Source organism: Mercurialis annua, linkage group LG1-X (genome assembly GCF_937616625.2).
Source record: "Mercurialis annua linkage group LG1-X, ddMerAnnu1.2, whole genome shotgun sequence".
Lineage (NCBI taxonomy): Eukaryota > Viridiplantae > Streptophyta > Magnoliopsida > Malpighiales > Euphorbiaceae > Mercurialis > Mercurialis annua.
The window spans coordinates 51,725,888-51,797,976 of record NC_065570.1 but is presented as its reverse complement, the minus strand read 5'-3'; the positions used below and the strand labels follow the sequence as shown (position 1 = coordinate 51,797,976).

The 72,089-nt window shown below is 30.3% G+C and overlaps 8 protein-coding genes across 10 annotated transcripts; 5 read left to right on the top strand and 3 right to left on the bottom strand.

Annotated features, from left to right (window-relative positions):
- Positions 1-3,385: 3,385 nt before the first annotated feature.
- LOC126665741 (GDP-fucose transporter 1) lies at positions 3,386-5,121 on the bottom strand. Its single transcript, XM_050358633.2, has one exon. The coding sequence runs from the start codon at positions 4,631-4,633 to the stop codon at positions 3,611-3,613; it is 1,023 nt and encodes a 340-aa protein (XP_050214590.1). The 5' UTR covers positions 4,634-5,121; the 3' UTR covers positions 3,386-3,610.
- A 7,021-nt stretch (positions 5,122-12,142) lies between these two features.
- Positions 12,143-15,730, top strand: LOC126665799 (pentatricopeptide repeat-containing protein At1g31430-like). Its single transcript, XM_050358717.2, has 2 exons — positions 12,143-15,404; positions 15,497-15,730. Exon 1 carries the CDS (start codon positions 12,145-12,147, stop codon positions 14,146-14,148), a length of 2,004 nt encoding a protein of 667 aa, XP_050214674.1. The 5' UTR covers positions 12,143-12,144; the 3' UTR covers positions 14,149-15,404; positions 15,497-15,730.
- Positions 15,731-28,263: 12,533 nt separating this feature from the next.
- LOC126665735 (uncharacterized) lies at positions 28,264-31,700 on the top strand. 3 transcript variants are annotated; one of them, XM_056103796.1, is made up of 8 exons: positions 28,264-28,710; positions 29,547-29,684; positions 29,770-29,838; positions 29,925-29,996; positions 30,150-30,232; positions 30,313-30,444; positions 30,816-31,029; positions 31,351-31,700. In XM_056103796.1, exons 1-8 carry the CDS (start codon positions 28,312-28,314, stop codon positions 31,393-31,395), a joined length of 1,152 nt encoding a protein of 383 aa, XP_055959771.1. In that variant the 5' UTR covers positions 28,264-28,311; the 3' UTR covers positions 31,396-31,700. The 3 variants fall into 3 exon arrangements, with proteins under 3 accessions (XP_055959771.1, XP_050214583.1, XP_050214584.1); XM_050358626.2 differs by having other exon boundaries at positions 28,265-28,710; positions 31,388-31,700; XM_050358627.2 differs by having other exon boundaries at positions 28,265-28,710; positions 31,262-31,400.
- An 8,384-nt stretch (positions 31,701-40,084) lies between these two features.
- LOC126665381 (uncharacterized) lies at positions 40,085-42,067 on the top strand. The gene is made up of 2 exons (XM_050358162.2): positions 40,085-41,166; positions 41,251-42,067. Exons 1-2 carry the CDS (start codon positions 40,975-40,977, stop codon positions 41,443-41,445), a joined length of 387 nt encoding a protein of 128 aa, XP_050214119.1. The 5' UTR covers positions 40,085-40,974; the 3' UTR covers positions 41,446-42,067.
- A 2,696-nt stretch (positions 42,068-44,763) lies between these two features.
- Positions 44,764-47,409, top strand: LOC126664207 (3-ketoacyl-CoA synthase 11-like). The gene is given in 3 exon segments (XM_050356483.2): positions 44,764-45,176; positions 45,693-47,154; positions 47,156-47,409. Coding segments are annotated over 2 exon segments (1,581 nt in total). The 5' UTR covers positions 44,764-45,176; positions 45,693-45,699; the 3' UTR covers positions 47,282-47,409.
- Positions 47,410-48,478: 1,069 nt separating this feature from the next.
- LOC126665728 (probable histone H2A variant 3) lies at positions 48,479-50,118 on the bottom strand. The gene is made up of 2 exons (XM_050358617.2): positions 49,839-50,118; positions 48,479-49,030 (listed from the first exon to the last, which is right to left on the bottom strand). The coding sequence occupies exons 1-2, from the start codon at positions 49,947-49,949 to the stop codon at positions 48,734-48,736; spliced, it is 408 nt and encodes a 135-aa protein (XP_050214574.1). The 5' UTR covers positions 49,950-50,118; the 3' UTR covers positions 48,479-48,733.
- Positions 50,119-53,822: 3,704 nt separating this feature from the next.
- Positions 53,823-57,656, bottom strand: LOC126664638 (uncharacterized). The gene is made up of 7 exons (XM_050357137.2): positions 57,226-57,656; positions 56,884-57,019; positions 56,068-56,149; positions 55,358-55,533; positions 54,946-55,083; positions 54,717-54,856; positions 53,823-54,446 (listed from the first exon to the last, which is right to left on the bottom strand). The coding sequence occupies exons 1-7, from the start codon at positions 57,341-57,343 to the stop codon at positions 54,136-54,138; spliced, it is 1,101 nt and encodes a 366-aa protein (XP_050213094.1). The 5' UTR covers positions 57,344-57,656; the 3' UTR covers positions 53,823-54,135.
- Positions 57,657-59,489: 1,833 nt separating this feature from the next.
- On the top strand, positions 59,490-63,307 carry LOC126664247 (26S proteasome regulatory subunit 8 homolog A). The gene is made up of 9 exons (XM_050356540.2): positions 59,490-59,813; positions 60,067-60,164; positions 60,700-60,924; positions 61,023-61,085; positions 61,192-61,355; positions 61,807-61,963; positions 62,057-62,155; positions 62,275-62,385; positions 62,924-63,307. Exons 1-9 carry the CDS (start codon positions 59,612-59,614, stop codon positions 63,062-63,064), a joined length of 1,260 nt encoding a protein of 419 aa, XP_050212497.1. The 5' UTR covers positions 59,490-59,611; the 3' UTR covers positions 63,065-63,307.
- Positions 63,308-72,089: the final 8,782 nt, after the last annotated feature.

Genomic DNA, 72,089 nt, shown 5'->3' with positions numbered 1-72,089 from the left:
GAAACCCAACAGTAAGAAACATTGCAATAATAAGGAGTCCATTTAATATGAAAATCCAGCAAAAAATCTTCAATTAAAACAGAGACAGAATCTCTTTATCCATTTCAAGAAAAACCGGTTTCAAATTAGAAAGCCGATCTTGATTTAATTCTTTAGAAGAGACACAGTCAATTTTTTTTTTACCAAAGAAGAATAACCATGAGTAGCATATTCCAATACCCACATGCGATTTTGGCAAGAACAAAAAATACCCAGATGCGATTAACCCACCACGGACAAAGACTTAGAGGATTCACTAGGTTTGATGATTAAACCATTATCATCGTCTTCTTAGTGGAGTCGATCTCTTGAATCATGTTTTTAAATAATCTGCAGTTCCTTTCAAAAATGTGATTCAAGAAGATGAGAGAAAAATTGAGATTAAAGAGATTGAAGAAAGAAGTTGTTAAATAGTTTGGTGAATAATATTTGAAGAGAGGAGAGAAATTTAGCAGGAGTAAGAAACATTAAGAGACATGGCTGCAAGTAATGTTTATGGAACATTCATGGCGGCATTTGAGAGAGAGAGTTTTTAGGAGAGGGACAAAAAATAATGGGTTAATTGCAAATTAATACATAAACTTTGCCCTAATTTGTAATTATAACACAAACTTTAAAACTTGGCAAATTGGTACACTGATTTTTAGTTTTTGACGAATTGATACACCGAACTGGAAAAATACTAACGTGGATATTATCATATAAAGCCACGTGTTGTTATATGATTGGTCGGTGTACTAATTTGCCAAAAAATGAAAGTTGGTGTATTAAATTGCCAAGTTTCAAAATTCGTGTTGTAATTGCAAATTAGTGTAAAGTTCGTGTATTAATTTGCAATTAATCCAAAAATAATTAATTTATTTCTATGTCAGCATTTTTTCTGACGTGATTTGATTAAAAGAGTATTCTGTTAAATAAACGGAAAGTGAGACTACGTGCTGTGGGTTCCGTCAAAAAAGGACCTTTTAAACAAAATATAGTATGTAGAGGAATTTGGGCAAGTGAAAAATTAGTACAGGGACCATATGAAAAAAAAGTGTATAATACAGGGGCCTTTAAATGGATTTAGCCTATAAACTAGTTGGGTTCACTTATCACCTAAAAGTTTTCGCTTTATCCGCTTCATATCAAAAAGTGTCAACTATGTATTTTTGAGGTGTCAACTATACATCTACGATGTGTTTTGTATAGGTAAAAATATAACGGTAAAACATGACAAAAATATCAACTTTTAGAAATAATTTTTTTCAAATTTGGCTATATTTGGTTCATAGAATGAAATAGCATGAAATGGAATGGCTATTTCATAAGATATGGAATAGCCATTATTTACTTTTTAAGAGGAGTGTTTATTTCACAAAATCAAGAAATAACAATTCCCATGGAATAACTACTCCATGAATAAAAGTAAAGAATACTTATTCCATTCCGCACCTATTCCATGAACCAAAGATAGCCTTAGAGTAGAACGTATTTTTAAAAATGAAGAAATTTTTTGGATAGTTTTGTGGTTAACCCAAAGGCCATGTTTGGTTCATGAAACAGAATAATATGCAATAGAATAGCTAATTCATAAAGAATGAAATAGCTATTTCTTATTTTTTGAGGGAAGTTTTTATTCCACAAAATCATGAAATAGTAATTTCATAAAATAACTATTCCATAAATTAAAGTAAAAAATGTTCATTGTATACGGAATAGTTATTCCATTCCGTACCTATTTCATGAATTAAATATGGCCAAAATGTTAAATCAAGCAAGTTGAGTCTGAGTCATATCCACACGCCCCTCCCATGATCAAACCTAGGGCCTCTTACAGATAATTCCTTGTCAAACATCATCAACAGATTTTATGATTTGGACCGAAGATAAAGTTGGTCTTGTTATGCCTGGCCCAGGGCGAGAAAGCTCTCGAATAGCAGTGTAAAAACCGAATAAAATTACATAATCAAATGTAGAGCAATTTTATCTAATAAAATAACATCAATTCCATCATTTTAATTATGTATATTAAAATAATTGGCTCAGTTTACGAATAACATGATGTACTAAGAGCTCGCTTGATTGGGATTAAATAGATTAGAAAAATGGTACTTTTCGAAAAGTAGCAAATTTTTTTTTGCTTTATTCAATTTATACATTTTACTTGCCGGAAAGTTAGATGTTTTACTTCCCTTTAGTTGAAAATAATTTTTCTAACAAAATCCAATAAAGTAGAACTTCCCTAACATTTTTGATGGATTTTCCTAATTTACCTTAACTCTTTCTTTCTTTTTCTCTAAAATTCATATAAAAAACATTTTTATTTACTTCAAAAAATATACCTATATTATTTTATAATTAATATTAAAATTAAATATTTTTATTTGATATTCTTATCGACAATTTTTATATTATGTAAAATTAAACTAAAAAAATATAATTTATAAATTTTAATATTTAAAAAACTCTCTCAAATAGTACTTGAATCGTAAAATAAGAATTAGTAAGTAAAATTTAAATTATTTATTGCTCGATTTAAAAAATACTTATTTATTTAACAATATAAAAATTATCAAAGGACAATTATATCTTTTAATTAAAAATATAGTATATTATATTAAAATCAATTTCGTATTTCCCGGAAAATAAAAATCAAAACAAGCAACATTTATCAAACTTCTCAGGAACTACACTTCCCGGAAAGTTAACTTTCCGGCAATTGCTATAAAACGAATCAAGTGAGGCCTAAGTCTATCTAAGAAATTTTCAATTTTATTGCAAAGCGCACCACCAACCAAAAAAGTCAACTAAACCAACTGTTTTGATTGAGTTTGATTTTGAAAACAAACAAAATTTTAATTTGATTCGGTTTAAAATGAATGCATACCCCCTACCATGGTTGTTTTTATGAGAAGCAGAGCAGCTTCCAATCTGAAAAAATTATTTTTGCAGGAAACAGGACATATGATGAAACTGCTCATCTCTATGCTTCACATCAAGCATATAAGTTTATAAACAGGCAATTAATGACTTTAATAAACATCAGAAAGTGCAAGGCCTGCATCAAAATGTAAGCTGGAGAGTGCATTCTATATGATCACAGTTCAAAAACAATGACTGCAACACCTTCATGTAAGCACGTTGTGTTCTAGCAGTTGCAGACCGCAGTTACATTTAAATCAAATGATGGCACAAAATCTAATTCCAATCAAACCAAACTGATGCCATTTCATAATAGTTCTAATTCAGAAACAGCATTAACCTGTCAAAAACATCTCGAGTTTTAATGGAAAAAATCCCATAGCTTTCACAGAATTTAAGTAATTAGGTCTAATAACACATTTGCAGAACACAACAAAAGAAATTAAGGACCAAAGCATTCATCGAATATTAAACAATATGTAGAATGAAAAAAACAACATTTTTTAATTATCTAATACAACTAAGATGCAATTTTAATTCCTAGTGACACAGATTATACCTCCATACAAAGATAATTAGCAATAATGCTCATCAAATTGTCATCAATACTAAACAGGCTACAAAACCATATAAAATACAGAAGCAATTTACCAGATATGCTCCTCCCTTAGCTCTCTTCATCACCATCAGTTTTTTTGATAAATTCAGTCTCTTCAGCTGCATCATTCTCATCGATGGGTTGCTTATTGACCGGCTCATTTCCGATTCTAGTAACCGACTGCTGATAAAGTATGCCTCCAGAAAGCGTGAAGAGGAGGCAAAGCAAACCGAACGGACTAGCATGCTTATCCCAAATAAGCACATTGATCACAACCGTAAGAAACTTATTAACAACACCAGTGACGGTGAATGCAGTTGCAGATATTGCTCTCCTTGCTGCAAATCCGAAGAAACTAATAGCCAAACCAAACACACAAGACAAGGACACTGCAAAAAACGCATCAAATTGAAACCAATTCCCAGCATTGGATCCTAAAGCAGCAAACACCTCATTATACTCTCCCGTGAGAACCCAAAACAATGGCGCCATCATCAACGACAACAGATTGTTGTAAAACACAAGACCCCATGTGTTCAACCCAACATTTGACACAATGTGTTTAATGTAAACCATCTCAGAGGTGATAGTCACCAAATAAGCTAATGCCCAAGAGTAAGCTCGCAAAGTAAAAGCCGAATCAGTAGCGACATAACCAACAGCACCACCCAATATGACAAACAAAGACAAAAACGTAAGCTTTGACGGAATCGGTTGCTTACGAAAGATAGTGTCAGCAATAGCAACCAAAAGGGGTGTTAAAGATCTGAACACTATAAAAGTATCCACATTAGCATAACGCAGAAGATTAGTATTGGTAAAGATTGCTAAATAGAAAACAATTGCAGCAGGTAAAAACTTCTTAGCAGTTTCATAATTGAAAGCATCATGATGTAAAAATCCAAACTTTCCAAAAACCCAAACACCTAAAGCAGAAACCAAGTACTGCAATGCAGTTAATAAACCAGGGAAATTGAATTTAGTAATAGCAAACTTGTTAATCACAGCTAACAAGCTTGAACATATAGCATAACCTATCACAAGACTACTGGTGGCTAATTGCTTTGAAGAATCAACTCGAATTGAAGACATTTTCAGATATCCTTTTCTGGGTTTACACTAATTGGGATGATTAAACAAAAAAAATCAGCAAACTTTTAAAATTCAAATAGGAAATTTCACAACTTTATCAATAAAATGCCATTTTTGAAGAGAAACAAGAGCTGAAGACAGATTTCATTATTGCAAAATCAGAGAAATGGGTATTTAAATATAAATTGGGGCAAGAAATTAGAAGCAAAGAAAGCAATTAAATTAACAAGATTGGATGGAAGTTGAGTACGCAAAGGCGAGCAGATTGACAATTAAAAACACAATTTGAATAAAATAAATGAAGAGGGTAGATAGATATAGGAGTCACCGACGCAAAGCTTAAGGCAGATCTTCAATGAAAATGGGAAGAATCTGAGGGACTTGTGATTGGTGTGAGTGAGGACAAAATAATATGCATTTGATTTAGGAGCCAATTTTCATAGACTTTATGGTGAGATCATGGAAAGACAGAAACGACAGTGATTTCAAGATTATTGTACTATGAATGGTTAAAATGTTTTTGTTTTTGGGGTTAAATTGTTAATTTACCATTTACTGTGACTCCCAATTTGAGTACAAGTCGGTAGACACTTATCGAGCATTTCAAAGTTTTTAACAAGATACAAATTTTGTTTTAATATACTTTTACTCAACTAAAATCCTCTTATAATTCCAAATTTTTTTACTTATTTAGTACATAAAAACTAAAATAAAATAATAAACTTTTTAATTTAAAATATAACAAAAATAATAATTTTAAACTAAATCTAGAGATGGTGATAATTTACTCTATTTTAGTCTGATTTTAAAAAGATTATTTGGAAAAATTATATCAATAATATCTGAATTTTTATCAATATTATTTATTGTCTCGAATTTTTATTAGTTTATATTTCAACTTTTTACATGTGTACTATCTTTGATCTCTAAACAAACAACTAATAAAGCTAAAAATAAACTCAATTTAGAAAATTTTAAAACTAATGAAAATATTCATCCATTCAGATCATACTTTCATTGCTGCGTTGAGCACACTTGAACTTGTGGTAAAATTTAAATATCCTTTATATTTGACGTATAGTTTAAACTTCTAGTATTTTTGCGAAGAATATAGTAAAATTTATTTAAACTACGTGTCAAATTGTGAAAAATATATTAAAATTTATTTTAAAATTAAAGATTATAATTTAGAAATACGGTAATTGAGATTTAAAATTTAAAATATAATTTTAAAAATTTTAAAATATAAATTAAAAATATGATTTTTTTTTTATTATTTAGGCAATTCATCCTTGTTCCAAGTTTGAAGTTGAAACACCCCATTACATCGAGAAAAGTGCTTGACATGTGCAACACAAAACTGGGGGCTTAAAAATAATGAAAGCTAAAAACTATTGAATCGTATGATCGACTTTACCGGAAGACTAATTCTTGAGGAAATTAAAAACATGATCCAGCTTTTCCGTTCATCGACGAACTCACATCCATTATGTAAAAATGTGGCAACCAATTGAACTATAAGTTTTATTGGGAGTGGCGGATCTAACTCACTTCACTTTTACGTTTCTACCTTTCTCTTGGACAAGTTATACTACCATATGCACATTCATTAATTTCAATACACAAAAGTCTTTACCTATGGCTAGGGTCAGTCAGCGCTGTAAATTAATCAAGTTTATGTTAAATTTGTTATATAAACGATGTGTTCATGTTTGTTTCGTATTCATACGAATTTCAAATGAAAGTTTGTAATGTGCATGTTCCGCTCGTGGACATTCATTTAGATACTTAATGAGTCGGGCTCATGTTTGTTCATTTAGATGTTGATCGAGGTTGGTTCTTGATTGTTCATTTACGTATTAAATAAGTTGAGGTCGGGTCAGTTTACAGACGTATAACCAAATTTACATACAATACAAGCAGTGACAAAGCCAGAATGTAATTTGAGGTAGGGCACGGTTTAGTTAAAATAAATAAATACCATACTTGAAAAATATACGCTAAAAAATAATTTTTCATTTAAATTTTGAGGTCGGGCCCAAGCATTTACTGATCCTATCTTGAATCTTTCTCTGCATACGAGCTAATTCGTGAATTTTTTTATCGTGCTCATATACGAATCAATTCACAAACCCCTTAAAATGAGCTGATAAATGAATACATCAATGAACTATTAAACAAGTTCATATATAAGCCGTTCCTGAAAGTAAACGAGTCACACATTAACATGTTAAAACTCGACTCGTTTTAATAAATAAACATAAGACTAAGTTTGATCCCAATTTGTTCCAAATACAAACAAACACGAACTGAATTTTTATTGAGATGAATGCTAAACTGCTCATGAGCAGCTCTATTCGTCTATAACCCTATGCATAATCAAATTAGCCGATCAAATCAAACTGAAATATTAATTTGATTCAATTTAAGGTTGATTTAGTTTAATTATGGTAAAAGTTTTTGAGAATTTTGATTAATCCAATTCAGCTTGACTTTCAGTATAATTTTTTAAATTAATTTATTTAACCGAATTATAAATATATAATATTATTTTTATAATTTTTAAAAATTGAAAAGTGTTTTTGATTTTTTTATAAGATTTAAATATCAATTACACTCTAAATTTGTATTCAATGTAATGAAACAATAACACCAAATTATAATTATTTTAATTATTTAATAATAAATATTGATAAATTTGGTTATCCGGCAATTAAAATAATAGTTGAACTGAATAATTATTTAAAATTGATTACAATTTAATAAATATATGTTTGATTAAAAAATTTAGTTGCGATCAATTTGATTCGATTTAATAAACCAACCGGTGTACTCATGCCACTACCGATAGCATAAGCTTGGATATAGTTCTATTTTTTTTGAAAAACATTTTTTAAAAATAATTAAATTTAATATGTTTCACAATAAAAATTATAAAACATTATATATTATATTTTCTTTTAAATTTAAATTATTTGATTCAAAATAAAGTCATTCAAAATAAATGAAATTTTAAATATTTAAAATCAAATTGAGCCAGAACATATAATATTTTTAAACATGTTTGAATATAATTTTAAAATATTTTAAATTTACTTTTCAAACAAAAATAGTTGAAATTTATTTAAAAGAAGAATACAAATATAGTGTCTGGTTCAATTTATGATATATATCTTATTTTATTTCCCATATTTTTATTTTTATATATATTAAGAATACATTAAATGTGATAGATAAATATGATGTTGTCAAATACACCATTAACTTTATATTAATCAACCTAGCAAATTCATCCATTTTAAAAATAAAAATGTGTTAATAACATAAAAATAATTTTTTTGGTACATCAAAAATTATAAAAATTGACAAACAAAACAAAATGGAGGTAGTATAATGTTTAAAATACAAAAATCCAAACTATATTAATATTTCATTTATTTTTTTAAAAAGTAATATCATTTTTCAAGAATAATATCTTTTAATACATTAAAATGCTAAAAACGTATAATACATGCAAATTGACTTAAATTCGATATATAAATTTAATATTTTTTACTTTTTAAATTTAATTTTTATATTTATCTTTAAATATTTAAAAATTAATATTATTTTTCTGTTTTAATAAAATCTAAAATCAAACCGAACCAAATTTTATCCAAAAATTCAGTTTGATTTTCAATTTCTTAAAAATTGATGGGTTTGGACTTTTTCACTTCTGAACCGCACAGAAAAACCGTTTGCAAAATGGTTCAAGCATATTCGAGTTGGACTGCCTATACATGTCCACATAATATATTTGGTTTCCATCTGTGTTCATAATATGAAATTATTATATGTTATCTGTGTGCATAATATGCTTTTTGTTATCTGTCTTTCTCTCTTTGCTAAGATTATTGCTGGGTTTGATTTAAGAGTTAATTAGACAAACTACTACAATTTATGAACTTAATTAGATAAATACGTCCATATCTTTTGTTTTTGAAAAATACAATTAGTTCTTTTCTTTTTTGATTTTATATACTTTTGATTTTACACAAATATCAAATACTCATCTAATCCTTTCATAACCTAATTTCTTCAAATCAAACTTAAAGCCATAACAGTAAAGAGTAAATAAGAGGGGAAGCAGAGGAAGCAACTGTTGACGCCGTTCGCCGGTGGACTTGCAGCCGCCGCCGTTCATGGGGCTCATGCGCTGATTATCTCATGTTCGATTCTTCATCTTCTAACCGGACTGACTGTCACTGCTACTGGATTAAGGTCATTGCCGCTACCGAAGAAATCACCGGTCGTCGCTGTTAGTTAAGAAGACGCAGAGCCTCCACTGTCGACGATGGAGATTCATGAATCTCCGCTGCCATAGAAAAAAATAAATTGCTAATCAAAGGATAAAAGTTGATTTTTCAAATTTTTGGTTTTCAATCTCTTTTCAATTTTTTTCTAAATTTGTTGATATGTATAAGTTTAGATGGTGATTTGCTTAACTATCAAATTATATGTTTTATGGTTGCTGGGTTCGATTTTCTTGTGTCGCACAACTTTACATTCTAGGTGTTTGAAGAAATGCTTATGAGAATTGTAATATTTTTTTGAGTGTTGGGTAACCAATGGTTAACATTGGGTAAACCGTTAGGTAACCTTTAATTTTTATTTGCGATATATCATTAATGAAATCGTTAGTAAACACCGTTGCTGAATTTTATGTTTCTGGTTCGATTTTTTGTGTTAGACAGCATGTTGCACTCTAGGTGTTTGAAAAAAATACTTGTGAGAATTAAGTGATATATTTGGGTGTTGGGTAATCAATAGTTAACATTAGGTAAACCGTTGGATAACTTATAATAAATGTTATTTTGAATATATTATTAATAAAATCGTTAGTTAACTGTTGTTGATTTTTATTTTTGTTACTATTTAACCAATGGTGTACTAAAGGTACACCAACGACCTTTGTTTTTAATATATTGTTGGTTAACAAATGAATAACTAATGGTTAATCAATAATTTTAGAATTAAAAAAAAACGATTTAAGTTTTATTTGTTGATTGCTCTTGCGGTGATGAAGACAGAGGGGTTTATAATACAATTTTCAACTAGTTTAATAAAAATAGAGGTTTGAATTTGTAATCGTTTTATTTGTTGGTTAACCAACGGTGTTAGTATACCGCTGGGTAACCAAAATCGTATTTATGAGATTAAAAAAAAAATTATGAGAATAACAAAAGTTATTTTTGTAAAAAAAAGTACAAATTGTATTTCTAAAAAAAAAAATTTGAGATAGTATTTTTGAGAATATTTTATCTTTTTTTGGTATTTATCTAAAAAGCCCTTGATTTAATTTTCAGTTTGTGGCTTTTACTTGATTGTATATGGTAATACCTCAAAAATTCATCTTCATAGACGCCATATATCATCTCATATTTTAATAGAATAAGCGGTTTGTCCATTTTTTTAATAACGGTCATATATAGAACAAAATTTTCCTTCTTTTACTTTTTTGGAAAGAAATCCAAGGCAAATTGCATCTTAAAATGTTATAATTCTTTGAATAAATTAGCCGAAACAAATAAATTTTCGATCTATTAGTGCTAGAAACTTTTAATGCATGTTGATGTTATTGAAACAGTCTGGAGAACATACGTCCAACTAAGTAAATATAAATATTGGTTTTGCTATTTTTTATTGGTAATAAAATTTAAGAAAATAATAACAATGTTGCCATGAATTAGATTTGTTTCTCTTTTTCATTTTATCAAAGTTTTTGTTATGATTTTTACTCAGCTTTTGCTTCATTTTTTCTCACGTTTGGTTCTAAAAATCTAACTAATTATCCAGTTTTTTACTTTTTGACTTTTTTTGTTTTATTATTGTAACTGTTTTCTTTTAACACTAGATTTAAAATTTTGGAAACATTTCATATAACTAATTTTTTTTATTTATCCAAATGAATTATTTTTTATCCAAATTAAATGTTTGAATTTCGTTATTTTCTTGTTTTTTGATTGAAAATGTACGCTGTGATTTAGAAAATTGGTATATTTTGGATATTCTAATTTCTTTGAATAATTTTATGAAATCATGGCCACTAAAATAATCACTAGTTCGCAACTCATTGATATAACAACTCCTATTTCTGGTCCTTAATCTAAATCAGTATTTTGAATTACTTTTGATGATTGTAAATAATTTGATATTAGTTAGTTTGGACTGTTCAAATTGCAACTATATGTTTCTAGCATCCAAAAATATCATAATCAGATTGATTTTTATCGAGTTGCTTTTGGTAGTATGTTGTCTCTATTTCATCCACAATTGGGTGTTTATTTCCTCTTTATGGATGTTTATATCACATATATAAAGTATTTTTATAATATTTATTTAGGCAAGAGGGGCTTCTCAAATAGCCCCTCTGGCTCACATCCTTTCTCGACTACCTCATTGGACATTGTCACTGTCAGGTAAGAACAAATTAAATTTATTACTATTCTTAATTTAAAAAATCTGGTTTTCTATGCTGGTGATTGTTGCTCTGGATGATCTCGACATTTCAATTTTTGTTTTTTTTACAAAATCAAGATAATATTTATAGCACATTAACCGCTACCAACTGTAAGTAATTTTTTTTTTTTATTATTTTATGTTTATTATTTGTTATTGCTACCGTTTGTTTGAAAAATTATCTACATATTGGTATTTAATTTGTTAAATAAATGTGTAATTGAATGGCTCAAATAGTAGCCGCGAAGTCCATTTTTAGTTCTTTTATTGCAAGAGATTTCATCATCTTCATGAGATGACCTTTCTTATTATATATTTATATATTGTTATCTTAAAAAAATAGTTTAAATGTTTTATAAAATATTAATTTATAAATATAAATGTTAATACTTTATTTGTTTGTGTTTTTTATTTTTTGGACATATACTTTTAAATGAGGGGCCTACCAAACACTTCTTACTCTCTCCGTTGACAATCGGTGGATTTTTCTCTACTAATGGACCGCCTCTACTATACGGTAAGCTTTAAATTAACTTTTCAATATACTATTTTTTAATTTAAATGTTCAAGTAAGCTATGACGGTGTGTTTTGTTCTGAATGGTCTCGACATTTCAGTAATGCGCTCTACAATTAAGGTAATACTTATACTAATATCTTTTTTAACGGTAAGTAATTCCCTCTTTTAAGTTTTTATTGTTCTATATTATATTGCTACCGTTCGTTTAGCAAATTATTTACGTTTTCGTATTCTAATTTGGTAAACGAATGTGTATTTGGATGGCTCAATAGTAGCGACGAAGTCCACTTTTATTTCTTTTGCTTAAGATCGGTTCATCATCTTCAGGAGATGACCTTTCTTCTTATATATTTATATATTGCTATCTTTGGCAAAAAAATAATAATATTCGAGTTGGACTGGGCCTTATCAAACAATATGGGTTGAGAGAACGGGTCCGTGATCATGGCGTAATAAGAGCGGTACAAGAGCCAGAATAACGGTGGCCGAAACACGATGCAAAATCCACAACACAAATTACAGTTACTGCGGTTAATTTCCCGCCATGGCCTTCAAAAACCAAGCGTATTCTGCTCCTTTGCAAAACCTCTTAGCAAAGGTTCTTACATAACCACTCTTAAAGAATGCAAATCAATGACCCATCTCAAGCAAATCCATGCCCACATCTTCCGGCTTGGTCTCCACCAAGACAATGTTTCTCTCAAAAACCTCATCGCCTTCTGTACTGACCCATCTAAAGGAAACCTCAGCTATGCAGAGAAAATATTCAATTACATACAGAACCCAGGTTTGTTTATCTACAATCTCATGATCAAAGCTTTTGCTAAGAATCGAAGCTATACAAAATGTCTTTTGTTTTTTTCTAAGTTGAGAGAAGAGGGGTTGTGGCCTGATAATTTCACCTACCCATTTGTTTGTAAGGCGATTGGTTACTTGGGAGATGTTTTAGCGGCTGAAAAATTGCGTGGGGTTGTCACAAAATCTGGTCTTGAGTTTGATCCTTATGTCTGTAACTCGCTTATTGATATGTATGGTCAATTTGGTTTGATTGATAGTATGGCCAAGCTGTTTGATGAAATGCCTGAAAGAGATGTGGTTTCTTGGAATGTGATGATTTCTAGTTACGTTAGATGTAGAAGATTTGAGGATGCTATAAATGTTTTTTGTCGTATGCGAGATGAGAGTTGTTTGATGCCTGATGAAGCTACTATTGTGAGTACTCTTTCAGCTTGCACAGCATTGAAAAGATTGGAACTTGGTAAGGAAATTCATGATTATGTTAGGGAAAATATTGATTCTACTTCTATTATTGGAAATGCATTGATTGATATGTATTGCAAGTGTGGCTGTTTGAGTTTAGCCCGAGCAATGTTTGAAGATATGCCTTCAAAAAATGTCATTTGTTTGACTAGTATGGTAAGTGGTTATGCAAACAGAGGTGAGCTAAAAGAAGCTAGAAGGTTGTTCGATAGGAGTTCAGTTCGAGATGTTGTTATTTGGACAGCTATGATTAATGGGTATGTGCAGTTTAACCGATTTGACGAGGCAGTGGCACTTTTTAGAGAAATGCAAGTTAAAAGAGTTAAACCGGATAAATTCATAGTTGTTTCTCTATTAACAGGCTGTGCTCAAACGGGAGCTATCGAGCAAGGGCAGTGGATTCATGGATTTATAGAGGATAACAGAATTTCTGTAGATGCAGTTGTTGGCAATGCTTTGATAGAAATGTATGCAAAATGTGGGTGCATAGAAAAAGCTTTGGAGATTTTCTCTGGGTTGCGCGTAAAGGATACACCCGTGTGGACTTCAATCATATGTGCGCTTGCCACGAACGGGAAAACAAGCAAGGCACTCGAATTGTTTTCGCAAATGAAACAAGCTGGGGTTAAACCAGATGATATTGCATTTATCGGTGTTTTAAGCGCCTGCAGTCATGGAGGATTAGTTGAGGAAGGCCGCGAGTTGTTTAATTCTATGACAACGTTGTATCAAATTAAGCCAAAATCAGAACATTATGGATGTCTAGTTGACTTGCTCGGTCGAGCTGGACTGCTAGATGAAGCTGAGGAGTTAATAAAGAAGATACCAGATGGCAATAACGCTACAACAGTTCAACTTTATAGCTCTTTGCTTAGTGCTTGCAGAATTTATGGGAATGTTGAGATGGGTGAGCGGATTGCGAAACAGCTGGCAAAAATTCAATCAAGTGATTCCAGTGTGCATACTCTTCTTGCCAATATGTATGCCTTTGCAGACAGATGGGAAGATGTGACAAAGGTGAGAAGGAAAATGAAAGATCTTGGGGTCAAAAAGACGCCGGGTTGTAGCTCAATTGAAGTTGATGGTATCAGTCATGAGTTTTTTTCGGGGCATCCATCTCATCCTGAAATGAAAGAAATACTTTCAATATTGGATGGAATTGCCAAACCGTTGTCAGATTCAGACAATAATTATATGGAAAGAGATGATTCGACTTTTGATGGACAAGAGAAATGCTAATATCAGTGAACTTCAAGAAGTTTGTTGGTTTCTTCATTTCACATAAACAGAAACATTGAAACAGAAAACGGCAAAACAATACGGTTATCAATATAAAAAATTTAGAGTTTTAAAAAAGATATCTGGAAACGGAACGAGACCTCATAATGTAGGACTTGAGCCAATGAAATGTTATTGCTTGGAGTGTCTTTTTTCATCACTTATGCACTCAGCAATGCTGCAAAGCTTCTGCTTGGATACAGAGGAAGCACAACAAAAATAAACAGGGAACTACAAGAGGTAATACAATTGTGCATTAGTTTCGGTTCCATTTTTTTTTTGGTGTAAAACCCAAATTCAGCCCCAGAAAGTTATAATTTGTCCATTTGTTTATTGACACCATGACATTTAGTTCAAGTGGCATGAGATCATATTCATGTGATCATTTTTAATCTCAATGATTAGAGCAAGACAAAACATTACTTAATTAGGAAACCGTATCTCTGTTCAATAGAAAAATGCAATTCTGTTTACCATATCAGACATGTCACTTTCTTTTGGCCCTTTTTCTCTATCAAAACATAAAATATTAACACAAGACTCCAAACACATTATTCTCCTTTAGACAGTGCTGCATTAATTAATACACTTCTTAAACAATATAGTAATGAAAAGATTACGCACTAATAATTATATAATTTTATTTCCTCCACTTCAGTTTAACAAACCTCTAGTTTAGGAACAAAAAATATCACAACACAGAAGACTGAGATAATGTCATTACATATTTGAATTAGTCAATTAAATAGGGAGATACATCTCACTACCATCCTGACCTACAAAAGCTCGAGTTATATATAAAACCTCATGATATCATGAATATTGACATTAGTGCATAAAAAATGGCATAATCAGCATCGAATATATATATGGTTATGCAGCAGGAGCGCAGTCACAGTCGTCGTCGTCATCATCACCGTGCATGGATGCTGCAGGAGCATAGTCATAATCTCCATCATCATCATCCCCATCACCTTCAAAGCAAGGTGCTGGTGCGATATAACAATATCCATTGTCATCATGATCATCATTTGCAGGCTTATTGCAGGGAGAGATTGAAATGGCTTTGGATACGGAAAATAAAGACATTTTTGTGTAATGTGGTGAGATTTCTATGAAAAAAGATGGAACTGGGTGTTTATGATGAGAAAGTTAAAGAGATGTGGTGATGATTATATAGAGGAAGTAGAAGATGGTGAACTCAAGACGAGCACGTGGTGAGTGTGGTTAGCCTGATGCTTCTTACTCGTTTTCGATTTCAAGAATGTTTTTGTTTCTGACGTGTATTTTTCTTGATGGTCTACTCCAGTCTCCAAGAATTCTAAATGACACTTCAGCAATGACATGTCATGCGCCGCCATTTCAAATTTGCACTTTGTAAGTGCCTTTATTAATTTAATATCTTTACAAATGCCTTTAATACAAGCAAATTGTTAGTTATTCTTTATGGTATATAATATGTATAAATTACTACTACGAGTAATATCAATTATTAATAGATGATTAATAATATTTTCGTTATATTATTTTTAGTTATTTTTAATTATCTAGTTGTCCAAAAATATCTAATTTAATAAGAGTTTTATTACACAAAGTGAGTTCTGGCTAATAAGAGTTTTATTACGCAAAGTGAGTTCTGGCCTTTCGGGTTGGTGATGAGGCGATGAAAATAGAATGAACAACTTTTTGGTCTGTTATATGATGACCTTTTAAATTTAATATAGTACATATACAAATATGTATGCATTCGGTAATTTTATGTTTAAGAAAGTGAATCGAATCAAAATTTTCAGGGATTGAGCTTTTTAAATCAAACCGAACCAAATCGGTTGGTTAGATTAATTTCTTTTTGTTTGATCATTTTGGTTTGATTTTCATTAAATTAAACTTAATTAAAATTTATTTATATCTAAAACCAAACTAAGACCTCGCTTTGTTGAAGGTAAGTAGATTAGAGAAGTTTTACCTTCTGAGAAATAGCAAAATTTTCTTATTTGATTCAAGTTATACATTTTATTTTTCGGAAAATTGAGAATTTGACTCCCTTTAACTATGAAAGTGACTTTTCCAGAAGAAAAAAAAAACTCAGATAAATAGAGCTTTCTTAACATTTTATAAATATTTTTCTAATGTATTCTTAACTAACTATACTAAAATTTATATAAAAGATGTTTGTTTTACTTTATAAGATACACTTATTTATATTATAATTATTATTTATGATTAAATTAAATATTTTTTATTTAATATTATTATCGACTATGTAAAATCAAACTGTAAAATTATTAATGTTTTCATATTCTAATATCAAAAAACTCACTCAGGTAGTATTTGAATTGTAAAATAAGAGTCAATAAACGATAATTAAATTATTTATTAATATTATATAAAAATTATTTGTTTAACAATGTAAATATATATATAAAAGGACTTTTATGTCTTTTAATTTAGAAAGCAATGAATTTATTAAATTTAAATTTGTCGTTTCTTGAGAGTATCAAAACAAGCAATTTAAATTAAACTTTTTGAAAAAAAAAACTAACCTAATATTATGAAAAGAAACCAAATTCAATTGAAAAACTAATTTCATTTCATAATATTAAATTCAATAAACCTAAATTTATCAACTCGGTTCGATTCGACTTGCATACATTTATCATGTTATCTAGTTTTATGAGAAATTTTTAGGTAAACTCAGTCCACCACGTCATCCGTAGACTAAGCCTATCACATAATGACACGTCATTAAAATGATGGCAATCTTGTAATATTACTATTTAAAAGTGTAAATAATTAATAAACGAATTTACAAAATTGCCATCATTTTAATGACGTGTCATTATATGATAGGTTAGTTCACGGATGACGTGGTGAACTGAGTCTACCTAAGAATCTCTCCTAGTTTTATATAGTACTCCCTCGGTCACATTTTATTTGTTCACTTTCTATTTTCACACATATTAAGAAAACATTAAATACTAACAATTCTTCTTTTTGTACCTTTTTTTGAATCTTGAATTAATTTAGAATTACTATATTAGAAAAAGAAAAATAGTCAATACAATAATAATAACATTAAATGCCAACACAAATGCAAGAATAATATCCATTAATATTAAGGGTAAAACAGGAAAATATGTGTATATAATACAATTGTGACAATTATTTTGAGACATTTAAATATAATCTAGTGGACAAATAAAATGGGACGGAGGAAGTATATAAAAAATATTATATTTTGCCTCTTTTAGTTTCAATTCTTGGCTACAACAGTGCTCACTGTCCCTTCCTATAATGCCAACCCTCATGTTCCATTTTACACTTTATCAGAATTCATCTTTACCCACCCCTGAATCGGTCTCGCTCAAGTTCCCCTTGAGTTGCCTCCAACAGCCGAAACCTGCATGTTATTTTTTAACGAAAAATCCATATTGAGGTTTCTATATTTTATTATTTTTGTTTAGGAAGTCTCTATTTGTTCTCTTTTGAACTGTAAACATTTTGCAAACAAGTAGGTTAGAACTGTAAACATTTTTTGACTGTCGAGAGAAATAGTCCTAACCTACTTGTTTGCAAAATAAGGAGTACTGCACCTCTCAGTTCTTCCTCCTGCAAAAGGTTAATTGTTTAACACGTACATTAGAATTTGGCATGCTTATGAAACTAATAAAAGCTGAACAAGCTTCAATTAATTGTGTCAAAATGCGAAACCCATTTTGACATGTATGGCACAGAGAGATCTACACAAGCAAACGTGCACATTCACACACGGGCACGCGCATGTGTGTAAGGCTGACAATTTGTCTCACTGTGTTATAAGTGTGATCATGTATCCATTTAAAAATAGACATATTTTTTTAACTCAAATACGACCTCTTTATTTATAGTGTCAAAATGCAAAACTCAAACATTACAAATTATTTAACGGGTTAACACATGTTAAATTGTCTAACCTGCTTTAAAAAGCTCACATGAGAAACTTGTTTAACACATTTACCAATGATAATTTGTTCAACATATGTTTTAACTAAACAACCATCAATCTCTATACAACAAACAACAATTAATAAGCTACATGTGTTATATAAGTATATTTGGCCACATACAATAGTTTAACTAATTAACATAATTCATAAACAGATTTGAACTTGTTTTAGACTGCTGACTCGTTTATGACTCATATCCATATAAACTCAATTCAAACCTATTTAATTTTATTTTGTATTTTTTAAATGAGTCGTTTTAGAAATTGTTAGCCCTACACATGCGCGCGCGTGCACCTACATCCATATACATGCGCACACTCACATACGTGCACACATCTACCCTCACACACTCACACCCATACATGCACGCGCGTGCGCGCGAAGCCACTCATGCACAGTACATGCACACACTCATACAGCCGATGATTGTATATTAACGGCCCAATTGTTTTTTTTTTAAAATAAATGGTTGTAGTTTTTATTTTTTTTAATAATGACATAATTTGAAAGTTTTCTTTAATAATAGATAAATCTTTTAATTGAATAGATTAAATAGGATTAGTCTTGCATATGAGTAAAATCAAACTCAAGTAATTTAATTGAGCCAATTTGATTACAACTGAAATAAAACTCTTCAAATTATGCTATATAAAAGTGGTAAATTTTGGATTTTTCGAATAATTATATGCATATATTAAATATACTTTAAAATAGTGAAACACTTAAAACACATGCCTTATTTATTGAATATATAATGTTATACATTCATAAGAATTTATCAATAGCACAAATGCAGTTTTAAGTTCATGCACAAGAATTATCAAAAAAAAAAAAGTTCATGCACAAGAGGATTTTCAAAACAAAAAAAGTTCACGCACAAGAGCATTAAAAAAATGGAAATATACTATGCTTAATTATATAATTAATCCTCCAACTTTTTCATGCTGATTTCCTAATAATAAAACTTCTGCGGATTATACTAGCATGACTGATTTTGAACTTTGTATGAGGTAGATTTGTTGATTTGTCAGTGATTAAGACACTAATTAGTAGTATATGCCATGCATCCCTTTCATTCATTCTTTAATTAATATTATGATTATATAAACAATGAGATTGTTTATCATGCGTGCACACATCAGAGGAATTATTGTTTGAGAAATAAAATTATTTTCTAATGTTTTCGCTTATATTAGTTAAGTACAAATTAGATAATTATCTTTCACATGTTTCTAATGAAGAAATTAATTAATTGATTAAACTATACTAATACCACTAAAAACAAACAAGCAACTTTATAATAATAAATATTGTTAATTTATTAATTTAAAACTAGCGAACCTAAATACACATATATATAGCTACGAAACCACTAATCTCTCTTCATCAAGTATCGCATGAAAATACATAGTCGCTTAGCTAGCTAAAACATCCCTCCCTCTCCATAAATTTTTTCACATAAAGTTAATTAATCAGGGAGAAGAAATCCTTAACCTCTAAATTTCTTACATGATAGATAATTGACTATTATAAAAGTATCATAGCTCAAGCAGCCGGAGCACAGTCCTTGTCATCATCATCATCGTCATCACCATCCATGGATGCTGCAGGAGCGTAATCATAATCCGTATCATCATCATCTCCATCTCTCTCAATATCGCATTTTGGTGCAGGTGCAAAAGAATACTCATCGATACCATTTTCATCTTCAGCAACAATATTGCACCAAGAGGCAATATTTCTGGACAATTGAGACATTTTTTCAATATGATGTTTTTTTTGAAAGATGAAGATTACAGGGTAGAATATGTGATATGAGTTGTGTTATAGAATGTGGTGCATAAATAGAGATAGAAAAAGGTATTGAATTCTTTTTGTTGTGTCTACCACGTTGAGGAGTGTGTTTTAGGGCTTCTAGTGTGTGCATGGCATGAAAGTTTAATATGTGGTCCGCCCTATCGCGACTTCAATTGATATATCAGCAGACACGTCGGTTTAATCATTTCTAATTTATATGAATGTGTTATACTTATTTAATAAATTAAATGCCATGTTTATTAATATTTTATGTCAGAAATTCGGAATAAGTAAATGTGGCATCAAATTGATATAGTAAATCAAGACTTGTGTATGCTCAAAATAATATTCTTTCATGGGGTATATCTTAGAGATTTGGTAAAATTTAGGGTTTTCGGTCAAGGGAATGAGACTCCTGGGGAGGGTGGTGGTCCGTACATGAAAGTTTAGTGAGTGGATGCTTTTATTTTACTTTATTTTAGAAAATGAGGTTCATCATTGTCTTAAAAATGGGTATGTAGCACAAAGCAAATTGACAATTAAAATATCATGGCATCAAAAATAATATCATGGCATCAAAAATATAGTATAAAATAAAGCCTAAATCATGCAAATTGATTAGATTGATTAGAATAAGTATTTTAAATTATCTTTTATATAGACTTTTATGGGATTATTTTCCAAATACCTGTTTTTTGCAAAATATTTACACTATTTTAACCCATCTTTTCCTCTTATCCAAGGCTACCTAATTCGCCAATTTATTTACCAAAATACCCACTATATAAAGAAGTCTTATCTCATTTTAGATTAAAATTTTACATAGCCGCCTTTTTTTCTCTCTCTTCTCTCTCAAAGTTCTCTTTTCTTTTCTTCTTCTTTTTCATTTGATTTTCAGTTTATCTCCTTCGATTACTTTTTCGTTCGTCTTTTCCGTTCGTCTTTCCGGTCGCGCTTCCGTTCGTCTACTTCCGATGGATTACTCGTCGTTTCCGGTCGTTTTTCCGTTCGTCTTTTCCATTCGCGCTAGTCTGTTCGTCTCTTACGTTCGCGCTATGGATTTCTCGACTCGTTTTTAGATTTCTGTAATTTTTTTAGGTTTTTTTTAATGATTTAAATATTTTGTAAATAAATTATTGTAGATTTATAATTTTTTGTTTATAAAATTGTTCTATTATTCATATAATTATTTATTTTGTCTTCTCTTATTTATAGATTTGTTTATAGCTACTGATTTTGTAAAGAAAAAATTGATTTATGGTGCATTTGTAGTAATTTTATAATATTTTTACGTTTTAGAGTATTTTTTGTGTATTTGTAGTGTATTTCTGCCGTTTTTAGTATATTTATGGTGCATTTACAGTGTTTATGGTATATTTGCAGTGTTTATGTTGTATTTGCAGTGTTTCATGGTATAAACCACAAAAAACACTACAAAATGCCATAAATACACTACTTATACACTACTTATACACTATATAAACACCATAAAAACACTATATATACACTACTGTTACATTATAAAAAATAAAATAAAAAATTTCAGGAAAAAAATCTATAAAAAATAAAAATTAACACTATATATACACTAATCTTACACTATATAAAAAAACTGTCGGTCGGTTTGGTCGACCTAACCGAAAAAATCGAAAACCGAAAAAGGTATTTTGTGAAATTAAAAAAAAAGGTATTTTTCGTAAATAAAAAAGTCAAAACTTGCAATGTAAAGTTGTAAATAGAATGCCGAAACATATAATTTGAGAAATTACCACAACTTTTATGTGTCTTGAAAATTATATTTATGTTAGAGTTAAATTAATTCAATTTAATAGCAAAAAGGTGAAAATTAAAAAAAGATACAAATAGAGTTTTTTTAGGCCAAATGTCGTCAAAAGTCCAAACCTTTCATAAAAGTTTCACAAAGTCCTGACCTTTTAATTTTGTCGATTTTGGCCAAAAACAAATTATTTGGTTTCAATTGTGGCCAACTCTCAATTTGATTTCAATTTGCCTATGTGACGCCTATATGGCATATGCCAAATATTGAAAGGTCACCCACGATGAGAAAGATGGATGCCCTGTTCAGGCCCTCTGGAACGTACCCAGGAAAGGATTAGTAAATCCTAACTGGATATGTACATTAGGAAGAATAAAGAAAGACCGTCTATACTTAAATAAAAATGGATGTTCTCATAAGGAAGCCATCGAAGGCTTTCCACAAATTGAGATTTGGCCGTAGAAGGATCGAATTGTATCCGAAGAACAGGGGAATACAAAAAAGTAATGAGAGAGGCACACAGACCAATCAATCGTATCAGTCGTATTCTTGAATTTGGAATGAAAAGAGGAGAACTTTTGTGAAATCAAATAATTCATTTTTGGCCAAAATCGACAAAATTGAAAGGTCAGGACTTTTGTGAAACCAAATAATAAATTTTTGGCCAAAATCGACAAAATTAAAAAATCAGGACTTTTGTGAAAGGTTTGGCCTTTTTACAACATTTGGCCTTTTTTTTATGGAAACGATACAAATAGCGTTGATTCCTATGATAGAGCGGAAATGAAACATTTATTTTGGTTAGATATAATAAAAGCGACCTGTCATCTGACTCTAGCGGTGTTTTTTTGTGTGTTCAAGTGTTTCTGGTGTTAATATTTTTATAAATAAAAATTACAATAAAATTTAAAAATTCTAAATTTTTAAATTTTTAAATATATAATTTTTAAAATTTTGCAGTATTTTTATAAAAAAAATTAAAAAAATATATATTAATGATGTACTTTCTTCTTAAATTTATTTGAAGTTGAGACCATTTTACAATGATAATATAATTTTATATATACAAATTTTTAATTAAAATAATTAATTTATTTTTCAAATTTATAATAACTTTATTCATTAATTTTATTATTTATGTAATAAATATATTTAATTTCTAATTTAGATTTTATTTTTTTTAAACACATAATTTTTATTTTATGTTCATGTAACTATATTTAAACTGATATAAAAGAATTAAAAATTAAATTATTGATTATAAAAATAAATTTAAATTTAAAATGAAAATTGAAATATTTATCATAAATCATAATTATTATTGACGAGGGAATGCAAAATATTATATATCGAGTACATGTAGGTAGCGGCTTTATTATTGGAATCTCATAAATAAGAAAAAGGGAAAGTTGGCAGTGCATATATATATATCTATCTAACTTTAAATTACTAAACTAAGCTCGCTATCTAGTCTGGATCACGAGCTTCACAAATTAGGGTTTCGGAAAAATCTGAATTAACGATATTGTTTGAAGCAGCAGGAGCATAATCATAATCTCCATCGTCGTCGTCATCACCGTCGCCTTCCATGGATTCTGAAGCATAGTAACCACCATGCTGTTGGATCAGTACTAAATCATTACGATTCTGATGGGTGCTCTTACATCCATGGGCATTAACAATAGACACCATGTGAATCATGTTCTTTGTTTTTGAGTATTGATATATTGTAGCACTAAGTGACAACTATTGAACTTTTTAAGAGAGTGAAGGATGTTGAGACAATTAAGGAAACAACAAAGAAAAGGCTATATAAAGAGGAAGACGTGAAGGGCAGAGCTTAGCATGCAGTTTCTCGTGAGGATGTGTGGCGAGAGGTTTGAGGATGTGTGGCGACATTGCTTACATGGAAATTGCTATATGTGTGCTAATGTAGATCATGAGTTAATATTTCTATCATTATATGATATTATTCGATAAAAATGACATCTCTTTTTTTGTTGTTACAAAAAAGTTATATATTGCAATCAGGCCGAACCATTGTCATACAATAATCAGCACATAATATAAACTTGAATAATCGAAACTAAAGAAAATGAGACATTTATAGCTTTAACTTATTGTCATACAATAATCACCAATTTTTTATCAAGAAATATTGATGTGAACACTGAAAAAAACATTGTTCGGTGTTTAAAACTGCAAAAATATAAGAGTTGGTTTCTGACATCGTTAAAATTAAAAATCCAAATTTAAATTGCAAAATATACTAAAGTTAATGATTTTTTTATACAATTAAGCCTTTAATTTACCCACGTGTTTTTTTGTTTCTTTTTAAATTATTATAACTTATAAATGTGTGAAATTCTATGAAAAAATGTGTTTTGGTTTTCTTTAAAAATAATTTTAATTTTTGGCGTTACAGTAACTCAAATCCACCGTTTTTTGCTCTTTTCAAAAGATTTTACGTTTTCTGCCTTTTCTTTGCTGATGTTTTCGTATCTTGAACTATCAAACGACTGTTGTACAATCAATATGTCGTTGGTGGTTGGGCCGTCAATAGTTGATGGCGCAATTAATCAACGACAGTGTCGCCATCATCTATGGCGTCTCTAATGTCCAAGTTCTAATGCCGGGGTACTGTCAACTAGTGATGGAGTCAGGATTTTAACTTTGAAGGATGTATATTATATAATATGTATTACATATTACGCAAAAGGATAATTTTTAAAATTAGAAAGGCCAAATGGTAAAATTTAAAAACTTAAGGTATTAAATTTTATATTTTAAAAAAGTTGGAGGAGGCCATGGCCATCCCATGCCACCCCCTCCTTCCGTCATTGTTGTCAACCCTTTTTGTTGTTCTCTGGTGTCGCAAGCCTGTAGTAGATCAGCTCTGCAATTTGATTTCTTATTTTTTTTCTATTTTAAATTTGTTGTAATGCTTTCCATGTTGTTATTGTAAACAATAAATATGTATTATACTCTTTCCGGCCCATAAAAATAAAAAGAATAGTAATTTTATAAGAATTAAAAAGCTCAGTAATATGGTGGATTTATTAAAATATTTCTATAATAACTTTTAAAGTTTATAAGAGTTATGAAGCTACTACATTTAATGCTCATACAATACAATTATGAGAGTAGTTTGATAATTTTATTCTAAATTAACAATAAATATGATTACTTTTTCTATTTTTATGTGCTTATTTTTTCTAGTTTTATGGGACAAATTAGGGAGTATGTAATAATAAAAACATATTCTTATGCATATTCATCATTAATTACATCAATTAACTAGGATTGTTGTTTAGAGTAGACAAGTTAATATTTAATTAGAACTTTTATATGTTTTATTGGAGAGTGGGGAGCGTTTGTGGGAGAAATTGAACCCACAGCCTAACAGAATATTGTCCAGCATTTTACCATTTGAGGTATAACTCATTTGTAATATTTAATTAGAATTTTTGTAAATTTAGCAATATTATGATTTAGTTAATATCAAAACGTAAATAATGGTTGTAATTAATTATTCAAGATTATAGTTTTAATTAAAATTAATTATTAAAATTTAAAATTTATTTTATATTTTATATTTTTTAGTCGAATTTGACAGTTCAATCCTTAAATGGTTTCGAGTTAGGACTTCTCTATTTTTTTATGATGTGTGTTTTAATTTTTATTTATTACTAATTAAATATTACATAATCAATTTTAGATTAATAACATAGTTTAGATCTATTTGGCTAATTTAAATCGAATGAATTGACATAGACATTAAGTTAAATTAAACATGCAGGTATAGTTTGTATTAAAAATATTCAAGATGATAAAATTAAAATTAATATCACCTAGAATATTTCATATATAAAGAGAGAGATGTGGTATATCCGTCCTCCTCATAGTGAGCGTATGCTAACCTAATTAGATTATTTTTTTGGTTACATAATGAGGTTTTCGAACGAGTTTTAATTATAAAACAGTATTTTTAACTTTTTTACATACAAACTAATCCCTATTCGAGTAGTGTAGATCTCTTAAGTTAAGTATAATTTGTCTCCAAATTTTAAACGATATATACGTAAATATAAATACGGATCAAACTCGCAATCTGAAAGGTGAAAGTGCTTTACCAACTCAGAACTGACATGCTAAAGTAATCCAAAATTGATAAGATGTGAGTACATTTTTCTTGTTTTTGTAAAATTATAAATTTAAGCACTTTTTATACTTAATACACATTTAAAGGGGTGCAAGAAACCTTTATTTATTTACAATCTAGTACTTCATTAATCAGGGTTTGAGGACCGCTCAAAACTAGCTAGGATTTTGGAAAAATATTAAAGAGCCATATTTTTTTTCAAGCAGCAGGAGCATAATCATAATCTCCATCATCATCGTCGTCATCACCATCGCCTTCCATTGATGCTGCTGGTGAAGCGTAGTAGCCACCATCAACCTTTGAGAAATCGGGAACACACCGAAAAAGAAGTATATCATTACGTGCACTAACTACAAACATTGCATGGATCATGTTGTAGATATATTGTTGCACTAAGTGACAGCTGATGAGCTTTAAGTCAGTACTGGAAAAGGGTATTTAAAGAGGGAAAAATGTGAAGAACATTAAGTTTCTCGTGAGGATGTGTGGCGAGAGGTTTAAGGAATGTGATGAACACACGACAATTATTACATGGAAATGTCTATACGTGTGTTCATGTTGAACATGCATCAATATTTGTACTATGTCATAATGATCTTATTCGATTTCTTTTTTGTTTCTAAATTGATTAACAGAATTTGATGCGATACAATTTCTATCTCAACAGTGACATGTGAAGCATCTCATGAGATACCATTTTTTTTTTTTAAATGATGATATATTTTTTCAGTGTACAAATTATGTCAACACTCTCGGATAGCATCGTGACACTATGACACTTATGCAGTTGTGTGCGACTTCTCTTGACCCTTTACATATCTTCTTTCAAGTTTTCAATAGGCATAACATATCGTAAAGGTCCCTATATTTTTCATTTTTTTACTTCGTCTTTTAACATTTTAATTTTTTTACTTAATCTCTGTACTTTCAAAAATAATTTTCCACATGTAAAGAGTCAAGAGAAATTGCACCAAATTTTTATTAAATTTATTGGGTCACATATAAAGGCCCAATTCACAAATTTTTACTAATTTATTAACGAGTCAATTTACGAGTCATGTGCGTAGCATGTAATTCGAAACCACGTATGTAAAAAATTATTGAAAAAATTAAGAAAAACCACTATATTTTTTAATATAATAGTAATTTTTAACTCGATAAAAAAATAGAAAAAATACCCCACATTTTTAGCACTTTTACCTTTTTACTCTAAGGTATGTTTTTATTATAATAATACCTTTTATTTTTTATTATCTTTTATTCTAAACATTACTCTAATAGGTATTTCTCTTCTTTTTTTTTCTCTCTGTTTTCTCTTTTTGTACTCTCTCTCTTTCTCTTCTTTCTTCTTCTCCTTCTCCATTTTTTTTCTTCTTCATTTCTTAATTTTTTTTTTATCGATCCGCCGTTGTTCCTTCATCGATCCGCCGTCGTTTCTAAATCACACCGTTGTCGATCTGCCATCACGCCGCCGTTGATCCGTTATTCTTTCATATTTAATTTTAGCGATTTTTTTTTAAATTTTGGTGATCATTATGATTTATTTTAATTTTCAAAACTATAATAATTGCTGTTTAATTTTTTCAATTTCAGATCTAAAAATTTACATAAAAGACGATTTTATGACTAAAAAAATAATTTTCTATAGAAAAAACAATTTATGCAGGAAAAACGATTTTCTGCAGAAAAAACGATTTTCTGCAGAAAAAACGATTTTCTGCAGAAAACAGCGTCTGATTATCATATTGATATCACTATGACATTATCATATCGATTTCATAACACTGCAAAGTAAAACAATTTTTTGTCAAAAAATGCTTGATTATCAATATCGGTATCATTAACATTAGCATATATGTATCATAATGTTATCATATCAGTATCATAACATTATATGGTTATGATAATAGTATGATAATAGTATGATAAGTTTATGATAAAATACGTTATGATATTAAAATGATAAAGTATATTATGATAATGTTATGATAATTTTTATAAAAATAGGTTATGCTAATATTATGACAAAATTAATGATGATAGTATGATAACGTATGAAAAATATTTTTTACAAAAAATTATGATACCGAGATGATAATATCACTGATACTCTTATGATAACGAAGTAAAATCATAATTATTTTAATACCGAAAGTAAAAACATAAATATGGAAAAAAATATGAAGAATTTTTTATAACTTTTCCGTGTTAAATTAAAAAGTGCGAATATTTTTATTTTTTTAGATAAATACGTAAATCTCTCAAAATTATTTAATGTGGTTTTCTCTTAGTTTCTATTAATTGGGCTTTTTTTTTAGAATAAATCACAACCAACCATTTCTGTGCTTAAATAACACACATAAAAAGCCCACAGCAATGCCACGTCATATTCTCCAAACGAAATGACCGCCACTCAACTTTCCCACCAAATCTTGCACCTACACCACCCAATTCCCACCGTCTCCTCCCGGCGACTGACCACCAAATTCAACACCCCCTCCAAATTATCATTTAGAACTAATCAGAACTCCAAATGGATTCTCCGGCTTAGTCCAGTGGAGCAGAACCCACCTGCATCACAACAATCAACTACAGTTGATGTTAAAAAATTGGTGAATTTCTTGTATGATGATCTTCCTCATCTGTTTGATGATCAGGGTATTGATCGAACGGCGTATGATGATCGTGTTAAGTTCAGGGATCCAATTACTAAGCATGATAGCATAAGTGGGTACCTCTTGAATATTGCTCTTCTGAAAGTTGTCTTCAGACCTGAGTTTTTCTTGCACTGGGTTAAGCAGGTTAGTTTTTGTCTTTGATTCTTTCTGGTTTACTGAATCTAGTTAGTGCTTGGTAGTTAGTTGGTTTATATTTCTTTGTTTGGCTTTTGTTACCTTGTTCACTTGGTTTGTCCTAAAAGTCTGAAAATGCAAGAATTTATCAAATTTCATCTTCGAAAACATCTAGTTGCTACGAAGTTCAGTCCTTTCAACTGACAAATAAGATAATTTGACAGCATTTTGAAGAAATTAATGAAATTGTTCAAGATAATTATGGAATCATAAATGGAGTGATTGAGAGTGGGCTGCTCTGCTCGCCAGTATAGTCCGGAAATGCCAGGTATGTGGGCTTGCAGGCGGTCCACATCCCGAGATTTGACGGTGATCCTGGGCTACTGTTCGGGAGAATAAGTACTCATCACAAAAAAAAAATGAAATCATAGTTGGAGCCTCACCTAAGAGTTTAAACTTTTGGGTAAATTGATTATTTCACATGAAATCAGAGCCTCTGTAATCAAAAGGTGTAGAGTTTGATCCGTAATAATCTCATTTGACTAATTAAATGCATAAGATAAAGTAAGCTTGTATTTGTTCACGCTTCAACCTATGGATATTCGCGTGCTAGAGTGTATAGAGATAATAATACATTATAACTGGATTCTCACGTAATAGTTTGAGTTATTTGGGTGGACTGATTATTTGACATTAATCATGCTGCAAGCAACATGATTTTACAATAGTTCAATTTGAATTTACCATATGATCTTCTAGAGTGAATCAATTGTATACCAAAAAAATGTAAAATAAATTAGAACTGTCTCATTCTAGCTCTTTTGATTAATGTGCCGTTTATATAGACAGGACCTTATGAGATAACCACTAGATGGACTATGGTTATGAAGTTCATGCCGCTTCCATGGAAACCAGAGTTGGTTTTCACAGGAACATCAGTGATGGGCATTAATCCAGAGAATGGGAAGTTTTGCAGCCACTTGGTAATCTGTTTCCCTCACAACATTAGAAAGAAGGTTAAGAGTTTGTATGATGCAGAAATGAGATGTATTTGTAACGAATTTGCAGGACTTTTGGGATTCTATAAAGAACAATGACTACTTTTCTCTTGAAGGTTTATGGGAAGTGTTTAAGCAGGTACATGTTCTTATATCTATAAATGAAATGTTATTCCCAATGTATTTTATCATCACTTCTTATGTGTAGGTTGTAATTTTTTGCAGTTGAGGATATACAAGACTCCTGACTTAGAAACGCCCAAATATCTAATACTCAGAAGAACCGCAAATTATGAGGTTTATCTGCTTTTCAATATCCTTGAACACTTTTACTATCATAATAGCTACATCAATGCAAACTTTTTTTTTTCAGCTTTGTGGTGGGACTCGGAGTTCTCAGTGTGTTATAAAAGCAGCCTGTTTAGTAACATTTCACAATGTTTTTTACAGGTAAGGAAGTATGAGCCATTTGTTGTGGTTGAAACAAGTGGAGATAGATTATCCGGGTCAACTGGATTCAATGATGTTGCTGGGTAAGTATAATATGTTGGAATGAAATTCAAATTGTTCTTCCTTGGTTTAGTACATAGAACGAATGATTCTATGTTTGTAGGTACATCTTTGGCAAGAACTCTAAAGAGGAAAAAATAGCAATGACTACACCTGTCTTCACTCAGGCAAATGATGCTGAACTTTCCAAAGTGTCCATTCAAATAGTTCTTCCATCAGAGAAAGACTTAAACAGGTGAAGCTGACTTTCTTTTGCTCAAAAGGTTCCATTCTATTTATTTACGAGGAATGTATACTCCTGATAGCTATATAGCACGGAATCGAAAACGCTGAATCGGGAATAGTTGAAATGAAAAACAGCAAAACAATATAATTTTTTTATAAGAATAGGCTGTAAATATAGAGTTTCGGCGTTTCAGAAGTGTTTCCAGAAACGAAATGCTAAAACATAGAATTCAAGAAGTTTATGTGCAACATAGTCTGATAGTTATCGAGTTTTAGTAACTGACAATAATTATTTGAGAGAATAAAATTCAGTAACTCTATGCTATAGTAAGACTGTAAGAGTGATTAAGAAACAATTATGTTATCTTATGATTTTAACAGTTTGCCAGATCCTAATAAAGAGAACATTAGCCTGAGAAAAGTGGAAGGAGGCATTGCTGCAGTACTGAAGTTTAGTGGAAAACCAACTGAAGATATTGTTGCCGAAAAAGAGAAATCATTACGTGCAAGTCTTATTGAAGACGGTCTTAAACCTAAGACAGGTTGTTTGTTTGCTCGCTACAATGATCCTGGCCGAACACAGAGCTTTATGATGGTAAGTTATAGTTTTACCTTATGTTGCATAGAAACTTATCGAGTCCTACATTTCAGAGTTTTGTTTTCATTTTCAGATATACTTTTGAAACTCCAAAACTTTTTATCTATAACCTGTTTTTGTAAAAATTGTCGTTTCGCTATTTGTCATACAATATATTCCATTTCCGTGCAATATAGTTCTAACTACTCGTCTTTAAAATTATTTATTCCATTGTTTGTACTGCCCCCAGACTACATAGTTCTACTCGTAATGATTGAATCTGATAGCGTCAACAAAGATACTGAATTGATTAATTGATTCATTTTGTCAACTACTAAGACAATTCTTTGTCGATCTATGTTTGTTTGGAATGAAGAGGAATGAGGTGCTAATATGGCTTGAAGAATTCTCACTGGAATAGAAAGTTACAATCAGAAAATCAAACTCTTTGGTTGCCACCATTGTATTCTCAGCATTCGTGTGCCTTACGAAACTTACTGGGGCAGATGTTCTGATTCACAAATTGTAAACAAATCAAAACGTCTTTAGGGTATCTGTGTTCAAATGGTTAGGTACTTGCTGGTGCTAATTTGTTTGGTTTCTTATTATCAAGTGCATTTTTGTAGTTTAAACTTGTGATATAGTATCAAGATTACAACTTTAATCAAAGTCTAAAACCTCTTCATGAATATTTTGTTTTGAATGCAAGTTTATTGATTGTAGCAGTGATTTAAAAACCGCTGGCCGGTTAAATTGGGAACTGGCCAGCTGTCCTGTCCAATTTAGCCTAAAAATTGGGAATCTGCTCGAACTGGGTTGAACTGGTGGTTCTACCAATTAAACTCTAACACATGTCTAACATTTATTTGTAGGGGTAATTTACTCAACCGGTTGAACTAGTCGAACCGGCTAGACCTGTCAAACCGGGAACCGGTGGTCTCACCTATTCGATTTTTAAAACACTGGATTGTAGTAATAATTCAGTTATATTCACGTGCTGTTAGAATTAGGGATACGCAAAACTGAACCAAACAACTCGATTTGATTTTACATTGTAAAATAACTTCGAATGTCCAGTTTGGATTTAGAAGTAAATAAATTTTAGTTCACTTTTGGTTTAAATCGATTAGAAAAAATCAACTGAACTGATTCGCTTGGTTCAGTTTGGTTTGAAATAAAAAAATAAATAAATTTAGTTTGGTTTGATTTTGAAAAAGGTTCAATTTTGTGATTCAGTTTGGTATGATCCGAATAAACACTTACATACACAACAGTGTTTTATGAACCGAACTAATCGGTTCGACCGGTTGTAAATCGAATGTCGTCCAGTTCAATGCTTCATTGAAAACTAGATTTTCAGTTCAGATGTTTTGAATCAGAAAAAACTGTGAAAACAGATGAACTATTGAATTGTAAGATCTGACCAATTTTTATAAATTTAATTATAACTTTTTAAATTATATTTTTGTTGCTTTAAGAGAGTTTTATATATACTAGTTTCGCATTACGTGCTATGCACGTGGCTCGTAACGTAACTCGTCAATGAACATATTAGTAAATTTATTATAATTATATCAGTTTTTTATTTATAATTAATATTAAATTAGTTAAGAATTTTTGCAAAAAGTAAATATAATATATTCGGTTATTAAATTTTTTTACATACTGAATTTATTCTTCTTTTGGTTTTATAATAACCATAATTAAATAATTAACTTAATTTTATTAATAATATTTTTAAAAATAATAAGATAGAAATTTAAATAATATTATTTTGACCAAATATAGTATTTTAATTTTGTAGTTCAATCAAACTAAAAGATAGGTATTCCTACTAATTTGGAGACAATTTAGTTATTTTTCACATATTAAAAACTAAATTGGAGATAATTTAGCTACCTATTTTAATTAGGATTTTAATTACAATAGTGATTAATTAAATAACTAATTAGTTAATGACTATAAAACCTTTATTTAGTAGGAAACTGAAAAGGATTATTCAGTAAATTTGTCTGTCCCCCCCATCCGTGCTTTTATATATAGTATAGATATAGATTAATTTTAGAAATTATTAATATTTTTATTTTATTTAAACGGTTCAATCAGTAGTTAAAACAAATTGAAACATAAATCGCCGGCCATATCGGTTTGGCTACTGGTTGGGTTTTTACAACATGCTTACAATGATTGATTGTAGACAAGAAAATGAGAGAGAGGGAGACATGTACACTAAACTGCAATGTCATGTTGGTTTTAACAATTTGGTAGGGACTGATTGACTTGTTCAGTTTTTATTTTATTTCTTGTTTTAGACAAAATGTTAGGTGAACATTTATATCTGCTTCCACTACTAAATGTAAGATTTTATTTCATTGCGCACTTCATTGTTGTTTTTAGAATTCCTTTTTGATTGCCCATTTTTCGGTTTCTCTAATTTTTTCTCTTTGAAAAAGTTGGTTGTTTCTATTCTTGGTCCATCTTTTTGGATTTTAATTAGAATTTTGGGCTTTTTATGTATTTACCTAAAATATGAAAATATTTATAAATAATACATCAACGCGGAAAAGTTAATAAAAGTACATCACGTTTCTATCAATTTTGTATTTCTACTCTCTGCTTATAAAATTTTGTATTTTTACTCTAATTGAATGACACATTCATTTTGACATGACCTCTCTCTTTCTCTCACCCATACTCTCTCATCCACCCACCTGCACACGTAACACCTGAGACTTTCTTCTATTTTTTTTCTCTTTCCATTTTGTTCTTCTTCTTTCTTTCTTTTTTTCTCTTTCTTTCCACTTCTGTTCTTTTTCTTTCTTGTTTTCTTTCTCTCTCCTTCCACTTCTTGCATTTTTCACTTTCACTTTCTTTCAATTTTTCGTCTCCTTCAATCTTGCGATTTTATTATAAATTTTACAATTATTTACGTATCATTTTTTTTATCTCGCAATTTGATCTTTCAGATTTAAATTTAAAAAAGCAGCAGTGACATTATCATATCGGTATCATAATTTTTCTGTAAAAAAATTATTTTTCGTACGTTATCATACTATTATCATTAACTTTGTCACACTATTATCATAATCTGTTTTTATAAAAATTATCATATCATGATATATTTTATCATAACAGTATCATAAAATTATCATGACGTACTTTATCATAACTATATCATAATCTTTTATCATACTATTATCATAACATTATTATAATATAATTTATCATAATAGTATCAAAAATATATTATCATAACATTATCATAATATAGTTTATCATAACAGTATCAAAAATGTATTGTCATAACATTATCATGACGTACTTTATCATAACTATATCATAGTCTTATCATGCTATTATCATAGGCTTATCATAAACCTTATCATATTATTATCATAACCGTATGATATTATGATATTAATATGATAGCGTTATGATACAGATATGCTAACATTAATGATACTGAAATGATAATCAAGTATTTTTCTTAACAGAAAATCGTTTTTCTCTACAGTGTTATGATAATGATATGATAACATCATAGTGATAACGTTATGATAACCAGACGCTGCTTTCTGCAGAAAATCGTTTTTTCTGTAGAAAATCATTTTTTTCATCATAACATCGTTTTTAATGCAGATTTTCAGATCTTAAACTGAAAAAAAATCAAGAACAATTTTTTAATCACTGATTTAAAGATATAAAAAAAATATGTAAAAAAAATAATTTTTTCATAATATTATTATAAAAGCAGCAGTGATATTATCATCTCGGTATCATAATTTTTCTATAAAAAAATTATTTTTCGTACATTATCATACTATTATCGTTAACTTTGTCATACTATTATCATAACCTAATCTTATAAGAATTATCATAACATTATCATAATATACTTTATCATAACATTATCATAAAATATTATCATAATATTATCATGACGTACTTTATCATAACTATATCGTAACTTTTTATCATAAACTTATCATACTATTATCATAACATTATCACAATATACTTGATCGTAACAATATCAAAAATTATTATCATAACATTATCATGACGTACTTTATCATAACTATATGATAACCTTATCATATTATTACCATAACCGCGTAATATTATGGTATTGATATGATAACGTTATGATACAGTTATGCTAACGTTAATTATACCGAAATGATAATCAAGCATTTTTCTTGACAGAAAATCGTTTTTCTCTGCAGTGTTATGATAATGATATGATAACGTCATAGTGATAACAATATGATAATCAGACGCTGTTTTCTGCAGAAAATTATTTTTTCTGCAGAAATTTTTTTTTTTCATCATAAAATCATTTTTAATGCAGATTTTCAGATCTCAAACTAAAAAAAATTAAGAACAATTATTTTAGATCTGAGAGTTAAAATAAATCGTAATAATCACCACGAGTTAAAAAAAATCGCTAAAATGTAGAAGAACGGCGGAGTGAAGACGAAACGAAGGCGGGGCGAAGGCGGAGCAACGGTGAAGTAATGGCGGATCGGCGAAGGTGGAGCAACGACGTGATAAAAAGAAAAAAATAAATGAAGAAGAAGAAGAAATTGGAGAAGAAGAAAAAAATGGAGGAGAAGAAGAGAGAGAGAGAGAGAGAGGAGAGAGAGAAAAAAGCTGAAAAAAAAGGGAGAAATACATGTAAGAGTAAAAATAAAATTCTTAGAGTAAAATAATAATAAGAAATAAGTATTATTATAATAAAAAAAACATTAGAGTAAAAAAATAAAAGTGTTAAAAAGGTGAGGTATTTTTTCTATCTTTTCCTTATTGAAGTATAATTTACTATTATTTTAGAAAATAGAGTGTTTTCCCTAATTTTCTCTAGAATTTTGGTGACTTGTCTTTGAATAAGTCCATATAATTTATGATATTAATTCAACTCAAAATTACCCTTTTTTTAAATCTAATGGTAAATTAAATTTAAATTTTTACGAGTTGTTGCGATTTTATTTAAATTTTTTAATTTTTATAATAAAAGTCTAATTTCAATATTTCGTTGTAGTTTTTGTGTTTTTAATCAGTTTAATATTTTTTCAATTTTTCACCTTAATAAAATACCTATTTGTTTCTTTTGATTTTTCCGGTCATTTTTAGTTTCAAATTAGTTTTTTTTGCTTCAATCGTCGAAAAAATTAGAGAATTTCTAATTAAATTATAATGTCATTTTTGATTTTTTAATATTAAAAGTTAAATTTAAAATTCTGAAAAATTGATTTTGCTAATTACGAACTAAAAATTGGAACAATTAAATTAATTGGAAAAAATCTGACTAAAATTGCAACGAAATGTTAATATAAGAATATTATTATAAAAATTAAAAGATTTGAATAAAATTACAACAACCCAAAAGGTTTGAATTTATTTTACTATCAGACCTTTTTTTGCTTACATTAATTTTGTACACCTTTTGTGACAAATCCATAAGCATTTAAGAGTTAAAAGAATACAAATTTAAATAAAATTTAATTAATCTCAATAAAATAGATTAATTTATAAAAAAATATCACAATGATCTTTATTTAATTATAGCAAAATTTATATCTTTAAATGATTTTTCAATGTATGCTATTTTACTTGCGGATGTATGGAAATCTAATCACTTAAGTAATAACTTAGTGTTTATAATTTGATCAAAAAATTCAAATAGTATTTATCTAACCGAAAAAATAAGAGTTAAATAATAAGTTAGTCTGGTTTGATTTTTGAAATTACATTTTATTTGGCATTTAAGGAGTAATAAACAGGTAGTAATTAAATAATATCTCATTTGGGAGAATTACATTTTAAAAGAAATTATAAAAATACTATTAAAAAACCTAATTTTTAACTAACCTAAAAAATGTAATTTCAAAAATACTGAATTTTATTTATTAAGGAATTATATTGTCGGACTGCCACATCGATCACCATCAACGACCATCGCTGGTCGCCGAACTTCGGCAATCGACTATAGGCTACTAATGCCGGTGGTTGGTGATCCTGACATAGAATTATGTGGATTTAAGTAGATTTTATACATCAGTAATTTGGAATTTAGGTAGATCTAACGTGAATTTTTAGAGGGCATGTGTAGATTTTATATTGTTGTATTCATATCAAATAAACAATTCAAATTTTAAGCGGATATGATGTGGATTTTATGTGAACGTATGTATATATCTTATATTGTTATATTCATGTCATATTAACAAATTTTAAATTTTAGATGGATCTAATGTAAATTTTAGATGGGCTTATATTGATCTTATATTATTATATTCATGTCAGAACTAAGATCCAAATTTTAAGCATATATGACATGGAATTAGATAGACCTATTTGTATCTTGTATTGTTGTATTCATGTCATGTCAATAATTTAAAATTGGGTTGTTTATGTATTTACCTAAAAGATGAAAATATTTGCACTTTTTATCTCAATACAAAAAAGTTTAAGAAAATACTCCATGTTTTTACTCCCGGTTTTAAAATAATTATGATTTTACTCCGTTATCATGTAGGTATCATAATATTATTATCTTATTATCATAATTTTTCTGTAATTTGTTTTTTCATATAGATATCATACTAACATTATCATGATGTACTATATTATAACCTTATCATATTATTTTCATAAATTTATCATTTATTATCATATATTTATCATTTATTATCATAAAATTTATCATTTATTATCATTAACCTTATCTTTATATTATCATAGCTATATAATACTAGATTTATTACCGTATCATACTATTATCATAATTTTATCATAATCGTATAATATTATGATACTGATCTGATAATATTATGATGCTGATATAATAATGTAATGATACCGTTATGATAATCATGTATTTTTTATAAAAAAATTATAAAAAAAATATTTTCTCTGCAGTTTTATGATACCGATATGATAATACAGTGATACTCATGATAATCAGTTGTTGTTTTCTGCAGAAAATCATTTTTTTATCATGAAATCGTTTTTTATACAGATTTTTAGATGTAAAACTGAAAAAAAATTAAGAGTAATTTATTTAGATCTGAAAGTTAAAATAAATCGTAATAATCACCACGAGTTAAAAAAAATTGTGAAAATTAAATAAAAAAATGACAAAGTGACGACATAGCGATAAAGAAACGACAAAGAAGAGAACAAAAATGAACAAAAAAACAGAAAAGAAGAAAAAAATGGAGAAATAGAGAAGACAAAGAAAATGAAGAGGAAAGAAAGAGAGAGGTGGTTAAAAATAAAAAACATATAATTAAAGTAAGAAAAATAGATATAATTATAATATAAGCATGTTTTAGAGTAAAAAAATAAAATATTAAAAGGTGAAGTATTTTTTTGATTTTTTTCTTTATTGAAATAGAAAATCATATTATTTTTAAAAAGAGAGTATTTATTCTAATTTGTTCTTTAAAATTTAGATGGATCTAATGTGAATTTTAGGTGGATGTAGATAGATCTTATATTATTGTATTCATGTCAAATTAACAATTTAAAATTTAGGTGTATCTGACGTGAATTTTATGTGAATTGATGTAGCTTTTATATTGTCGTATTTATTTAAGATCAACTATTCAAAATTTTGATGGATCTGACGTGATCTTATGTGAAATTTATATTCAATTTAAAAAGTTAGACGAGTCTTGCGTAAATTTAAAATGGATTTAGATAAATTTTATATTACTATATAGATATTATTTAAAGTTTAAATAGCTCTTGCGTGAATTTTAATATGATAAACTTATTTCTAACAGATTTTAATTTTGTGACAATTTTAGTAAATTTTATATTGATAGGGTTGTTTTTTAAAAGCCTAATTATTTTTAAAAAAACTCACCTTAAACTTTTTTTGCGTTTATCCTCAACCTAATTTTTTTTTCAATTATACCCTATTTTGGATTTTTAGGTTTCAACTCTATCCCAAATCACTAAATTGATCTCTTTTCATCTAAAAAAAGGTTAAAATAGTCCTTCATTTTTAACATATATTCTAATTAAACGTTAATGTTATTAATTATACAAAAACACCTTCTTCTTTAAAAAATTCAATTAATAATAATTATTTAATTTATATTAATTATTAATAAATTTTTAAATCAAAAACTATAAAAAATTAAAATTTACGTAAAACAAAATCTATTTATATTTTTTTAATTTTTTTCCGATTTTTTTCTCGAAGGAGGAGCCCGAGCATATTAACATTTTTATCCTTATATTATTTAAATCGTTAATTGTATTTTTAGTGGATAGAGTTGAAACCTAAAAACCTGAAATAGTGTAAAATTGAAAATTTTCCTAAATCGGGGTATACATGCAAAAAAAGTTCAAGGTGCGTTTTTTTTTAAGTAATTAGCCCTTCTTTAAATTAAATGCAACAATAGAAAATCTATAAAAAATCATCTAAAGTTCAAATAAGATATATATAGAGAGAGCAAATGTGAATATCGGATCAATGTAGTGAAAATAAAAGTCAAATTCAAAGTGAATTGGTCAACGGACCACCACCGGACTGCCAACGGCCAAATTCTGATGACTGGCCATCGTCCCCACCTTCATAACATCATCCACTGAAACATCGTTCTGATGACTGGCTATAAGAAGTTTGATTATAATTATGTAAAGAAGCTGCTTATAGCTAGTCCATCTAATTTGTCTTCTCAATTATGATTATATGCGAAGAATGGTACTAATAATTAAAACAATAATACATTACATGCCCTGATAATAAATATAGGGTCCACCTCTGTCCTAATTTTTGATTTGCAGAAGACTGAAATTGCTGGAAGAATTTTTGGATGTGCTGGCCACATGGACACAGTGACATGTCACATGCTTGCCCTTTGAATCTTTACAAGACAGATTTTACAGTTTTCATGTGCTTGAGGATGACAATAGTGAGTTGTCAATTAGGCATGTCCACCCTCAATGCTAAAGATAGCCTTTCCGAATTAAATATGTCCACATGGACGCATTGGATAGAATGCTTATAGAAAATTACTTTTACCATATGAAAGAAAAATATATGGAGCCGCAGTGAGCAGACATCATTAGCAACATTCTGGGCTACAAAAGATCTCAAAATTTGGGAAGTATTTGGAAGTTCCTCTTTTACACTCTCCGATCGCTAAAAAAAACTTACATCTATATTGTTGAGAGAACCCCAGATTAATTATCCGGGTGAAATGCCAATTTGCTCTCTTTTGGAGTAAGACTCAGGCTCGCTAAGCCTGTCTTTATGACCATTCCGGGTTATACAATGTAAACTACCTTTCTTCCGAAAGGGCTTTATGATAAGATTGATCGTATTGTTCGGCAACGTTGTTGGGTCCAGTAAGCTTAGTCTTGTTAACTGGAAAGATATATGTTCTCCCTGAAATCATGGTGGTGGCAGCATTTGTGATTTAAAGAATCAGTATAATGTGTTCCTCATAAACTTGGGATTTTCCATTATCACCAACTCGGACCTCTTTTGGGTTCAAGTTATCCGCTCCAAATATAAATGGGTTGAAAAATAACTTTCCGGATCAAGCCAAAGGTTCTTGTTCCATTGTTTGGAGGAGTCTCGGCTGCCTTTGGGGGAAAAAATTTCAACAATTCGCATTGGACTCTTGGAACTGGTAATCAAATTAAATTTTGGAGTGACAATTGGATAGGTGATCTTGGTCCCCTGAAGTTTTTGGCTTCTAGTCCACTTACTGAAGGTGATCTTACTAAGAAGGTGAGTGAAGTGGTGAGCAATGACAATTGGCATTAAATTTCTAGTTTATTTCCTTGTGCAGTCTTGCTTCGTATTGCGACCGTAAGGCCTCCTTCTACTGCGGGTGTTTCGCACAAGCCCTATTGGGGTCTAACTAGCTCCGGTGCTTTTAGCGTTAACTCGGTTTACAAGTTATAGCAAACTAACCATTTGGAAGAAGAAAGTGATAAATGGAAGATCATTTGGAATTGGCCAGGGCCCAAAGAATCAGAATAATGCTTTGGATAACAGCTAAAGACAAACTCTTGACCAACAGGGAGCGTCGTAAAAGGCATATGGTTGAGGTCGAAACGTGTGAAACATGTGGCAGCGACAAGGAACACATGGACCATATTTTACGGCAGTGCATGTTTGCAAGGGAAGTATGGACTAAAATCCTTCCTCCTACTCCTTATCATAATTTTTTTACATTACCGTTTGAGAGATGATTTTTTGATAATTTGCAGAGGAATCGTCATGAGAGCAGCGAGCTGTGGCACTCACTTTTGGCATTACGTGCTGGTCATAATAGAATTATCGCAATAAATTCATTTTCAACGAGGAAAGGCGGAGTTCAGACATGCTCGCTCACTCCATCATTCAAACGGGGCATTATACCACATCAGCGAAAAACTGTGGGAACTTGTCAAAGCCTGGTTTGATTCCTGGAACTGAACATCTGATTGGTTGGGAAGACCCCTAATGGTTGGTTGAAAATTACACCGACGGTGTAGTTTATACCTAGAGAATATGGCGGCAGTAGGTGATCTAGCTCGTTCTTGTAACGGGAGTGGGTTTTTGGCCTTAGCAGGGATATTGACAGGTGCACGGTCCTTCAAGCAGAGCTCTGGGGCGCTTTTGATGGCTTAGAAGCGGCTTGAAACAAGGGTTACAGCCTCGTTATCTTAGAGATGGACAACAAACCTGTTGTCGACAATTTGAAAAGCGATGCCATTCAAGTTAATGCAAATGAAAATCTTCTAAGTGCTATCAAGGAGTTAATGTGCAGGGACTGATCCGTTTCCATTTGTCTTGCTCATAGAGAAGGTAGCTAGTGCACGGATCATATAACTAACATTGGCTACTCTCATGACTTGGGTCTGATGATCTGCAGCGATGTCCTGACAAAAATTCATAGGTTCTTAGCTGATGATAATGGTGGGGTTTCTTTCCCTCAGATGTATAGAGGGTCTTAGAGGCTTGTTTTCTTCCGGCCTTGCATCTTCATTAATCTAAAAAAAAAATTATGTATTCATTTTACATTAATTAATTTATAATTTATTAATTAAATTATTCATTTCAGAGTATTTATTTGAATTTGTATGAGGAAATTTTTATTAATCTAAATGATATTTTTAATATTTATGTAGGTTTAGTGAATTAATGATACTTAATTAATAGATATTTTAATGTAATGAACTTAGCATTATAGTGATAACAATACACCTAAAGGACAATTGTAAATGCTAAAAATAATATTTAAAAATAGTATTTTTTAACATAGACACTAGAACATAATTACTTAATTTCATTTATAGCAATCATGCAATTAAAATGCAATTGGTGTTTTACTATCACAATGATTATACATTACATGAAACATAAGTAATAGTAAGAATTAAATTCAAAAGACAAGATACAAACTATAGGACGATGGCGGAAACGGAGACAAACTACAGTAGTGGTAATCAACGACAAAAGTAGAATTAGGCGACGACTGCATCGGGGTTAATTGCGACGACAACGATATTGAACAATGGCACGCCAACATTTGGCGATGGTTGTGACTAGCTACCCAACAATATCGTGGTGAATGACGGTGGTATCGTTGTTTGTCGGCGATATCGTGGTGTACGGTTGCGGGGTGGCTGATAGTGTTGTCATTACGGCAAGAGCAGTAGCTAAAACCAATTATTAAATAATCAGACAGGATTGGCCAGTTTAACTGGTTTCACCGAAAAGTGGGAAGCTATTTAGTCTAACTAATCCAAAAAATTAGAAATCATGTTCAATCGTATTGGACCGGAAGAACCGGCAATTGAACCAATGATCACCCCAATATAAACAACGTTGAACCGGTTGAACCATGGATCATACAAGTTATCTCTAGTTCTTTTTTTAGAATTTTACTCAATCGATGTAACTAGCGGCTGAACACGTTAAATCATAAAGCGGTGGCTAGGGGTGTGCAAAAACCGACCGAAATCGAATTTCCGAACCGAACCGAACCGAATTTCGTTATTCGGTTCGGTTTTTCGGTTTTTCGGTTCGGTTTTCAAAAATAAAAATTTCGGATTTTTTGGTTCGGTTCGGTTTGAATGAAAAACCGACCGAAATAACCGAATTTCCGAACTTTCAAAACAACGTTGATTTTAGTGATTTGATTATACCTGGGCTTTGGAGAAGTGGATCTGACATAATTTAAACTAACCCACTCACCCTAATATCTCATTTCATACTTTCTCATTTTCTATTTACTTCACACTGTCGCCGCTTACCTCTAAACCTAACCATATTCATCAATTTTTCCTTTCCCTCTCTAATTCATATAGCTACTACTAATTATAGTATTCATTTTCTATTTCCCCTTCTTGTTCATTTAGTCATAATTCTTTTCTTTTTAAATTTCTCTTAATTTCGTTAGTTCCTAACATAAATAATAACATCAAAATTTGATTCTAACATCATAAAGGTACGATTTTTATTTAAATTTTTTTATTTGGATTCTTAATAGTAAATCTCTCTCATTTTTATGAATTAAATTCAGATTAATATTCATATATTTTAGACTATTTTTTAAACCCAACCTATGTTATTTATATTTCATATTGCAGTTTTGAATTTTGTCATGTTATCAAGGTTAGCCGTAAATCCCTCTTTTGTTTCACATGAATTATTAGAGTTATTTTATGTTTTTAGAATTTTAATTTTAGGGTTATTTGTTGTTGCTGAAATTTAAATTTTTAGAGTTGATAATTTTAAATGACTAAACTGTGAGTACAAATTGTAAACGACTGAACTATGATAATTTTAGGGTTCTTTTATGTTGAAATTTTTCTGTTCTTGTAATGGCAGTTGTGTTTTTGGAATTGCATTTGTACTTTTGAAGATGCAAATGTGAGTAGTTGCTGAACTTGCTTGCTGTTCTGAAGATGCAGAGTTGAGATTTGATTCTGAAATTTAAATTTCTGAATTTGTATTATGAATTGATAATTTTTTATTTTTAGTGATTTATGTATTTGAAGCCTTCCAGATTTATGAATTATTATTTTTGAATATTTATGTTATTGTTTAGTTTGTTTTGCAAAAAGAAGTAGGTTCTATTAGTTAAAATCGAATCTAATACAGCAATATGCTAAAACCGAATATTTTTTAACCGAACCGAACCGATATTTTCGGTTCGGTTCGATTCGGTTTTTCATAAATTTCGGTTCGGTTCGGTTTTTGTATAAAAAAATTCGGTTACATTTGGTTTTAGCATATTTCAAACCGAACCGAACCGAACCGACCGATGCACAGCCCTAGCGGTGGCCATATACTCATTCGGCCAGTGATTCTGTTTTAAAATATCGGCAGAAACATCGACATACACACATTAAAATATGCATATTTAAGATAAGAGTGATTGACAGATCTTTCAAATCATGTACGATCCATTTTTTTTAATGTTATAAAGTTTTTTAAAAATAAATATTTGTTTATTTATTTTTAATTAAAATATTAAAAAAATAAAAGAGAATATTGCAAGGGAATTTTGTAAATTCATAATTACTTTTAAGTAGTAAAGAATAAAAATAAAAAAATATTATAAAAGTAATGGAAGTAATGAAAACAATAATTATTTTTTTTAAACTGTATGATAAAGGCAAAGTGGACAAATCTATTGGGACGGAAGCAGTATATCTTAAATATTTTTTGAAAGTATTATTTAAAATCTCCAAAATACATGAGTTAATGAATTAGTTTGGTGAAGGAGGAAAAGAAATTTTGAGAGTGAATTAGAATGCAGAAGAAGGAAAAGTGGTGTAGAATAAGAGTTGTGGAGGAAATTCAAACCCAGTTGGCGGCTCTGCCCTCTCTCTCTCACCAAATTTACATTTTATCAAATTCTATAAACCAAAAACGCGTCCAATTGGCCACTTTCCTACCTGGCTCCTCTTTTTTTTTTTTTTTATGTTTTTATAAATTACTCTAATCTTCCCATTTCTCTTCACGCACTTCTCTCTTAGCTTTTCTTTAATTATAAATTTATTATTTTTTCTATTAGTAGACCACACAAACTAATTTCAAGTTTATATATTCAGAGTTTCAGAGATTAAATTATCTGCTTTTCTCTTTTCACATTTTTTGCTCTCTTCTCTTGCCTCTCATTCAGGGGATCTTCCCATTCCAGGTATTTTTTCTTTAATTTTTTACATGTTTCAATTAATTTTATTTTTTGATTTGGATCTGTTTTTGTTGGTGTGGCTCTCTTTTAACTATAAAAGTTTTGATCTTTTGTCAAATTCTGATATGGGATTTTTGTGTTTTAGCTGAATAGTAATGAAAAATAGAGTTTGTATGCATTAAATTAGATTGATTTTTTTGTTGTTGTCCGATATGGGTTTTTGATTATTATGTGTTTTCATTGCCCACGGAACTCTACATTGTTTGTTTGTTGTATGTAGATAGATTACGATAAACCCAGTTTTCAGAATTTCTATTTTTACTTGTTTGTAAAAAAAAATATTGCAACCCTTTTGATTTAACTCTAAAAAGTTTTTTTGCAATTTGAATTTCAGTTGGATAGAAACACTAGAACATAAGATCTCTCCAAAGTTCTGATCTTTGGTTTTAAATTTGACTGTGTTGTTGATTTTCTTGTAATTGTAAACTCAATTCTGATCTGAATTGATTGAATGTTGAACAGAGGAGAGATGGCAGAGACAAAAGCAACAACACCATTGATTCAGCAGTCATCATCAAGAAATCTTCCGGATTTCAAAAAGTCGGTGAAGCTCAAGTATGTGAAGTTGGGCTACCATTACCTAATCACTCATGGAATGTACCTTTTTCTTTCGCCTCTTGTCATTGTTATTGCAGCTCAGCTTTCGACTTTTTCGTTCCAAGATATTTATACCCTTTGGGAGCATCTGCAGTTCAATCTTATCTCGGTCATTGTCTGCTCGACGCTTCTTGTTTTCCTGCTTACGCTCTATTTCATGACCCGTCCTCGCCCTGTCTACCTTGTCAACTTCTCTTGCTATAAGCCGGATGAATCTCGGAAGTGTACCAAAAGGATTTTCATGGATCAGTCCACGATGACGGGAACGTTTACCGATGATAATCTCAATTTCCAGAAGAGGATTCTTGAGAGATCTGGCCTCGGGGATTCAACTTACCTTCCCGAGGCTGTTCTTAACATGCCCCCAAATCCGTCAATGCAAGAGGCTCGAAAAGAAGCTGAGGCTGTGATGTTTGGCTGTGTTGATGAGCTTTTAGCTAAAACCTCTGTGAAACCCAAAGACATCGGAATCTTGATTGTTAATTGTAGCTTGTTCAATCCCACTCCGTCGCTTTCCGCCATGGTTATCAACCATTATAAGCTTCGAGGGAATATAGTTAGCTTCAATCTCGGTGGCATGGGCTGCAGCGCGGGTCTGATATCAATAGCTCTTGCTAAGGATCTCCTTCAGGTCCATCCAAACTCGTATGCATTGGTCATCAGCATGGAGAACATCACATTGAATTGGTACTTCGGAAATGACCGATCAAAGCTTGTTTCGAACTGCTTATTTAGAATGGGAGGAGCTGCTATTATGCTTTCGAACAAAGGATCCGACAGAAGAAGGTCAAAGTACCAGTTAGTACACACCGTACGGACTCACAAGGGTGCCGATGATAAGTGCTTTACATGTGTGACCCAAGAAGAGGACGCCAACGGGAAGGTCGGCGTTACTTTGTCAAAGGATCTCATGGCTGTTGCTGGTGACGCGTTGAAAACCAACATCACTACATTAGGACCTATTGTTCTACCAATGTCAGAACAGCTACTCTTCTTCGCCACATTAGTCGGAAAGAAACTTCTCAAGATGAAGATCAAGCCCTACATTCCCGATTTCAAGTTAGCATTTGAACATTTCTGCATCCACGCCGGAGGAAGAGCTGTTTTGGACGAATTAGAAAAGAATTTGCAATTATCCGAGTGGCACATGGAGCCATCAAGGATGACACTTTACCGCTTCGGAAACACCTCGAGCAGTTCGTTATGGTATGAATTGGCTTATTCGGAATCCAAAGGAAGGATGAAGAAGGGAGACAGAACATGGCAAATAGCATTCGGTTCCGGATTTAAATGTAACAGTGCGGTATGGAAGGCTTTAAGGACTATAAATCCTGCAAAGGAAAAGAACCCATGGATGGATGAAATCCACCAATTTCCAGTTGATGTTCCAAAGGTATCAGTTATTTAGGTACCAAATGATTAGTTACTGTGTTGAAATTATTAAGGGCATGTGAATTGATTTATGTATGGAATAGAGCTATTTTTTTCCCTTTTCTAATTGTTGTAGAATTAGCAGATTAGGACCAGATTATTAAGGGAATTGGAATTGGAATTCGAAACTAATTTGATCTTTGATAAGTTATTTTTAGTTTCAATGATGGCAATTGAAAGTTGCTACTTATGATTTGCTTTCGGGATTCAGCACATGATAGTTCCGTCGCACTAAATTCTGTTATCGAGAGAGGCTAGTTGTCGAATCAAACCAGAATTTTGACAGTTTAATCATCCAAAAATATCTATTTTTTCCTACTTTTCTTGTTAAATTCTAAATTTTTAAAATCATCAATTTTACCCAGTTTTTCAATTTTCTGTTTTAATTGTACCCGTTTTCTTAATTTGGAGTTTTTCAGTTGAAAAATGTGATATTTGATACATATTCTCAACTTTTAGTATTTATTTTTTAAAATATTAGAAGCTTATTTGAATTACGTATTAAATATGAAGGATATATTTCAATTTTTTTCAAAATGAAAAAACTCTAATGTGAAGAAATGGATACAATTGAAATTCAAAATGAAAAATTGAGTAAATTGCCGATTAAAAATTTGAGATAAAGTTGTAAAGATAAAGTACTTTTAGATTATTAGACCTTTTTTGACCCTGTAAATTGCATATGTGGATCGACTGTTTATGCACAGAAAAGTTTTTTTTTACTATTTTAGTCTGAATTTGTTTTATGAATATCTTAACTTTTAAAAAATATATCAAACTGTATGCTACTTTTAATCATTTATGACCGTCAATGTACTAAAGACAGATAGACTACATTTATTATTTCATCTACAAATTAGCAAAAATATATCATTACAAACAAATACACTTAAATATGTATAATTCAAATGTCCGAAAACATAAACAAAATTGAAACTTATTTTTGACAAAGTTAATCTTTTGGTGAACTGGGCAAACATTTGAACTACGCATGTATACTGCGAAAAATAACATAGATCATAGATACCATTCCTACACAATGAGGCGGGTGGGCATCAGACTAGCAGGCATTTAATTATTGGGATCCTCCAAAATATTAGGAGCATAAAAGATCCAAATGGAAGAAAAATCCACTGATATATTTTTCCAACATCAAATTATGCGATTCAACACTGATGCAGCCAATTTAATACAAACAGTTAATACTGCAGCCATGACTATTGACTAAAAATTAAGCAAAGATTAGAATTGTTAAATAATGTCATTATCCACATTCACAGCATCCCAAACATACCGATTACAGAGTCTACAGACTTAAAAGGAGGAAAATAAGTATAAGCTGAGAAATTTAGACACAAATGAAAAACCCTAAGCTCACAGAAAGTTTCAAACAAATTCATGGTCATTTGGCGCAGAGAATCACATCGGTAATGAGAGAATTTTCCCCCTAGACAGACAGAATGCATGGAGCGAAGCTATTCCTTAGACGATTTGTTAATAAGGGACTTGTGGATGTGAGGAATGACTCCACCACCTGCGATGGTACCCTTGATTAGAGTATCGAGTTCTTCATCACCACGAATTGCAAGTTGCAGATGCCTGGGAGTGATACGTTTCACTTTGAGATCCTTGCTGGCGTTTCCGGCTAACTCCAACACCTCTGCAGTTAAATACTCCAAAATAGCAGCAGAGTAGACAGCAGCTGTTGCTCCTACTCTGCCGTGAGCGGTGGTTCTAGACTTCAGTAAACGATGGATACGTCCAACTGGGAACTGCAAGTTACACCCTGTTTAGAAGATCCACTAGCAAATGTTTTTGTAGTTCATGATATTTAACAACCACCAAATAGCACAGCAAAAAAATTGAATTAAAAAAAAACTTATTCTATGTTAATTCAATTCCACGAACCAAACATAGCCTAAGAAGTACAGCCCATCGAATTTGAACACCAAAAACCAATCCGGTTCCCTGTTTTAAGACGAGCGCACTTCCAGCTCATAATTAAGCAGGCTTTAAAATTCAGCAATTTACCCCTCTGCTAATTCACTTAAACATTCAGAAATTTTTCAACATTCTAAAGTCAGCTATAAGTTTATTTGGGTGAAAGTTCTCCATCCTCGAACAAAAGAAATCCCTAAATAGTTAACCTATGTAGCACGAACACGAATAATACAGAGAAATGGGACATCTGGATATGACACGGCGAAACAGTGTTAATTTAATGTTTCCACTTTCCAATGATAAAAATGTCTGAAATGAAAAACGTTGATCGATCGGATGAAGTGTCCGTGCTGTGCTGTGGTATGCAAATTGTTGAAAGCAATGATAATTAGAACAAGAAATTTAGACAACATAAGCAAAGGTTAAAACCCTAGAAGAATCAGCAATACAAAATTATAATTTCATCATATATTTTAGAGTTTCTGGTCCAATCAGAAGACTAGCTCGAAACTTAACAGCATATTTATTAAAAAAACAAATCTAAATCAGAAAAAGTGAGCTAAAAAGGAGAATTAAAATAAGCAAACAAAAATCTAAAACCCTAATTAGATAAAAGAAAAAGAAGTGAGAGAGAGAGACCTGAAGGCCAGCACGAGAAGAACGAGAGGTGGGTTTTTTCTTATCTTTGTCCTTGTTCACTGCGGCTGAAATCTTGCCCGTAGTCAAACCCTTTGCGCCTTTTCCAGACATGATTTGTGGCCCAAACAAAAACAAATACGAGAGACAGATACCGAGTCAAACAGGATCTGGTCTCAATTTCAGAGGCGGAGAAGACAGCTCCCCGTCGTCAAAACTAAACTAAACTAAACTAAAGTGGTTTTTGTTTGGAGTTAAAAACTTTAAAACTCAAATCCTAAGCACGGAAGTGTATCTACTACTTTTATTTTGTACTACTTATTTTCCACTTTACTAAACTACCCTTTCCTTTTATGCTTTCTTTCCAATTATTTTCCGTAAGAAAATAAACTAAAAAAAGTGAAAATAAGAATAACAAATACTATAACACTATATTGGGTTAATTTTATAAAAAATCACAACCTTTATATGAATTTTTATTTTAATCACAATCTTTAAAAGTTGGCATTTAAAGGCACGACCTTTTATTTTGTTTCAAATATATCACCAAAATAAAATTCAGTGTATTTTTTCTGACGAAAAATTACTAATTTTATATACTCTAACCGAAAGATAATAGTATTTGGTGTCGATTTATATTGGATCTTTAATGAAGAACTTAGTAAAAAAACATTAAAATGATAGATTTGAAAAAAATAAAAGGTCATGATTTTTATTTGGCAATTTTTAAAAGTCATAATTAAAATGAAATTTCGTATAAAAGGTCATGATTTTTTATGAAATTAACCCCACTATTCTTTTTATTTGAAAAGAGATAAAATAGATCTATCTCTAATTAAAAAAAATCAGAAGAGGATATTTATCATTTATTCAGATTATTTATGACTTTAAAGTTTAGCTCAATGATCAAATAAACTTGTACGTCCGAAAAAAATTCAGATATATCCTCAACATCCTAAAAAATGAACAACCAAACCCTGAATTTGACACCGTCTCATTGCTTCGAAGAGGCCGTAAGATAAAGCCACGTATTAAATGGCAAACGGTAATATCAACCACGTAGGAGTAAACTAACGACGGCTTCAAAGCAATGAGACGGTGTCAAAATTGGAGGCCTTGAGTTCATTTTTTAAATTTGAACCTTTCCGGAGTTGGAGTTTACTTGATCTTGGCGGAAAATTTTAAGAGTATAAATGATTATCTTTATTTTATTTTTCCACTCATTTATTCCTCACCCTCTTTTTCTGTTACAGAATTATGTTTTTTCCATCCATCTTTTTCTATCTGAATTTCCATAGGTTTCCAAAGAAAATATTAGGCCGATGTGTGATCATTCGATAGTTTAGAGGTACCTAATTTAATCAACCTATTTTACTTAAATTTGATTAGTTTTTTTTAGTTAATCATGCTAATTTAGTTTGATCAATAAACAAAATTAATTCAATTAACGATACAAGTCTTAAAAAATTAGTTAACTAAATTAATTAAATATGTTACATGTTTTATATCTTTATTTAGGGGTGATGTTATAAAAATTCACCAAATACACGTTTTATCAATTTAATCATACCTTTTAAAACTTATCATAAAGATACACAAAACTTTTTTTTTTTATATCCATACCCGGTGCTCAGATGACACTCATTCGTTGGTGTAATTTGCTAAGGTGAATGTCATTTTTAGATCAGCATTCATGTCACCAATCTTTGCAATCAAAACTATTATGATGTCTTGAATGATTTTTTTACAGTAGTTATTTTCTGCATAAATATTTTTTTGTTCCTAGTTTTCCAAAAGTATAAACAATTGCAACTGGCATAATTCTGCTGCAATTAGCTAACAAACCCTTTCCTGAAGCCTTCCTGCTGAACCAGCTTATCATTCTTCTCCAACAGCTCAAATCTCCTGAACATCTGTAGACAGGCAAGACTCTTTTCCAAACACACTTTGCATAACAACGTTCAAGAGTTTCAGTGGTACTGGAATACATATCACACATGTCAGAATCAATAATAACCCACCTCTTCATTTTATCTTTAGTTTCCAGCTTTCTCATAATAGACTGCCAAATGACAAAGTTAAATTTGGAGATTACCCCAGACAAACTTGTACCAATTCACAGTAACATACTTCTCTCTGAGATTAATCCAGGTCTGTTTGATAGATAATCTATTGTTCTTAACCACTCCAGAAAAAGCTATCTTTATTTATTATTCTTATCAGTTTAACCGAATTAACCGACTAATTAGTTGATTCGGTTTTGTATGTTCAGATTTTGTTAATTCTCATTAAAAGTCTATATCTTGATCCATTCAGATAGATAAATAAGTTATTTTGATTTTAGTTTATTGATCTGTTATTAACTGAACTCAATGCTTTGCTCACCCCTAAATATGCCTTCATTACGGGTATTGCCATTGATATCAAATTCCAATTTTATTTTTTTTTAGTCTCAAGTTGGACTATTTTTATCATCTACTACAAATGGAAAGGGAGCATTTTTAAAAATCCCGATCCCAAAGTTTTGAAAGTATACCCAGCGTACATATCACTTGAGTTAAAGCTCACTGATATAAGTTCAAATTTGGTTTAGTTGGTCCTCATAACTATTATCTAAGTTTCGACATTTCGTACAAAAACTTACCAAACTGAAATTAGAACCTCCCTCTCCATTTTTCAATAGTGAAAATTATATTTCGTATGGTGTTTAAGAAAATATTGATATTTTATTATCCTTATTAATTATTATTTTTAATAATAATAATAATTTATGTAAAATATAAATTAAATAAATATATTGTTTAGATAATGAAAAATCAGTTTTGACATGAACATCTCTTAATTATATTTATTACCTTGAAATTCTACTAAATTAATTATCTTATAACTAAACTGTGTTCAATAGTAGTATTTAGGGTTAATTACTATTATCCCTATGAGGTTTGGTCCGAAATACTAAGGTAATTAAAACCCCCTTACGAAGACAAAAAGAAGAATGAAATTGAAGTTAATAGTATATCACTTGAAATAGAAAATAAACTTCTAAAATGTAACATTCTAGGAAAAAAGAGTCTTTAGGATAATTTTATCTTAGGCTTAATTACTTAAAAACCACTCACCTTGAATTTTTTTTTTCGTTTATACCCTGACCTAGGAAAAAATTCATTTATACTCTGACGTATGTATTTATGTTTCACCTCTACCCCGAGGCACTAAATTAACCTCTTTTCATTAAAAAAAAAATTAAAATAGTTCTTCATTTTTAACCTAAGCTAATTAGAGTTTAATTAGAAATGAATTTTTCTCTAAATGAAGGACTATTTTAAACTTTTTTTTAAATGAAAAGAGGTTAATTTAGTGCCTCGGGGTAGAGGTGAAACATAAACACATACGTCAGGGTATAAATGAATTTTTTCCTAGGTCAGGGTATAAACGAAAAAAAAGTTCAAGGTGAGTGGTTTTTAAGTAATTAAGCCTTTATCTTATGATACACTTACAAATGTGTATCATGAAATAAAATTTGTTCCATTTGTATCAATTTTCGCCTGGACTTCATGCATCCTGATTCTGGCAGGTTAGGAGTTTTAGACTTAGGGGAGTATAAACAAGTTAGACTATTCACGAGTTACTCGAGATCGACTCGAAAAATTTGAAATCGGCTCGATCTCAAGAATCAATTATGGAGAGTCATTAGCCTAAACAAACCTCTTATAAACATAGTAATTTTTTTTTTATTATATTAGCTTTTTATAACTCTTAATTTAGATATGTATCATATTAATTGGTTACATTATATATTTTATAGTGAAATACAAAATAAAATAATATGTTTATTTTAAACAATTATTTTTATGTTTATTTTCGTTGTGCTCGGGTCGAGCTCGAGCTTGGGTAACTCGGATATTGGTCGAACTCCAGCTCAAAAATTTAAATCCATTCAAGCTCGAGCCTCAGCTAAACCCATTTATGCCTCTATTTAGAGTTGCATTTGCTTAGAAGTAAGGAAGTTGAGGACATGTTTTGATTATCAGAGAGCATATATCTCAGAACTAGTTCTTCACAACCTACAAATGGAAGTTATAATATGTTTACAGATTTTCACTGTCAACATGAAGATATAAGACATGCTTTTGTGGGACAACTTTAAAGGCAGAGTCTAATGCAAAACATATATGGTCCACCCTATCTATTCAATGCATCATTAACTATTTATAATAAGGCAAACTCTATACCTCAGCATCATTTCATAACCCCAAAATAAGAAAACCACCAAAATAGATACTCAGCCGGTGCTGCCATATCATTCCTTCACGGGTTCTTCCTTGTCTTTGCTCTTCCTATCGTCTGCAACATGGAAGCCCTCGATCTTACGTGCGACTTCTTCTGCTGTTACCTTCACTTTTTCAAGCGATCCAACCTTCAGCTTTTCGAGCGATCCAACCTTCACCTTTTCAACCGTGCCATTTGCTGCGTGCCCTTCAGAGTCGTCATGAATCAAAGGGCCTGTCTGCCATATTCTGATAGTTCCATCTTCAGATCCTGAGGCGTATGATTCCCCTCCTGGTGCAAAACGCACACAGTGCACAGGACCATGGTGACCCTTATTGCATGCTGTAAATACCACATTCAAGAAAGTTAACCATTCAACCAAAATAAGAAACCACCAAATATATTTACGCCCATGTAGAAAATTAACCCCTGAAAAAGCTTAACAAATTCAAATAGCTTCTAAAATTCAGACAGTGAGCTAAAATTTACTGTGATGTCTCTCTCTCTCTACCCACTGCAGTATTATCCAAACGAAAGTTTGAAGATGAAAATATATGCAGAAAGAGCTTTCTCCTGTTTAGTTAATTCAATGCATTATGTTGGAAGATGTACCTATCTCGCTGCCGGTGTGGAAATCAAATACATGAACCCACATATCTTCCCCTCCAGCAATGAACTTGTTCCCATACTTAGGTTCCAGTGAGGCTGATTCTATTGTACAAGGCATGTCGTAGCTCTTCACTAGTCCAAAACTAGCCGGAGAAAAAAGTGAAAATATAAATATATCAGCAGTCAGAAAACTCTTGGTATGAAAAGAGACTAAAATCAGCTCCAAACTTACTGGTTTGCATCCCAAAATTTGACTGTAGAACCATCACAAGTCGTTATATATCGACCATCTTGACTCACTTCAGCACTAGTCACAGATGATTTGGTCTCGAGGGTTTGCACTATCTCGCCACTTCTAACATCCCATAGTCTGCAATAATCAATTTTTTTCAAAGGTGCATAATAAATTATTGATTATATATAAACATGTATTTAAAACATAAGATTCTGAACAAATGCAAGAATACAGTTGGTCCATTATGAGCAAAGAAAATCTTATAGATAGCTAGGACAATTATTAGGGGCTTATTAGGGATTTTAATCTTAAGAAAAATCAGTCTTTGCACACAAGTATGCAAACACAAACGTGCACCATCACACGTTGCTTTTCAAGCTTTAAGCATCAATAATGGAAGAAGCCTAACCTCACACCCCCTATGTCAGTGCAAGAACTTAGTATTGTTTGATCACTATGAAGCCATGCAACAGTTCGGATTGAACCAGGAGATTTGTCAACCTCTCTTGGAGGCGCATCTGGTCGATTCAAATCAAAAATGCGGAGGACTTTCTCTACTCCCCCGGTGAGTAGAAGATGAGTATCCTGAGGCAGAATTGGAATATTTGTGAGTATGATTGAAAGATAAATATCCAGTAAAGGACAACTCACCTCACCCACTCACCCTTTTTGTTTGATTTAAGTCCACAAGGTTTTAATTCTTATTACAACAGCAAACAATGTACGGAGAACGTCAAAAGGCTTGAGCAAACAATTGGGACGGCAAACAATTTATTTGTATTAACATATTCATCTTTGATAGACATTAACCATTCTTTTTAAGGTTTCCCCGCCTACCAAGCTTAAGAAATTATGAAAACCCATAAAATTCAGAAGAAAAGAATAACAAATTTAAATTGCTTGTCAGTTGCAACTTTTCCTATAGCATTACACCAAAAGAGACGGGCACGAGAAGCCTCAAGTAAATGACATGCCAATGACAATTTCTCGGAGTGTGACTACATCACTGAATTATTGAAATTTGCATGCATGTTTTCAAGCACAAATTACATTACTGGAACGGTACCATCCTTTGCCAAATAATGGAACCAGAAAATGTGCATCAAATGTCAAGTATACCTCTGAAAATGCACAAGCACGAACTATGTGTTTGTGTTCAAATGAGTGCAACACGTCCCCTGTTAATGCATCCCACACTTTCCTGCATGAGGTGCAATTTAAACTCTCTCAATTAAGTCCTTTATAACAATAGAGATCATAGGTCTGTAGCAGATGACAATTATGCTTTTCATATCAAAAAAGACAATAACACTATCAAAAGAAATCCGTCTCTGAATTCAAGAAACATGACCCACTAATAGAGATAGCATCAATAATCATCTATTACATTTACAGTTTTATACATACAGAAATCAACATAATTAACATCTCCAATGTCCAATACTCATGGTGTAATCAGTAACAATTTCCAACATGCCTAGCCTCTACTAATTGTGTAATAACTTGGATCAAGTCTTCTGAAGAACCCAACAGTAAACACTCATATAAGAGCAATAGATCTAAAGAAGTTCATTCGTGTATGAAGTGCATTTCAAAAAATTTATTCATCCTGGGTATAAAGAGGTATTAAAGGAATATTAAAAAATAGAACAAGTGAGAATTATTGAGTAAAGAAAACAGCATGAATAAGTTCTTTTATATTCTGTCACTCATAATCCAACAGCAAGTTTGAGCAAGTGAAATATCACAGAAACCTGTCTTAAAAAAGATCGTCTCCGGGAGAAGCACTTTGTCATACATAAAGACATTACGACAATCCTCTTTATGTTTTCACGTACATTCATCTCATAACATACATAAAGACATCATTAACCGACGAGTATAACAGAAAAATCATTAAACCTTCAAATGAAATGACAAATAACAGATGCATACGCAGTAAAATCGGCAGAACCAGAAGCAGCACGTAAACCATTGGTATCCAAACAGCAACTCCAGACTGCACCTTTATGTCCCTCGAAAGTTCCAATCCAATCACCAGTCTCTCCATTTCTTAGCATGGGACTAGAATCTAAACACAGCAAAATCCATCTTACTAAAACCTCCTTGATCATTATAACATAAATCTCTTAAGATTTGATTCATAAAATGCTAACTAATTCATCAATCTAAGAAACTTAATAAAATAACATTAACAAATCATGGGTTATAGCTAAAAATATGTAATTAGCCGAATAAAACAGAAAAGCAAGAAAATTAGAAGATAGGCAAAAATACCCTTGCTAGCACTGATGAGAAAGTAACCGTCGGGAGTGATAGGGCTATAGAAAAGATCAACAACGGGGCGAGAATGGCCATGGCAAACAAGTGGAACCGCAATCCTCTTCTTATCCATCACTCAATTTTATAAACAGAAAACTAATTACCAAAAAAATGCTACAACAAATTGATGATCTAAATCTATAAATAAATGCAAAAATAAGAATTGGGTGTAATTTTTTTTACAGAAATTTGTAAGAGAAGTTATAGGGCGGTATCGGAGACAGGTGGGGAAAAGCTGAAAAGTGTGAATCCACACCTCCAAACCCTAGCTCTGAAAAATGGGGAATTAAATGAAGAAGAAGAAGAAGAGGAAGGAAGAAGAAATGTGGTTAGTGTGTAGAGACAGAGCTGTGAAGACACAGGGCTGGGCGCAGGAAAAGCTTTGCTTATGGATCTCACTCTTTTATAGATAGTGTCTGTAGAACTGGATGTTGGGTTTGTTTTGTTTTTTCAGTTATGGACTTTGATCTCTTTTCTCTAAGCCCAACCAACAGTGTCCAAGTGAATCATATACTTGGTGTATAAGGGATGGGAAAAAAACGATCAAACCGATTAGTCGAATTAAAATTGAAAAATCAAATCTGAAAATATGGTTAGTCGGTATAAGAGTTTGGACTTAGACTTTAATTTCAATTTTTTATGTTTATGGTTTAAGTTCAGAATTTGAAATTTTAAAACCTCGGTTAACCGATTAGTCGGTTTATAAATAATATATATTTATAAATTATAATTTAAAATATATATACATATATATTCTAAATTTGTTTAATAATTAAAATAAAATACATTTTCTAATCCACATATATAAAAACCGTGAACATAAAAATATGTAAAATATATATTTATATTTAGAAGAATATATATATAAGAAATATTTTGAAAAAATAAATATTTTTCTTAATAAAATATTTACCTAATAAAAATAAAAATATATAGCATTATAAAAATAACTATATCCTTATTTGTTAAAAGAAAAGATAGCATTGTAGTTTCATATTGGACAACAATTAAACTTTAATATTATAGAATTTATTTTTTAATTTTTTTTACTTTTTTATGGTTATATAATTAAAAACCATAAACTGCTAAATGGTTAATCGTTTTAAATTTTAGATTTATATTTTTAATTTTAAAAATTATAATATTATGAACCAGCTTACAAATGGCGCTCATAGACCTATTAACTGGTCCATACTCGTGCCTAATTTTGATTGGGTTTTAATATAATAGTTAACGTGTAAATATGTAACTTAATGGCATGGGTGGTTTGAGACAAAATGTGCACCATTCGAGAGTTTTAACATGCAATGCTTGCTAAATAAGGATAGTAATTTTTGGATGTGTAGATAATATTTTTAAAAACCTTTGTTTTTTTACGAAAACTATTAAAAATAAAAATTGTTTGAAATTATTTTAAAAAATATTTTTTAAAATGTTGACGAGTCGTGTTATTATAAATTATTTAAAACTATTGTATAGAAATCTGGGCACCATAGTCGGTTCCAATCTCTGCTACATCCTTAAACTGGTGATTATTATAATCTGGAATTGCCAAATATATAGGCTTGCGGGTGGTCCATATTTCGTAATTTGACAACGACTATGGATTTTAGCTCTAAAAAGTGAGTTCTTGTCACAAAAATAAAAATTGGAATAGAAGAGGAAAGTACACTAATAAAAATTTGGAGTGTGAGCTACCATAGAAAAATCAATTTAAAAGATGAATTTTAAAAATAAATTTTTTTTGCTCCTTATGAAAATATCAAGAAATAATTCATTTTCATATCCTTAGATTATATGACTTTTAATTATTTGGTTCTAAAACTAAATTTTATCTTTTTCTGTTTCTAAAACTTAGCGAAAATGTATTTTAAATTCTTGAACGACAAAAACGGCGCCGTTTATTGTAAAAACTTGTATTTTCGAATGTAATGAAACATAATCGTCTCTATCTTTTAGATACTTAAAAATACGTTTTTACTAAATTAAAAAATAAGAAAAAAATAAATTTTAATTTTTTTTTTGAAGAAATAAATTTTAATTTAAGAAACAGATAATCAAATAGTGGTATAGTTTAACGACTTCAAATTGAGTTTTTCCAAATACCAATCATCAAAATTAGTTTCCATTTAGGTTTAGGACCTGAAGGCCCGTAATGTTATAGAAACCGCCATAAGCAAGCCCAAAATGAGTCCACCACAAACGTAACAAACACACGATCGAACCGAAAACCAAACCATACCGGAAAGGACTCGTATCTCAAATCGAATTCTCTGTGTCTTGTCGTCAAAGAAAACCCTTTTATCAAAAACACCTGCAAATCTCACCAATTCTCCAAACAATGGCAGCAGTAGGCGTCGAACATAAACACCCCGATTCTATGATCACCGACGAATCTTGCTCCGCTAAACCCGCCGTAAAACAAGGCGAGGGATTGAGACAGTATTATCTCCAACATATTCACGAGCTTCAGCTTCTCGTCAGGCAGAAGACCCATAATCTTAATCGCCTCCAAGCTCAGCGTAATGAGCTTAATTCTAGAGGTATTTGTTTTTGACCTCAAATTTTCATTCTTTTTAATTTGTTTGAATTGGGAATCTGGGTGTTGGTTATTTAAATTGTTGGCTAGGGTTTGTGGTTTTCATTGAGTTGAATACTTTAGGAAATTTTAGTTTCTTTAATATGCTTGGATCTACAAGGTTAGCACTGAAATTAATTACTTGGTTATTTAGCTAAAATTTGACTTGCAGTAATTGGGTTGATAAATGATGCTGTATTCATGTTTGATATGGACAGTGAGGATGCTTAGGGAAGAATTACAGCTGCTTCAGGAACCCGGGTCTTATGTTGGTGAAGTTGTCAAAGTGATGGGCAAAAATAAAGTGCTTGTTAAGGTACTTTGTTTCAATTCCTGCTTTCCCGCTTATAATTCCGATATATGGTGATAGTCATTTTGATCTGTTTACACCCATTCTGCTTTAGTTGATGTCTCTTGGTGCTGTATATAGACTTATCTACTTTATTTTCTGGAAATTGTTAAAAGTTGCTGTTTTTGCTTTGTGATTCATATGATTGAAAGATGGTTCCAACTAGGAAAGTAGGATGCTTGTGACAGTGAGTCTGTTATATTTTTTTTCGTTTTTGGGAATTAAATTATTATTCATTGAATAATTTAGGAATGGCAACCTTCTCAGGAAAAGCATATACTTGATGGAAATTGTCAATTAATATTCTGGTGCGGATAAATATACTTCATTGGGGATTTATGGTTTCCACGTAGTTTTAACTTTCTAACATCCTATGCGTGCTGTAGGCTAATGATATGTGCTATATTTTTTAAAATGGGGACTTTATGTGGATAAAGTTGTTTGAAATTGCTGGCTTTAAGATATCTATCTAAGAAGTATTTTTATTCCCTCTTATTTCCAGGTTCACCCAGAAGGGAAATATGTTGTTGATATTGATAAAAGTATTGATATCACTAAGATTACACCATCAACCAGGGTTGCCCTCCGTAATGACAGCTATGTTCTTCACTTAGTCTTGCCAAGCAAAGTTGATCCGTTGGTTAACCTTATGAAAGTAGAAAAGGTTCCAGATTCTACATATGACATGATTGGTGGTCTTGATCAGCAAATTAAGGAGATAAAGGAGGTTTGTCAGAACTTCTTCTTGTTTACCTTAATTATACTTTTACTTTGTGTCTGTCTTGCTAATTGGCTTTGCGGTTAACTTTCTTTTAATCTTTTCAGGTCATTGAGCTTCCTATTAAACACCCTGAGTTGTTTGAAAGTCTTGGAATTGCACAACCAAAGGTAATGAAAAGTCATTAACCTATTTGATATGTTAATTAATCTTGTTTCTGAAAAAAATCTGCTTTAAATTCTTAAAATGTATTTCTAACACCATCTTTCATGGCAGGGTGTTCTTCTGTATGGGCCTCCTGGTACAGGAAAGACACTGTTGGCTAGGGCAGTAGCACATCATACTGACTGTACTTTCATCAGGGTTTCTGGTTCTGAATTAGTTCAGAAATACATTGGTGAAGGGTCTAGAATGGTCAGAGAACTTTTTGTAATGGCAAGGTTTGTCCCCAGTTCTTCTCTCTTTTTATTCTAGCTGCTTGTAGTTGAGTTGATATTTTAGTATTTCTTCTGTTTTTTTTGTTATTCCCCAACTTTCATTTAAATATTAACATTGCTAATTATAAGCAGTGTGTCTTATACACTCCAATCTAATCAGAACTAAATGAAGAAAGACAAACCGACGGGCAATAAACTTGTATCACTCTACTCAAACTTCATAGCATTGCCCTACTGCCATCTTAATATGATATGAATAAGGAATATTCAATGTGCATGTTTCTATGCAGATTTAGAAGTGGTTTTTAGTTAATAAATTGTGTGCTGTTGCGATGTCCTAACTGAAGCCTAATCTGAAGTCATATCAGTACAGTGTTTGCTCTTGTTGAGTTATAGTGACTGCATCTTGTATAATAATATGTGCTTCTGTTTGTTATTTTTGGATTTTCTACAGGGAGCATGCTCCATCAATCATTTTCATGGATGAAATTGATAGTATTGGATCTGCCAGAATGGAATCTGGCAGTGGAAATGGTGACAGTGAGGTTCAGAGGACTATGCTGGAGCTTCTCAATCAGCTGGATGGATTTGAAGCATCTAACAAGATCAAGGTACTGTCTAAACATCCAGAAGAGAGTAGTGCATTATTTTGTGTTCCGTTTTCTTGCTGCTTATTACCTCCTATGGCTTGTGCTTTTGAACAGGTTTTGATGGCAACTAATAGGATTGACATCCTTGATCAAGCTCTCCTTAGGCCTGGACGAATTGACAGGAAAATAGAATTTCCAAATCCTAATGGAGAGGTGTGTGCCATTATCACTCGTTGTTTGTTTTCATTCATTTTCCTTTTCTTGTTTCTTTCACTGTTTCCTGCTATCTATTGGCTCCAAGTGATGTAATGCTTTGACTAATGAATATGCAGTCACGTTTTGATATTTTGAAAATCCATTCAAGAAGAATGAATCTGATGCGGGGGATTGATTTGAAGAAAATTGCGGAGAAGATGAATGGTGCATCAGGGGCAGAGCTCAAGGTATTTCTTTTATCACTCTGTTGGTGTGATATCAACCTTTGGCAAGCAATGACCATTTAATAAAAAGGATATATGTTCCCAACCTTTGGTCTATTCACATTTGATGCTTTTTATACTTTCACAAAATGCATCTTATTCATGAAATTAGTTATCCCTAAGTTTGAATTTGCGCCTTTGCGGACTGATATGTTATTGCAATTGCTCAAAAACACAATTTGTTCCTTCTCAGGAGAGAACCAAAAATGGAATAGAAAAAGAGAATAGGATATAATTTAGACCTCCGCATTATGAACCAGGCATGTTTATCATATTTTATAATGCTTTTATGACTAGTTATCAACACCACTATTCAAGGCATGGTATCCATGGAAAATCGGATGATTGCGCTTAGGGATAATACGATAGAAGTTTGGAATTTTCTATGTGCATCATTACAGAGGCAAATGTCCTCACAGTTCTTTAAAAAATGGCTTTTAAACTTTATTTTTTTTCATGTCTATGGTTTACGTGAATATGTATCGTATTTTTTCTTCCACAGGCTGTATGTACAGAGGCAGGAATGTTTGCTCTAAGGGAAAGGAGGGTCCATGTAACACAAGAAGATTTTGAGATGGCAGTAGCAAAGGTCATGAAGAAGGAGACGGAGAAGAACATGTCTCTACGCAAGCTTTGGAAATAGGTCTTTTATTATGTAATTTCATGTTTGAACCTTTAGGAATATGAAGAAAAGGAATCAAATAGTCTATGCTTGGCAGTGTGTCATATTTGCTGGACTGGTTTTTCTTTCTTGCTCGGGACCTTGTTGCCATGCATGTGCTTTCAACTCCCCAGGTCAATGGAGCGTCGGAAAGACAGCATCCCTCCTTGTTGAGGGGATCCTAATTCAGTATTTTTTTAATCATCATTATCGTTTATCTGTGTATTACTTATCTTGATTTGATTTGATTCTGATCCTCTTAAGTCGCATTAAAAAAAACTCTCTTTATGCTGTGTGGATTTATCCTCAATTGGATTTAATCAAACATCCTCATAATTTCAAATGTGTTACAGTATTTAATTCTATAATTTTTATTTATTTTAGAGCACTTCTTTGTTTTCATATTTATCAGTTATGCAAGCATGGATATTCTTATGATTATCATTCGGTATTTTACAGTTCACGCGGTCTGATATAAATTATGAAGTGTTTAAAATACTAAGTAGAAAATTTCTATGCACTCAAAACGCCTCTTGTCATTAGCGCGATTAGTACAAATATTTCAATGTTTATCAAGCTTTAATTTTTGACTGGCTGACATGTATATTATATATTAATTTTATTTAATCAATTCAATTAGTGGCATCTAATCCTTAATTTACTGTACTTTCACACTTGCTTATATAAAATAATCGAGGAACAAAATTTGCAGTAGGAAGTTCCTACAGACTAAGGCTCACATTAATAAGGAAAAAGGGTTAAATTAGCTCTTCATATTTGGCTGAGGATTAAATTGGCTATCTATATTAGGAAGGTGCTAAAACACCTTTAACGTTTAAAAACATCTCAAATAAGCCCCTTCTTCTAACACTGGTTTAAAAAACCGTCAATTCTAGCTTAGTTGGATTATGATGTTCTTTATGTATGCAACAGTTCAAATATATCTTTTATGTATAAAAGAATTTCAAATGTGCCTTTTATGTATGCAACAGTTCAAATATACTTTTTATGTATAAAAATTATTCAAATATATTTTTTTATGTATAAAAAGATTATAATATTATCTCATATTGAATTTAAGCATCAAAATACTGCACTCGATAAGCCCGCGAGCCTAGCCGTATTTTAGTAAAAAAAATTATTCTTTATTATAATATTCTAAATCTTTTATAAAATTTAATTTATAAATATTTATATAGATATCAAGTCGAACCAATGTTATTTGTTTTTCATCTTCATCTGTCACCATCATCTTTAATATAGAATTGATTTAATTGATTTTCCATTTCCATGATAAGCGAATCAGAAAATCTTGCAAAAACCAAAATCCAAAAATACGAATCTATTGGCAGAAGAGAAATAAAATAAAGAAGAAAAGAGATAATTGTAACAACAACAAAATTTACGAAGAAGCTTGTCACAAGAGATAAGATATAGCCACTCTATGATTTTTAATTTTAAAAATAACTAAATAGCTCTTGAGTCTCAATCGATTTGATCGAAATTAGTTTAATAATTATAAATCAAGTATATTTAGAAGGATATTAAGATTATAGAGATTATGACATTTACTGAATGAATCTATATATTAATAATCATTTTAGGAGCTTTTAATAGTTTTTCCTTTTAGCAAAAAAATATGGGTGATGTATCTAGAAGTTTTTGTAGTCTGTGTACTACCTCGCTAACGTGATACCGCGTGAGGTATTAAAGTTGACATTTTTATTTTTATCACGTCCTAAGGATTTGGTCCTATTATGCGATGACAATTCTTTTAGACATTTATGACTTGTGAAAACATTAGTATTATTCGGGTGGCAATTATAGAAGTATTCGATAATCCAATTTACTATTTTTTTTATTAAAGACATATTGTATAAAGATGTGAGATTACAAACTAAATCGTCCAAGTATATCGTAGATCAAATTAAAGAAAATAAAGAACAATCTGAAACTCCATAATCGATCCATGAAAAAAAAACAACAATAAAAATTATAGAGTTTCAGATTGTGGTATTATTTTTTTAATCTTGTATTTAATTTTAATAATTATTTTGATTTTTATAAAATTATTCTAAATTGATAATTCTAATTTTTTATGTCATGTGTAATAATATTGTAATTAATCTTTTCTATTATTTATAAATTTTATATTCAATATAGTACAAATAATTACTTTAGAGATATTATATTAACTTTAATAATTTTTCAGTAGCAACTAAATTTTATTTGTTTTACTCTAAAACAAATAAGACAAGTTTTTAAAATAAACTTAGCAAAATCTGATCGTCACGTGTCAAAATCAGGTTATCATGTATTTTTATCCGAAAAATCTTATTTAAAGTAAAATTAAAATTTAGTGACAACAATATGAAAAATTAAGATTTGGTCATTAAAAAAAAACAAAAAAAAAACGATGTTTGAATATTCAAAAGATCAATTATCTTTAATTTCATTAATCTCTTATTCAACAAGCCATAGGAGACTGTAATTGACAATCGTGTAACTCAATAGTGTATTGATATGTTACTTTTATTTTATAGTTTTTACGAACATCACTCATAATTAATTTTAAAAAATTAAAAAACAAAATTACTATTAAAATTTCAGTTAACTAAATATAATTGTATTTTTTCGTACATTAAATTCTATAAACTTTATTTGAATCACACGCCATTTATATTTGTGATAGAGCAAGTGACTGTTGGCCCGGTTGGCCACAGTTCACTGTGCATTTGCATGAGGGCGTGGGTTCGACCCACCCCTCTGCCAGCCAGTGGGCTGAAAATTTATATTTCTTAAAAACTTAACACTGACAACTAATACCTAAGAGCATCTCCAATGCACTCTCTAAATATATCAAACTCTTTAATTTAGAGAGTTTCATGCAAAATTTGAAGTCCAATGGACTCTCCATAATTTAAATTTAAAGAAGAGAGTGAGTTTGGCTCTCCACATGTGGAGAGTCAAATTCACTCTCTACTTCTTATCTTTTTAATAAAATTTGAAATTCAAAATATATAAATTATCTCTTTGTTTTTAAAAATATGTGTTTTGATTTTATTTTAATATAAAAAATTATAGAAATGAAAATTGTAATAAAATAAATAAATATAATAATTAAATAAATTAATACTAATTGAATAAAACGTTATATTTAAAGAGTCTATTGGAGTAAAATTAAAAAATGTGCTCTTTATATGTAAGATGCTCTCTATCTTATAAAATATGCTCTTTAAAATAGAGAGTACCATTGAAAATGCTCTAAGCCTAGTGTAATTCTATCTTTGACAAAAAAAAAATATTTGTGATAGAATGTATAATTTATTTATTTATTGCATGGATTAGCAGCAATTGCTGACCATCAGTTTCACATATAAATTTGTAGTTTTCATATTGCTATCACCTTCTATTCAACTACCATTGCCTCACCTGCATAATTGCTTCCACAAGCCAGTTACTCCCTAAGGCCCATTTAAAAATTCTCTTCACTTTCCATAGTCCTATTTAAAGAGGGATTTTTAGATAAATACCAAAAAAAGATAAAATATTCTCAAGAATACTATCTCAAATTTTTTTTTTGACAAATACAATTTGTACCTTTTTTTTTGCAAAAATAACTTTTATTATTCTCAAAAATATTTTTTTTAATCTCAGAAATACGATTTTGATTACCCAGCGGTATACTAACACTGTTGGTAAACCAACAAACAAAACTATTACAAATTCAAACCTCCATTTTTATTAAACTAGTTGAAAATTCTATTATAAACCCCTCCGCCTTCATCACTGCAAGAGCAACTGACAAATAAAACCTAAATCGTCTTTTTTTAAATCTAAAATTATTGATTAACCATTAGTTAATCATTTGTTAACCAACAATGTATTAAAAACAAAGGTCATTGGTGTATCTTTAGAACACCATTGGTTAAATAGCAATAAAAATAAAAAACAAACAATAGTTAACTAACGATTTTATTAATAATATATTCAAAATAACATTTCTTACAGGTTATCCAACGGTTTGCCTAATGTTAACCATTGATTACCCAACACCCAAATATATCACTTAATTCTCACAAACATTTTTTCAAACACTTAGAGTGCAACATGTTGTGCAACACAAAAAAAAAACGAATCAGAAACATAAAATTCAGCAACTGTGTTTACTAACGATTTCATTAATGATATATCAGAAATAAAAATTACAGGTAACTTAACGGTTTACCCAATGTTAACCATTGGTTACCTCAACACCCAAAAAAATATTACAATTCTCACAAGCATTTCTTCAAACACCTAAAGTGCAACATGTTGTGCAAAAAAAAAAATCGAAACCATTACATCAACACCATCGTTCACAAAAAAAACAAGAAATGAATTAATCAACACCCAAAACATTGATTCTATCTCCGATTTCGAATTGTTCGGCAAAGCGGCAACTTAAAATTCAGCTCCGGCGATGTTTCTCTCTTTTCAGCAGATCTGACCAGATTCGGCGAGATTGCAACACCATCGTCGGCTCGACCTATTTTCTCCGTACCTTCCTGTCGGCGCCGTCGCAACGCTTCTCTTGAAAGCGCCATTTCGGATCAGCTTCTATCTTCTGAACGAGCGCCGTCTCAGATTGGCTTGTTTGTAGAGAAGAAAAAAAAGAGCGTTAGGATTGTTTAAGAGTAGGAGAAAAATGGCTGCTGATTTTTTTAAAAGAAGGAACCGTAATCTTCTAATTTTAAAAGTATAAAAATTGAAATGAAAAAGGTTAAAAATCAAAAATAGGGAGAAGGAATGACAAATCTCAACTTTCAAACTTAAGGTAGTATTTTTCTAATTAATATGGCCTAAGCCCGTAAATCATCTAAAAAAGTCATTTAAAAATACTTATTTAAAGTTTTAATATTTTTAAATTTAAATTATTTTATTACTCTTTATTTTAATACTTGAACATAATTTATAAAAAAAACATTAGCGATTAAGTATAATTTTGAAACAATTATAAAAACAAAATAAAAAAATAAAAAATATTTCTTAAATTATTTATAATTTAAACAAAATTTCTTAAATGAAACAGAATTAGTATAATATGAGTATTAAAAATAATCTACAATGTTCATTTAATAAACTATTTGGTGTCATAAATTTTAGAGCAAATTACGTTGAGGTTCCTGAGGTATACCATAATTAACAATTTGATACCTCTTGTTTTAAAAGTCTACTTAATGGTCCCTCAGTTTTAATTCAGTTAACTGAGAGACCTTTCTGTTAATTTGAGGAACTAAATCGTTTAATGGAACTAAAATTGAGGTACTAAATCGTTTAGTAAAATTAAAAGTGAGGGACCAAACCGTTCACGAAATTAAACATGGAGTACCAAATCATTTGAAAGTAAATATTAAAACTAACGGAGAGGCTTAATGGTTAACAGAATTGAAACTGAGCGACCATTAAGTAGACTTTTGAAAGAAGTACAAAACTGTTAATTATGGTATACCTCAGGACCTCAAAGTAATTTACTTTAAATTTTACGATAAAAGTTTTTCCTATTTGTATATTACTCTCAAACATTTTTATTTAGGTCAAATTATTTTTTAACTCCAAATTTTTGTTTCTTTTATCAATTACAAACAAACATTTTGATCTTTATAATTATGTCCAATCAATTGTTTTTTGCTATTATATTCAAACTATAAATTTCATATTTTATATCCAAATATTTTCGTATTTTATCAATTGCCATCAAATTTGTATAGTAAATCTTTTTTTTAATTTAGATAATATTTTTTTAATTTAGTCGTAATCAATAAAGATATAAAAGTTTGAATATGAAAAATAAAATTTAAAAGTTTGAACACAATTGCAAAAGAAAATCTTTAAAATTGGACATGATTATAAAAATAAAATAGTTTAATCGTAATTGATAAAAGACACAAAAAATAGATTTAAAAAGTGACTGGTTCTTTTATTTGTAAGAACTTTTATTTGTGACTGGTTCGTGTTTTTAGTATTTAACACGAACTTTTACAAATAAAAGAACCAGTCACTTTGTAAGTTCTTTTATTTGATCTATTATTTATCTTCGTAGTATATTTTTATATGACAGGCTTCTTTACTAATAATGATGCGTTTTATATGTGGTTGTTAGCATATGTTTGGTGTGGTAGCTAGATTTTGCTTCTAATTTAAAGAATTGTTGGGTGTTGAATTTTGTTTAGTAAACATAGACAATATAAGGCTTAATCACCAAAAAATGCCAAACCTATACTTTTTGTATCAATTATAGCCAAACCTTTAAAAATCACCAGATTTAGCCAAATTTTATATGTTCTGTTTCTTTTTTAGCCATTTTTGAATCGAACCGGTTTTTTTGACACCGTGTCGTCCACGTCACCGCCAACTAAGCAATTGGTTGACATGGCAGCTGAAATATTTAAATAAGGTTTGGCTATAACTGACACAAAAAATATAGTTTTGGTATTTTTTGGGTGAATAAACCTAATTTTAAATTCAAGCCAATTTTTAAATTTATTAATTAGTAAATTAATTATATTATTTATGAAATTTATATATATTTAAAAATAATTAATATTTCCTATTTAATACTAATTAAAATTAATTTTAATTTTTTATTAAACCTAATTAAATCTAATAAATTTATATTATAATATATTTTAATGAATATGTAAGGGTTAATTACATATAAAATCATCACTTTTACACGAAATTGTAAAAATAACACGACCATTAAAACGTGGCAATTCAGGGCACCACCTTTCATTTCTTTTCAAAAATAACACGGGCACATTTTTAGTTGCGTTTTTGCTGACGTGACATGACACGTGGCGCTCTCATCGGGTGTCCAAGTCAGTAAATTTTTATCAAAAAACGTGCTCATGTTGTTTTTGAAAATAAATGAAAGGTGATGCCCTGAATTGACACGTTTTAAAGGTCGTGTTATTTTTGAGAATTCGTGTAAAGATTGTGATTCTATATATAATTAACCCAATATGTAATTAAAAAAATGAATTAACGTATTACTTAGGAATTAATATTGAATTAAATTTGGTGAAAGAATTTAATGTTTATGATGATTTTGAACTTGATTTAGTATTTTTAATATTGTTGAGATCTTGTTATAACTGAGTTTAGGTAATAAATAAAATAGTTATATATAAATTAAGGTAATTTTTTGGCTATGCCGAGTAAAATGACATATGCGTTTATGCTTATAAACATCATGATATATATTGATTACACCGCAATGAGCTTCACTCTTTAAAGAAAAAAAATGAGAAAATAATTAAAGTCGTCCTTTAAATAAACAGTCTATTCAGTAATTATGTTTATGTTTATGTGTGTATAGTTGACATATGAACACTGTCGTATGTTTGTTGTGTATATTACTCTCAGATTGTTCGTCGGAAGACGAACAATTGGGTCTCAAACGGCGGCGGTGTCAAAGAACCGACGACTGTAATTTAAAAAAAATAAATTTTAAGATGAATATGACATTTTTTGTTTTTATTAGAATTTAAATTAATATATCCCTCAAATATGTAAAAAAAATTATTATAATTATTTAAATTTGGTAAAAATAAATTAATTTTAATTAGCGTTATATAAAAATATTACTATTTTTAAATATATATGAATTTTATGATAATATAATTAATCATTTAATTATTTAATTTTAAAATTAGTTTTATTCATCAAAAAATACCAAACCTATGTATTTTGTGTCAGTTATAGCCAAACCTTATTTAAATATTTCAGCTGACATGCCAGCCAATTGCTTAGTTGGCGGTGACGTGGACGACACGGTGTCAGAAAAACTGGTTCGATTCAAAAATGGCTAAAAAAGAAACAGAACATATAAGGTTTGGCTAAATCTGGTGATTTTTAAAGGTTTGACTATAATTGACACAAAACGTATAGGTTTGGCATTTTTTGGTGATTAAGCCACGATATAATGCCTTGCAATAGACTCTTAATTGTAAGGTAATTTTAGTTGGGGTTATGTACCTCTAACTAGTGAGGTTGTTGAAAATAGGTTACCTCATTTTTTTTTCTCCATCATCCGACAGGATTAAATTTTAATGAAAAAAAAAATGAATTTTATATTGTTTTGTTAGAGTGATGATAATACCTTTTATTATTATTTTTTTGTTAAAAGCTAAAACTTACATTAATAATAATGAAAATATATGAACAGTTTCCCAATACATTAAAGAGCCGTTTAGTTGCCAAAAAAAGGGAGGATGGGAATGGAAATGATTCCCATTGTTTGTGTTTGTTTTGTCAAATTACACTAAAGAATGGGAATGTGATTACCCCTTCAATGGGAATCATCCATTCCCCCCTTATCCCATAGGAATGAACTTTCGAGAATGGAAATTAAAATTTAACAAAATATTTTAACGATAAATAATAAATATATAATTATTAAAAAAAATATTTATAAATTTTAAAAAATATACTTAAAATAAAAAAAATTAATATTTTTTCAATTTTTTTTTTCTTTTTTAAAATAATTTTTTGATTTTTTTTTAAATATATTTTTAATAAATAATAAATAATTTTTTTATTAAACTTTACCCATTCTCATTCCCATTCTCATTCTCATTCCTACACTTTGAAACAAATAAAAAATAAAAACAATCATTCACATTCCCATTCCTTCTCATTCCGATTCCGATTCCCAACCTTGAATCAAACGGCCCCTAAATAAACTATTTTAAAAAGGATGATAAGAGCTATAAAAATACCCATCGAATAGGGTTAAATTAACCACCAAGGACCATGTAAATACATATAAGCCAAAATAACTATATCTAACAAATTAAATATAATTAAAAGACAATAGTAAATTACAAATTTAAATAATTGCAACAAGAATAGTAATTAATCTAAAATTTAATGTACAATAATCAAGTTAAAAAAATTTAAATTTGTAAGTTAACCTTTCAAGTAAATGATTCTTTGCAAAAACTTTATCTTTGAAGAAGAAAGA

Coding starts and splice junctions, on each gene's coding strand:
- LOC126665799 (XM_050358717.2), top strand. CDS start 12,145: ATGCAAAATCCACAACACAAATTACAGTTACTGCGGTTAATTTCCCGC.
- LOC126664247 (XM_050356540.2), top strand. CDS start 59,612: ATGGCAGCAGTAGGCGTCGAACATAAACACCCCGATTCTATGATCACC. Junction 59,814..60,066: donor TAATGAGCTTAATTCTAGAG/GTATTTGTTTTT, acceptor TGATATGGACAG/TGAGGATGCTTAGGGAAGAA. Junction 61,356..61,806: donor GAACTTTTTGTAATGGCAAG/GTTTGTCCCCAG, acceptor GATTTTCTACAG/GGAGCATGCTCCATCAATCA.
- LOC126665381 (XM_050358162.2), top strand. CDS start 40,975: ATGGAAGATCATTTGGAATTGGCCAGGGCCCAAAGAATCAGAATAATG. Junction 41,167..41,250: donor AGTGCATGTTTGCAAGGGAA/GTATGGACTAAA, acceptor GATAATTTGCAG/AGGAATCGTCATGAGAGCAG.
- LOC126665728 (XM_050358617.2), bottom strand. CDS start 49,949: ATGTCTGGAAAAGGCGCAAAGGGTTTGACTACGGGCAAGATTTCAGCC. Junction 49,031..49,838: donor CTTCTCGTGCTGGCCTTCAG/GTCTCTCTCTCT, acceptor TGTAACTTGCAG/TTCCCAGTTGGACGTATCCA.
- LOC126665735 (XM_056103796.1), top strand. CDS start 28,312: ATGACCGCCACTCAACTTTCCCACCAAATCTTGCACCTACACCACCCA. Junction 28,711..29,546: donor TCTTGCACTGGGTTAAGCAG/GTTAGTTTTTGT, acceptor CCGTTTATATAG/ACAGGACCTTATGAGATAAC. Junction 30,233..30,312: donor GGATTCAATGATGTTGCTGG/GTAAGTATAATA, acceptor CTATGTTTGTAG/GTACATCTTTGGCAAGAACT.
- LOC126665741 (XM_050358633.2), bottom strand. CDS start 4,633: ATGTCTTCAATTCGAGTTGATTCTTCAAAGCAATTAGCCACCAGTAGT.
- LOC126664638 (XM_050357137.2), bottom strand. CDS start 57,343: ATGGATAAGAAGAGGATTGCGGTTCCACTTGTTTGCCATGGCCATTCT. Junction 57,020..57,225: donor TCTCATCAGTGCTAGCAAGG/GTATTTTTGCCT, acceptor TGCTGTGTTTAG/ATTCTAGTCCCATGCTAAGA. Junction 56,150..56,883: donor GGTTCTGCCGATTTTACTGC/GTATGCATCTGT, acceptor CACCTCATGCAG/GAAAGTGTGGGATGCATTAA.